The sequence below is a fragment of the Periplaneta americana genome, chromosome 8, assembly GCF_040183065.1.
Source record: "Periplaneta americana isolate PAMFEO1 chromosome 8, P.americana_PAMFEO1_priV1, whole genome shotgun sequence".
Taxonomy (NCBI): domain Eukaryota; kingdom Metazoa; phylum Arthropoda; class Insecta; order Blattodea; family Blattidae; genus Periplaneta; species Periplaneta americana.
In genome coordinates, this window is record NC_091124.1 from 166,652,739 (window position 1) to 166,724,827 (window position 72,089).

Below are 72,089 nucleotides of genomic sequence, written 5' to 3' on the forward strand. Positions count from 1 at the left end.
TATGCAAATAACGACAATAATAAGCGATTATGGTACATAAAATCTATAATCACTCAACAGTAGAATTGTTTGGTTCACGTAGAAACATAACAGTAACGATTAGGTTCATTAGAAGATTCACTAGTATTCCATGGTTCGAGTCGTGAATGTTAAAAAAAAAATGCAAAATAAATAACTGCTGCAGAGACGAATTTCTACGTTCAGCACAAAGCAAGACACAAGTATAGTACTAATAAAAATGTAGTAACCTGACGGAATAAAAGAATATTTTCAATAAAAGGTTAACTAAACAGTCACCAAAATAAAAAAAATGGAAAGCTCACCTAATGTAAGCAATTTTGAATGAGCCAAGAAAAATATCAAAAATAAATTGAAAAGCATGAATATAAGAGGAAGGCTCGACATTGGAAAATCTAAACTATGGAAGCAGAACACCGCCTTGGGAGCTCAGCGTGCAGTAAGCAGGCTTGCGACGCCCTCGAACCCGAGTTCAAATCTCCATCATGGCGAAGTTTCAGCTATTTTGACGGACAAAGCCACGGTTGTAAGGGTTTTTTCTCGGGGTTCTCCCATTTTACCTTATTCTCTTAACAAACTCTACTCTGGTGGTGTGGAAGAGAAGGCCTGATGGCCTTAACTCCACCAGAGTAAATAAATAAAACGCCCCTTTCATTATCATCTCAGTCTGGAAAAATAAGGCACCACTTGTGTCAGAGTGACGTCGAATCGACAGTCCACCATGGCGGGTGTTCCTCACAGTTTGTCCAAAGATTGGAAGTTTCTAGACGATTCTTAGATACACATAAGAGGAGTCTTGCAGGTTCTTGTTTGCCTTTCAGCGATATCACGATTCATCCAGATCCCTGAGTTACGGCAGACCTCCATCAGAGATATGATATACGAATTTTAAGACTGGAGAGGAATGCGTAGTGTGGTGGATGGTAGAACAGACTTTGCTGGCACAAAATCGACACGTAACTCCTTCCATCTCAGGTGCACAAAAAGTCTACTTGGGTTCAAGTGCTTAGGGATGTCCATGTATTGCAAGTCAAGCAACTCTATACAATTATGGCGACAAATAATGTTGATTCAAGTGAGTACACATCGTCATAATACCGTATATAATTAGGGGAGAGTCGGGTAGTATCGGACATCGGGTAACATCGGACAGTGCGTTTCTTTCATCCACCACCATATGGTAGTACCTGAATGACATGGTTACGTTTCTCCATGCGACATCACAGAAACGTAACCATGTCAATCAGGTACTATCATCGTGTGGTAGATGAAAGAAACTCACTGTCCGATATTACCCGATGTCCGATACTACCCGACTCTACCCTAACTGCGAATTCAAATAATGGTGCAAAATTTGGGTCATCCATGTTACCCAGGTAGTTTTGAACTTGCAGCCCCAATTGACTAAAGACATTACAGTGTTACTTACTTACTTACTGGCTTTTAAGGAACCCGGAGGTTCATTGCCGCCCTCACATAAGCCCGCCATTGGTCCCTATCCTGAGCAAGATTAATCCAGTCTCTACCATCATATCCCACCTCCCTCAAATCCTTTTTAATATTATCTTCCCATCTACGTTTCGGCCTCCCTAAAGGTCTTTTCCCCTCTGGCCTCCCAACTAACACTCTATATGCATTTCTGGATTCTCCATACATGCTACATGCCCTGCCCATCTCAAACGTCTGGATTTAATGTTCCTAATTATGTCAGGTGAAGGATACAATGTGTGCAGCTCTGCGTTGTGTAACTTTCTCCATTCTCCTATAACTTCATCCCCCTTAGCCCCAAATATTTTCCTAAGAACCTTATTCTCAAAAACCCTCAATCTCTGTTCCTCTCTCAGAGTGAGAGTCCAAGTTTCACAACCATAAATAACAACCGGTAATATAACTGTTTTATAAATTCTAACTTTCAGATTTTTTGACAGCAGACTGGATGACAAAAGCTTCTCAACCGAATAATAACAGGCATTTCCCATATTTATTCTGCGTTTGATGTCCTCCCGAGTGTCATTTACATTTGTTACTGTTGCTCCAAGATATTTGAATTTTTCCACCTCTTCGAAGGATAAATCCCCAACTTTTATAGTTCCATTTCGTACAATATTCTGATAACGAGACATAATCATATACTTAGTCTTTTCGGGATTTAATTGCAACCCTACCTCTTTACTTGCTTCAAATAGAATTTCCGCGTTTTCCCTAATCGTTTGTGGATTTTCTCCTAACATATTCACGTCATCCGAATAGACAAGAAGCTGATGTAACCCGTTCAATTCCAAACCCTGTCTGTTATCCTGGACTTAACAGTCTACCTAGAGATATTTAGACTAAATAATGATAATTAAGAACTTTAAATGTTAATCTTAAGCTACGCAAACTACTTTGTAGTGGAGTACATAAAAGCCCCTTTTCCCTCACCGAGGTTGAAACTGGGTTCCTATAACCAGGCATAGTCAGAAACTAAGGTTCCAAATTTAGAATACGCCTTGCTTCGAGTTCATCACAAACTCGCGTTACGGATTGTCATTGCAGCAAAGTACAATATATACGCCTTACTGAGGCCTCAAATTTAATGTATTTATTGCGCAATCTTCATTTCCACCGTGCAATGTGAATTTATAACATTGTAAAGCAACAATTTGTTTTCCCACATCTCACTTTTAAATGCATGTGAAATGGCGAACAATGTTCAGTGAAGTGGACTTGAGGTCATTAATACGGGTCCATTGTTCTATCTCCAAGTTTTGACATTGGTGAAAAATGATGGGAAAATTTTTTCTGGAAGTTTGTTACAGATCCAAGGCTCTTATACATGCAGTAAATGTACGACAAGGGTTCCAATCTTTATATCCCTTCCGAAGAAGTGACGAAACAAGTTTATATTGCTATTACGATTGTACGAATGCTGATAATATCTTTATTAAAATATAGTTGACAGCGTTACAGTTACGTTTACAATTACGTTTATTGTACTATCTTTGTCACAAAATTATATCTGTACTGTAGTTAATACAATTATGATTGCTGTACTATCGTTGTTAGAAGTACATGATTATTACTATAAGTATTACTGTATTATTATTACAATTGTAGATGTTGTACTACCGTGCTTAAAAGTGTGATTGTTATAATATAACTATAGTTATAAGTAGGCTCCGTATTCCAGGTACCTAAAGATTTAAGTTAAATACACATTGGGTATATAGTACGTCGAACACAAGTACTGCAAAGGACAAAGGTATAAACAAACACGTCTTCCCTGCGTGTTCGTGGAATACAGTCAACTCCCGATATTCTGAAGCTATATGCCTACTAGTAAACGCATGCTTGAGCCGTGATATTCATTTTCGTCTTGATCTTTGCAGTGAATAATAACGTGCATTCGTAAGTTATAGAACTTGAACATATGCGAATGTCACTTGAAACGATTTTATATTGTAAGAAATTCTTTCAATAGTACATAACGTTATTGGTGCATGATGTAGTACAAGATATTCCTATTGTCTGATATTTTTTAGTGTTTCATTAGGATATTGCATGTCGCTCATCACTGAAAATTCACTAATTTTCTATGCACTTTTCTAGAAATTTCCTAAAATGTAGATTATTTAATATTTATTAATTGGGATGTTGGCACTGAACATCATGGTAGGCGACACAAACTCATGCTAAACGTCGAGTTAATAACTTCATAATTTTCAGATTTTGATGACACTGGTTATTTTGGATTACGTTCAACATACTTTCTGTGCCTTTTGGTATTGCAGTGTCTTTCAGTGCACTGTTTTTGTCACTTTTACGTTTATTTTACACTATTTATATGTAATGTTGTCTATATTGACAGTGAAAATATTAGTTCAAATATCCTCAACTATGCCCTGCAATATTACACGCTTGAGCGTCTTACCTAAGGCATTTTACCTCTGCAGTGAACCTTCAATCAGCCACAAAGATGTAGTTATTTAAACAATACGACTAGTAAGAGCAGTGATCGATAAGACTACTCACTATGACTGCGCCCCGATTTTGACTTTCTAGGTCTAGTCTAGAGGAAGAGGGCAGAGGATGCGTAACTATTTTGTATATGAATGTACCTATACCTGCGCTGTGACGTCACATATAGTTCGGATCAGGCAACTTAATTACAGTTTATAGGTAGCTGAAATACGGAGCCTAGTTATAAGTATGATTATTATAACAGTGCTGTTACAAGAATGATTTTATGCTTATGTTGTTACATATGCGATTGTTAAAAATAAAGTGTAAACATATGCTGTAAGACCTCGTAAAAGTGTCCTGCTAAGGGTTTTTATCGCCTTTAAAATAAACGGGTTTGAACCTGTAAAATTTGCATTAGTTTGTAAGCCTGGTAACTAACATAGCACCAAGGACAACAATTTTTAACAAATTATGTTGGTGACATTGTCTACTTACTGTAAAATTTTGTGTAATGTGTGAAATTTGTGGTTATAGAATCCTTACTACCAGAACTTCTCTTGCTGCTGTGCTCACTTGTTTAGTTCTATTATATTCACGAAATATATTTTCATCGTAATTTACATTCGTTAGCAGCGACTCCATTTGCATATACAGCTGCACAACTGAAAGGTCAGTTTTCACGACCGCATTTGCTCAATTAGAGTGAGCCATATTTGTCGACATAGCGTCCACTCTGTTTACCTAAATCAGTTGAACAAAGCGAGTCGTCAGATATTTGCTTGTGACAGGCGAAGGGCTAAGTTCGCAGTGAATATTTCATCAGCAATAATATTAATCCCTCGGCCCTTTGACGAGGAAAGTTGCAGAGTTTGTTGACAGAAGAGCGCGCGAGCATGTGGAACAAGCTACAGTATTTACAATGTGTTTATTCTGCGGCTAATGACACGGAACGGGCGGGCGGGCGACATTTTGTCACGTGAACCAGCGACAGCCAAAGCAACTGTCCAGCCTGCTACAGCTTCACGCGTGTCGGAACCTAACGACATACATTATCATACTCAACCGAATCATCCCCATATTGCTTATCAAATGCAATTTATGTTTCAAAATTTTAATGACTATTTCGTTATATGACGTCATTCCATTTTCGACCAATGAAGTGTAATGAAATTTTGAATTCCAACCAATCACAGTCAGACTTTGCGATAATTTCTGCAGCTAGATTTATCGCTATCAATTTATCGCATGGTCCTTCTTTTGTTTAGTCGTTGTCGCCAACTGTTTCCCCGTAAATTGATGATCATGAATACATTAAGATGCAACTACACGGTTAAACTATTCTTTCAACTTTAAAGCAATGAATGCAAGATTGATATTTAATATTAATTAATATATTTACGCAGTGAAGACCACGTTCAAAACAGCGCACCATGTAGACACAAAATCTTCATGCATCTTAATTGAACGTACCGTTTAAATTTGATTCTTTCAATATTCTTCCCAGATTGCACGCATACGCGATTGGAATATTGAAATGTGTAGATGCAGCTTTAGTTCCGTTACGCTATAGCGAGAATGCGTTTGTCGAGCTATAAAAAATGCTTTCGTGTGGCACTCATTGTAAATAACGGTCGAAACAAGGCACAGCTGACATTGGTCCTGCTTCCACAGGTAGGCCTAACGTAACCTATAAAATTGTAGCTTATAACATTTGTATTGAAATTAAACAATTAATAGACGTTCAAATTTATGTAACATCACCGCATGTCAAACTCAAAGACCTTGCATAGTAATAATGTCTTTGATCAAACTGCCTTTCGTATGGCGTAATAAAATTCGTGTTTTAATTAGGCCTATCTATACAGAGATGGCTTCACTGTGTAGCAACATGTCTCGCTGTGAATACATAAGCATTGGTATATAGCTGTCCCCACTGTTACTGTTAAATTAAATTATGATTTCAGCAGATAATGAAAATGTATTTGTTATAATAATAAGAGAAAAGTGCAGTACATGTAATTAACATTGTTAAACCTGTATTTCGCTTTTTGCAATTGGCATTACTGAATAATAATATCGAATTTCTTTATTGCAATAATCGATATTCATCTACGAGTATTTCAACTTCACAATGTCTGAATAGGTTAAGTATTCGTTAATATACAATTATTAACATTTTGTGATCGAATTTTAGGGATATATTATTTAAATTTTTATTTTATTCACGAAATAGTCCTAATAAATGTCACTCGAGGTCTGAGATTTCCCAGATAAATCCACTCGCTTCGCTCGTGGATTTATCGGGAGATCTCAGACCTCTCGTGACATTACTACAGATAAATCTACTCGGTATTTTTATATTATGTATGTGGAGTAGATATTTGTGTCCTCAACAATAAACGTTATTTCCAAGTTCAGATTTGATTTACAATATAACAAACCATTATAGTTTTTTTGCAATTCATTTCATGTAAATTTTCAGAAAAGTCTATATATATATTGAAAGTTTATTGTTTCAGTCATTGACTTTACTGTTGCGTGTGTCTTACGTGTTACCCTTTACATTGTAAGTTACAAGACGTATAAACGTTTTCGTTGATCAATGTCAACATCTTCAGATACGAACAATCAATTTTGCAATATCATTACTCTCTACATTCTCTACACATACAATGCATGTTTAATGGCTTACGGGGATAAAACCTGTTGAAATTAATATAATTGTGATACACATTAATATTCTAATATTCAAATATGGGTGCCTCTAATGTCAACATTTAAAAGTGTACCTGTGATGTACGATAGATATGCGTTTGCAAGTCTTCACATGTGGGCTGGGATATTAATGAGATAATATAACAAAAGGCTTTAACAAAATATGTCCATATAACTCCATTTCCCCATCATCTGAAGATTCAGATTCAACATAGTGATTTATAATCACTATGTAAAGTACGACAATATACTTACAGGTTAGTAGCGTTCGTACACAATTTGTGAAGTACGACAATATACTTACAGGTTATATATTTAAGTACAATCTACGTAAATACATAACCTGTAATATTTCCCCCAACGAGTGATTACTATAATCACAAAAACACTCCCTGCATGAAGGCAGTGGCATAGATGATCATAGCGAGGTGTGATCTGTGATAGCGAGAACTCGCCAAGTGTGTGGAGGAAGGCTCTTCGCCTCTTTCTCGCAACACATTTCTCGCTAGCGAGATCTCTTCAAGTGTGTAACGGGCCTAAATCTTGTAGCCTCGTGGGACAAAGTAAGATCCCTATTAATTGCATTACTCGACATTCTCAACTTCACATTCAATAGCAAAGCATCATAATAATCACCACTATTTTCTTCATACAAAACCCCACCATATTTATCACATGATCTTCATAAAAAACATTCTAATATTAATCTTTATGCTCATCAAAATACAGAGTGATTTATATAGAACTGACACATTTCTTTCTTTAATTATTCCGTTGGAAATTCATTCAGTGACCCAATTTTAGCACCAAATTAAGCAGAATGTTCTGGAGTTTCGATTCCTTGTCACTAGATGCGCAATGTTTATGTTTTATTCATATTGTTGGCAGCACTGACCCAATTTTAGCACCAAATTAAGCAGAATGTTCTGGAGTTTCGATTCCTTGTCACTAGATGCGCAGAAGTTTATGTTTTATTCCTATTGTTGGCAGCACTAGATGCGCAGATGTTTATGTTTTATTCCTATTGTTGGCAGCTGTTTTCGACAATCTGTGTCAACGTGAAAATGCAGTACACATTAAATCAACGACTCTTCCTTGTGAAGCAATTCTGGATTACGAATTCAATTACAGCTACTCAAAGGGCATACCAGAGAGAATTTGGTGTTCGCAATCCTCCCAAAAGAAACACAATACTGGGACTGGTAAACAAATTGGAAACAACTGGATCTCTGGTGAGTGAAAAGGGCAAGTATCGTTCATCTAGGCTTCCCACGGTTGTTGTTGACGTAAGAGCATGACTGGAGCAGTGACCCAAAAAATCATTAAGACGTTTGTCGCAGGAGACAGGGTACACCTACTCAATGTGTCAGAGAGCCTAAAGCCATATAGGATTACGGTTGTTCATCAGCTACAGGAACCAGATAAGGATAAAAGATTAAATTATTGTCGTTGGTTTCAGACGTTCATTGTGCAAGATCCTGCCATATTGTCCATCACATGGTTCACAGATGAAGCATGGTTCCATTTATCCGGTTATGTGACGACCGAATAATTTCCAGGAACCTGTGGCCACCGAGATCTCCGGATTTGACAACGTCGGACTTCTTTCTATGGGGTTACTTAAAAGACGGGGTTTACGCCACACGTCCCCAGACATTGGACGATATGAAGCACAACATCACACAGGAGATTCAAGCTAACAACAGAGTCCTCCAACGAGTGGCCAGTAACATGGAACGACGTGTTGAGTTGTGCCTTATGCAGGATGGAGGACATTTTGAACATTTGCTATAGAGGTAAATAATCTCCCAAAATTCCTCTACATTTTAGGTATAATAAGTTGTCGCTGGCACAATTCGTTTTGAAACAATTAATGAAAGAAATGTGTCAGTTCTATATAAATCACTCTGTATCATGTTAGTACTAATCGGTATAGTCATACATGTCACGTTTACCAAACATCATCTTTATCATACTCTTCAAGATATTTATTATTTTCTTACTAATCATTATCATAACCATCTGTATCTCACTATATGCATTACCATTACCATCCTTACCGTAATGCTCACTCCAACCACACTTATAAATCGCGTTACTCATAAATATGATCATACTAATAATTCTCAACATGCTATTAATTATCCTTATCATACTCATAAACATTTCCATTATATTCATCTTCATATTAATCTCTCGATATATACTGCATGGCTGAAAGCGAGTATAGTTAATTTTCATTACCTTATCTCATTCGTTGCGGCCAAATCTCCCGTATCATTGACCTTTACTCGAACTTTAACATATACCACATTTTAAAAACAGTCGCTAAATTTAATAAGAAGCTATCGTCAGCACTTTCGTCAAATACTCTACGGGCGTTACAATGGAAATCTTTCATCGTGTAATATAAAGAGTTCTTTTTAATAAACGATATTATTATATTTCAAAGTGAGTTTGGGAGAAATCCAATGTGGAATGAATAACCAGAGAACGAAGGCACAAAAAGATGCATTTAATAAATTCTAAAGCGATGGAAAATATACAGAAATGAGGAAGAACGAGAGCAACTTCATTGCAAACAAGAGACTGCGCATGTATTAAAGAAGAAGACATCTGGAGCTCAAAATAATTGTAATAAATTTATGTCATAATTACGGACGCAGGCAACACAAATAATAAAGTGACTAACAACGGAGTTAGGAGAAGAAAAATAAGAGCGAAAATAAACGCGAGAAACTTATGACAGATAAGGTAAAAATATAAAGTTACACAAGACAAATTTCCATGCTGTAAAAAACAAGTCGAGTCTAAGAGCGTTTTCTTTAAACGACAACAACTGTAAGAGCTTGCACTTATAGTATTCTCAGTTGAAATTCTTTACGTCAATGCTTTTCATTTGGTAGTCCGCGGATCCTCCGATCATCCACGTAACCTTCAAGGAAGTTTATGGACAAAAAAAACAACCTCAATTTCATTACTTTTCTCTTAAGTCTGAAATGTTTGCAATCACTATAAGGGTGAAGTTATTTTGTATTATTTTATATACATATCTTCATTTCAGTTTTCTTAGTTGAGTACGTATCCACGGAGCGAGGCTCCTTCACCTGTGAACCAATTCCAGTCGGTTTTTGGATGCGATCGAAGATGCCTCACAGTGACTGTTAGTTGGTAAAGATACCATCACGCAACTCCATGTTACTGCCTCAATTGCCATGCAGTGGCTCGCGCTGCTTTTGCGTTCTTGTCTCATTACTAGGCCTGTGACATTGGAGCATGTTTACAGTGAAAGGTAGCCAATTCACTACAAGATATACACAGAGTACGCAAGTGTATGTGTGTACGGACACAACCGACGCGGTACAGTTCATTCAAGTCGTGAAGTGTACTGTAGTGTGCTCGGCAGTATGACTCAGAAGGAAAGAAACACGTCTCGAAACTAGAATATTTTAGTTTCACAGTATGGTGCAGTTTGCATTCTAAATAAAATCTGTATTGTAAACTTTGCAATGTCAGCATTACATCTGCTTAAAACAAGGAATATAATGTTCAAACGTTTTTCTAGCGTAAAGAAGGTGATAGAGATGTTGGATAAGAATTATGCAGCTTTTATAGTTATGGTTCAATTACTTCTTAGTGACCCAAATATTGAACAACAGTGTCATTTTATTGTATCAAATTTTGGATGTATTCCTCATCCGATTCAAAGTTTAGAAAAGAGTGGAGTTAAACTGGTGGAACAAATTTCAGTAATGAATAATATTGTATCTAAACTAAATAGTACACAAGACGACGTAGGCAACAAAATCTGAAACAAAAATTAAATATGTATTACAAAAAATAATGGGTTCAGTTCACTCTGCCAGGTAGCTAGTTTTCTATCAGGTGACAGATACACTGTAGATAATTTAGATGTCGAATTGAATGATGTCAAATATTTCACGTATGTAACTGTCGTTTCGCATCTTTTCTACATTCAAATCCATACTAGACAGTAGTAGACACGCATTCGCTTTCGAAACTTTGAGAATGCATCTTTTTGTTCACTGTAATTACAAACTAAACACGCAGTAGACAATACATCTAAGCCCATGTGTATTGAACGGAATTTTCTAATAGTTGAAATAAGTTAAATAAAGATAGAAAGTAATTCAGAGGGATGTGTGTATTATTCTATTCTACAGACTGTACTGTACAAGACGGAGAAGTGCACCGTACTCTGTGTACCTATATATTCTGGAGTGAGTTGGCTTTCTTTCACCGTAAACATGCTCCAATGTCACAGGCCTACATTACCAAAAGAAGAAACCGCGAGGCAAACAACAAGTGAGACTGTCGCGAGAGGTGGGCGCACATTACAGCCTCGCTTGGGTACGCGGCTTTAGATAGTCACAATAAAGTAATGACGCGTGAGATATTTCTCGGAGAAACTAAATGGCGATGCCTGACAGACAGCGATTTAAGATTTGTGGAACCAGCCAGTAGTTGAGAGAATATGGTTATTTTAACCGGTGCAGTTAGTCTTATTTCGGTAGCTATTGCGAAGTGATTTGGCGCTGATTGTTTGCCTATGTCTGTGGTAAATCAAATTGTTACGTTAATTGGTCCTTATAGTGACTTCATAGCGTAAAAGTGGGGGGGGGAAATAGTTTTATAACCTTCATGTTCTCTGTCACATGCAGATTCGTTGAACTACGTTCTGTGTTAAGTTTTAAAAAAGAAATAGAATAGAAATTAGTAAAATTAAATTAGTAATTGTTTTAATTATTTAAAATCATTTACATTTTAATTAATATTTTATGATTAATGATTTACTTATCAAGATATACCCCACATTTTCCCAAAATATTGCTTTGCGTTGGTGGCTAGTAGCTACTGTATATACAAACATTTAGAAAGTCCCGGGGCATAACACTAACAATTCATAATACATTTGAATTTTTTCTCGTAACATTGAAACAAAACTGTTGAGCAAGGACTACCTTCAAGAACTTCACAAAAGCCCGGTGAGTTTCGCTAATCCTTCCATATTTGAAACGATAGGAAACATCATCGACACCATACATCGACATCAATCAGCTTCATATAATTATCTTTTGTGTTTGGGAACTTTTGTCCGTTCCGTATACATTGTGACGATTATGAACTAATATCACACATTCAAAAGTAAGGGGAGGGACTCTATGGTAAGCATGAATTATTTTTTCCTCCTTGTTAGAAGGGAGGGAGGGAAAATCCCACGCACTATGACCTGAGGTCTATTGTACATCCCACTACATGGGATGAGTTGCATGCCCACCGATCCTCTACGCGCACCGACCTACCCACTTGACCCCCTTAACGACCGGTCCCTACAGCCAACAGAGTCCATATACCACTCCTGCTTCGGCAACCCCTCCAAGACTCCCTTAACGGTCCGAGGCGGAAATTTTCCCCCGAGAAGGTCTGCCCCGGGTTCCGTTATAGAAGCTATCCATCATCACATGAATACAATCCACGGAGGCCGGTCGAGAGAGCCAGCAGCTTCACTTTAGTGGCCAAACCTCATGCACAGTGTCACAGTGAAACTGAGAGAGGTGGAGCAAACGGAGAGGATTCAATTTGGCATCGGAACTGGAATCCGGTGTGGCTTAATGGATAGAGCGTCAGCAAGTAGAGCTGAAAACCCGGGTTCGAATCCCGGTGTCGGATAGAATTTTTCTCTGCTCCACCGATCCTTCATCATATGATAACGCAGAATTCCTGCACGGAAATATCATGTGTACGTCGGTACATCGAAAAGAATCTGGAATTCAAAACTTGATGTTTAATAAAAACAACAATCTTGATTGCTCCATAGAATGCCATCTTCTTCGTACCCAAAACTTTTCTATGTGCAGCAATGGGTACATTTCATTATAAATAAGGGCTACATTCTCCATCCGATCAAGAAGTCTACTGATCGAAATAATCAATAAGGAAGATACTATCCCTTAGTATTCACATACAGCTTATTTCTTATCAATTTTTCATATATTTAATAATAATAATAATAATAATAATAATAATAATAATAATAATAATAATAATAATAATAATAATACTAAATGTATTATACATTTTATTATTAATGAGTTAAATAACTAATATTGTTTGCTATCAGCCTATTTCTTATAAATTTTTCAAATTTATTTGTTTGTAAAATTGTATTGTTAATAGATAAAACACCCACTTGTTTGCTATGCTCTGTCCTGTAGTGGGAGCCCGTAAATTCGGGGGGCAGTTATTGTTCAACAATAAATTTATATGTAGTACTGCGGTATCTTCATGCAAAGTTGGAATATATAAATAGTCAGATCGATTTTTTATTTTAATTCACGAGAGTATTTTCAAAAAGAAAACATTGTGAAAATTATGACGAGAAAGTAAAAGTATAAAACACGTTATGAAAAATAAGACGTTAGGGATCTATTTACGCAATGAAGTCCTTAACTTGCCTTAATTTGCCCGAAACTACGACCGTGGCTCAGAGATGTCGCTAGAACCGAAAATAGTTCGTCAGAGACTATCCAGAGTGCACAATAGGCGGTGAGTCTACATTAAACACGGAATTAATTTGATGATGATGATTATGATGATGCACAAATTATTAGATGTCATGGAACAAGATTACCGGTACCGGAGAAAACATACCTGTGTTTTCTGGACTACGGGGTTGCCCAAAAATGGTTTATAAATGCAGCGTAGTTTAACCGATATTTGAACCTGTACCCTTTGGTATATAAACCAAGCTCCCTAGTACTGAGCCAAAGTGATGGTTAATTTCGGGTCTCAGTAAGACAAGTTGCAACCAAGCCTTAAAATACCCTGTTGAAGAAGATTGTATTAATCAGTGCTCTACCTACACGATTTCACGCAAGTTTACTTCCTCCGTCAGAGTTAAATTCTTGTTGGCTTCTCTTTAATATAACCTTCTATTTCAGAGAAAAGTTTCATGAAGATTTTAAACGGACATTGTATATGTAAGTAGTGTGCATGTTTGTATTGGTATTTTCTTAATACAAGTTTACCATTTACATAGAACTGTTTTAAACTGCAACAAAGCTTTCAAACGGCTATACAAGGCAATTTCAGCTCGCACCACGACTACTCCGTGCTCTTCTTGCAAGTTATGGAAACATTGACTTCTTCAATTAAGCATCGACTTCGGTTGAAGCATTCTATCAATTCTGCTCATAAGAATAGTTCCATCAAGTCTGTGCCGCATGTATTTAAATATCCCTGGTACTTTCATCGTAACAGTTAAACAGAAGATTTAAGTTTTTAATTACTTTGAAAACTTTGCATCATCGTCTCTTTGACTGAATTTCGCTGTTGACCTATTTCGCACACACAATGTCAGGCATGTCATATCAGTAGGCCTGGAAACCTTTCACGAGAGCAGAAATATGAAACTGAAATATTGTAACTGAAAGTTTTTAATGAGCTTCGTATGATTTTTTCCAATAATAATACAATAATAACGCGAGCGGTCCAAATAGGGATGGAGGGAGTTAATTCATCGGATATGAGGGGTGAGGAGGATGTGGAACATTGGACGTATCGACCGTCTACTGGACTGCATTAAAACTTCGTGAACAACTGCGAATAAAACCCTATGGCGGTTGCTTTAATGAAGTCATATCTATTACAGAGGCATCAGTAACAAGACCTATAAAGTACGCATTGTACCTAAAATAGTATTATTATCCCATCTGAAAGTATAAACAATGAAACCTCTAAAAAAAATCCCAAATATATCGCTTCAAAAAGGAATTCAACACTTGTGGAATGCAGATGTCAGTTGTCACTGGACTTCTCAGTCTTCAAGGATTAGATCACTTGAACAGCTCAGGCTTTCCATGTCGTTCTTGGCCTTGGCGACGTCACCAACTTGGTTTATAGTAAAATTACATACTTAAATTCTTACGTAAGCGTGTAAGACAATCTTGTCTGTAAAGGGTCAATATTTTTATTTAATGAAATCATTTTACAATATTTATTGTTATTTCTTTATAAAATCTTACCTATGAAATTCTTTAAGAATAGCAGAGAGGGAACCGTCATTGCTTTGTATTAATTTTAGTTTGGTATTTATTCCTATTGTTCATGATTTTATTATTGTTTTATTCATACGTTGAAATTTAAGCATCATTAGTTGTTCAGAAAATTTTTAAAAAGTATTCAATGCCCATCTTATCTACCTACCAACCCACCCGTCCGTCCGACCTTCCATCCATCCATTTACGTATTTATTCATTTGATTGAGACCTACTTTTATGGCAAAGTTAAGGTCATAAGGCCTACTTTGCCGCTCAAAACAGTATACAAATACATAGGAAATATAAAAATGAGAACAATATAGAAACAATGCAATAATAACAATATAATAATAATAATAATAATAATAATAATAATAATAATAATAATAATAATAATAATAATAATAATACTTACTGGCTTTTAAGGAATCCGGAGTTTCATTGCCGCCCTCACATAAGCCCGCCATTGGCCCCTATTCTGAGTAAGATTAATCTACTCTCTATCATCATATCCCACATCCCTCAAATCCATTTTAATATTATCTTCCCATCTACGTCTCGGCCTCCCCAAAGGTCTTTTTCCCTCCGGCCTCCCAACTAACACTCTATATGCATTTCTGGATTCGCCCATACGTGCTACAAAGAGAGAGAGAGAGAGAGAGAGGAACAAAGGTTAAGGGTGTTGAGGGTGTTTGAGAATAAGGTGCTTACGAAAATATTTGGGGCTAAGAGGAATGAAGTTACAGGAGAATGGAGAAAGTTTGAGAATAATAATGATAATAATAATAATAATAATAATAATAATAATAATAATAATAATAATAATAATAATAATAATAAAAGCAAAATGAAGATAAGTTTAGTTACATGTAATTTTAAAACTTAAACTACAATTTAGTGTTAAATAAAGACAATTTGAATAAAAGGAATGAGAAAAATGGCTAAATATCGTCGGACATTGGACTTATGTGTTATATAGGCTACATATTATGAAAACATTGCAACTTGTTTAAGAGTTCGGTTAAGTCGGTGAACAGTACGTCACAATAGTCAAAGTGCGACATTACAAGTGTTTAAACTGTTTGTTTCAGTGGCGCCGAAAATAAATGCTTGAATACTTGAACCGGTTTAGTGAGTGAATAGACGAGCAGATTTTCTTGCATGTGTGCCTTACTTGATAATTCCAACTTAATTCCTTATAAAAACATATTCCTTGATTTGACCACATGTGGGCATGTAATGTTATATTATTAAGCATAATTTTATATTAATGATTTGCCTAAAGTAATTAAATATTCAAAATGTTTACTTTATGCTGAAGATCTAAAGATATTTAAATCAATACAAAATATGTTCGATTTAGAATTAGTACAAATTGATATCAGCAATATTTATCAATGGGTTTTAAATAATGGGTTAAACTTTAATACAAAAAAAAAATGTTGTTATATGACTTATACAAGGACTACATCTTATTTAAGAGGTAATTATACATTGAACGGTGAACCATTACAACGAATATATTGTGTAAAAGTTCTCGGCGTAACTATTAATCATAATTTGACTTTTCATAATCACATATTTAATGTAACAAATGATGCTTTAAAAATCTGGGTTTTATTATTAGAAATGCAAAAGCTTTACAAAACACTTCGACTTTGACACTCGTTTTTAATTGTCATGTTTGCGCTAAATTGGAATATGCCTCTGTAATTTGGTCACCCACTTGCAAATCACATAGTAATCAAATTGAGAAAATTCAAAAACGATTCTCTAGATATCTGTATTTTAGAAGATATCATTGTTCAGCCCTCCATAACAAAATGTCGTACAACAATCTACTTGCTGAATATAATTTAATGTCTCTTGCCAGTCGTAGATTACATGCTGAGCAACTTTTATTGTATAAAATATTCAACGGTTTACTGGATAATAGCGAAATATTATCACAAATCCAGATTAACGCTAGAACATCACATTTAAGAAATCGTCAATTCTTATATTATAAAAAACCAAACTCTTCATCACATAAAAATTCACCAGTGTTAAAAATGTGTTCAAATTTCAATTAAATATGTAAAACACGGGATCTAGATTTCTGCATTTCTTACATGGAATACAAATATTTTGTTATTAATATACTGAAGGTATTTGTTTTTATATAATATTGCTATTTGTTACTCTGTAATTTGCCAACTATAGCTACATTTTACATTTTTGGCTATGATATTTATACTTAACTATTTTTCATTTATTTTATTTTGTATTTTTCATTTATATCTATGTCTGTTGGTCGGTTTTTCCAAGTATTGTTAGAAAATTTAACAACTGTTAAACTCTAAACAGTTTGTTAATTAATAAAATTGTATGTTTTCAACACCAGTTTGGTTTAACAGATTGTTAACAGTTTGTTAATTTTAAATGTAGGATTTCGGGCAATTAACTCGTTTAACAATTAGTTAAATATGGCCGATGTCTCCACAGCTGTTCGAACAGAAGTTGCGAAATTAATATTTTGTGTCTCTCTGTAGAGAATGTTTAGCATATGACTGGCAATATAACATTTAAAAAATACTTTGGACTGTTTAAATACATCAGTGTTATTTAATTTCTTTCGTATTTCGTATCCATAATAGCAATGAGGAAATATAATCTTACTTCGTAATTATTATTCAGCACGTCACCTACAACTTTCATTTGTCAACTGTTTGTTTATGGAGCATGGCCTACTATAACAGATTGTCATTTTATGCAAGTTTCATGACTCACTCTAAAATATAGAATTTAAAGATTAATTTTAGCCAATCAAAAATTGTCTTACATGTGTAGAATCATTACCAACTGCTGTTGAGTAGTTAAAATAGTGCTAACAGACGTTATAGTTAAGTGTTGGTTATCTTAAACAAAAGTATGTTGAACAAATGGAAAATACATTAACAAAGCGTTAAAAATAAACAGTCTGTTAATTTAACATTCGTTAAGCAAAATTAAACATTACTTGGACAAACTGGCCACGTGTCTTTTATTTAGGTAGTATCTATTTGTCTGTTTTTTTTTTCTCATTTTCCATTTTAATTTGTATTTAAACTTGTAGCTTGCATTTGTATCTGTTTCATCTCTTTTTTCATGTTATATGCAATTCTATGTTTTTTTAACGAATATCTGTACTGTCTATTGTAATTGGGGCTTTGCCCTGTTAGAGACATAAATAAATAAATATATATATATATATATATAGGTATATAAATAATGGCCGTTAAAAGTGTTGAGCATTGCTATTTGAACAATTGATGACGTCACAAGTATCTTGTATCATAATGTAGTTACATGCACCAAATTTCTACACTCATGTTAGCCCCTCGTTCTAACATAAATCTCAAAAACAAGAATTTCAATACCTATCCAAACAAAAACGTTATAATAGGTGCACAAGATAAATGGGACACTCTGTATTTTGTTGCATACCCTGAATAACTGAACAAAAATTGAACAACTCCAGAAAGTATTAAATTGTAATAATAGTTACAATTACAGTATAAAACATACTTTGTCTAGGATAAAACGAATTATATGTTATTATAAGGTAATTATTCACTGAGTAATATCATAGCTGTCTATGAAAATATAATAGACTTAGTCAATTATATTTACCTCTAATGAGTGCAGCGAAACGCAGAAGTTTGGCTAGTCTATAGTTTATTGATGGTGCCAACGAGGCCGATAAGTCTTGCAATTTGTAATGACAAGAGGGTCAACAAAGACAAGAAGTAGAAATATGATTGTGAGGAATAAATTAAAGACGACAGACGGTAGGCAATGAACAGTTGAACTGGTCTCCCATAAGTTATCAGTTGCTAGATACGAAATGTGATCCAGATGATGGATTTATCTGGTTAAGTAATAAAAAGAAATGCTAGCGCAGTAAGCGCAAGCATAGACACACCTGCAGACAGTGAGGAGTTTCTCACGTTCCAAGCCTTCACTTTTTGCAAGGTTAGCCCCTGCCAGCAATATCTCACGAAAGCGATTTTTTACAACAGTCCGGTGATGCCTCCAGCTCAATTCCAGGGGAGTTTCTAGTCAACTTTTCATCAAAATGTTGATGACAAACTACGCAAATCTATTTTTATACACACATCGAAGTACATACTTTTAAATGAAATTCTGGACTTTCATAGTTGTTGCGTCCGAAGAAAATGTGGATTTCCAACAGCATTTTATAACAATGCGTTGGATGTTGCAGAACTATTTACAGATTTCATCATTAGGGGAAAGTCTTCAAGACGTGAAGGGTCTACATTTTTCATATCAGGCTAGTCCAAACAAATGAGCAAAAGGCCACCAAACTAATCCTGTGTATGTATGTATGTATGTATTTTTTTATTGGACAGCATGTTCCATTACAAGATTAGTAATACTACATGCCTTGTTGATCGTTCAATACAATTCTAAATTACTATTAGATAATCACTATTAGATAAATGTCACATATTGTTGTTGTTGTTTATTGTTAATAAAATAACATTGACAGAAATACAATCTTAGTTCTTCCCTGAAGGAGTAAAAAACTCGTGCTCAGGGAGATATCTAAACACAAAGATAATTTTTTGACACAAACTGGGTCAAGAAAAAAAAAAAAAAGAAATTACTTACAGGATTAAATTAAATTTAAAAATACAATTTCAATTTTAACAATTTAAGTCATACAAATACATATACATATTAAATCAATACATATTCCTTAAAAATTAAATTCCTAACGCTATTTTTGAAATTCCTGATACTAAAATTTTCCAAATCTGGATATTTATGAATTATTTTATTGTATAACCTTGGACCAAAGTAGGTACCATGGCTCAGAGCTGTGCTTGTGAAACACTTTGGTTCCTCTAGTCGTATAAAATCGGATCTTTTAGTTCCATATTTATGATGATACAATTTGAATTTATTACGGTTTTTATGTATGAAGATTAATAAGGCAATATAATAAATCTGTTTAATTTTCAAAACATTAAAATCCGTAAACAAAAGCTCTGATGAGTAATCAATTGGTTTATTAAGGCATATTTTAATTATTCTTTTCTGAATAAGTATTAGTGGGGTGAGATTAGAATTACAAGCATTTCCCCACCTTAAAATTCCATACTGGAGAATGGATTGAAATAAAGCTAAATAAAAGAGACGTAAAATATTAATTGGTGATCGGGGTCTTATAAATGAGACTATGATCAAAAAGAAAAAATAGAAAAATTTAATTACATAAATGGAACAATAAGAAGAACCCTGAAATCAAAAGCTAGAAAAGATACATTGTTAAAATTTTATAAGGTGATGTCAGTGCCCAGTTTACTATATGGAAGCGAAACTTGGGTTATGAAAAAGAGAGATGCCTCTAGATTACAAACAAATGAGATGAAATTTTTGAGAAGCGTAGCAGGTTACAGGAAAATAGAACATAAAAGAAACGAAGAAATAAGAGAAGAACTTGAGATATATGAATTAAACAACAAAATAGAAGAATATAGAAATACATGGATGTCTCACATTTCAAGGATGCAGGAGGACAGGATACCATATAAGTTTTGGAAATATAAACCTCGGGGAAGAAGAGATATTGGAAGACCAGCCAAAAGATGGATGGACCAATTTCAGTAGCTGCTACAGGAATCAATTTCCTAATGCATGAAGGATGATGATGATGAATATTAATTGGTAAATATGACCGAAGTATAACAAAGATATAAATGTTTTACGTAATCTATTGCATAAATATGTAATATATTTGTTCCATCGTAAGTGTTGGTCGATCGTAATGCCTAAATACTTAACTTCTGAGGATTCGGTTAATATGGGACAATCACAATTTTGAGAAGAACAATCTGAATGATGAATTTTGAGCCTAAAGGAAGATTGAGGAGATTGAAGACCACTGGACCTTAGTGAAAATGGAACAACAGTTGTTTTGGATGTGTTTAAGGAAAGAGCGTTTGAATCAAACCACTCTTTAATTACCTGTAATCCATTATTGGCATTAATATAAGTGCCTTCCCAAGATTGTTCACCAAAAAGAATTACGGTATCATCCGCATATGAATATATAACCCCATTATATTTGCGTAAATCTGTTAATAACAAATCATTTATATAAATCAAGAATAAAATTGGACCAAGAACTGTGCCCTGAGGGACCCCTACTTTTATGTTTTGAGTAAAACTAAATTCATTATCAATTTTAGTTACTTGATTTCTGTTATTCAAATATGACTTAAATAAACTTAGAACATGACCATTAATGCCTAACAAGTTTAATTTCTCTAATAAAGTATCATAGTTAACGGTATCAAATGCTTTTCGAATATCCAAAAATATACCCAAGCATTTATTCCCTCGGTCTAACTCACATATGATTTTGTTTGTAACACATGAAATAGCGTCATCTGTGCCAAGTTTATTTCTGAAACCGAATTGATTTGATATGGTTTCACTTTTCTTTGGGTCTGGTTCATAATTAGCTAGTTCACTTCCCATTTATGTTTATACTTAATACACTTCTATATCGCTAGTATTATGTATGTATGTATGTATGTATGTATGTATGTATGTATGTATGTATGTATGTATGTATGTATGTATGTATGTATGTATGTATGTATGTATATATGTATGTATGTATGTATCCTGTGGCGCGTTTGTCTTCCATCCATCGCATGCGATTCCGAGCAAGTCATGGTGGAATCTGTAGTGGAGAAAACAGACGTTACAGAGGGTTTTTTTTTTCGGATACTCCCATTTCCCTCTATCATTCCACCAACACTCTCCACCTACCTCTCATTTTATCTATCATCCGCAATATTAAAAATAGGCTGGGGTGAAGTCTTGGAGGTAGTACGGATTTCCAAAGCTGATATAGGAAAGGCTTGGTGCTCCGGACCTCTGGGGCTTATGTATGCCATGTCTTGGTTTTATCAGGGGCTGAGGCAGGATGGCCCATCTGTCAGCGTCGGATTGACGAACACCACCCAAACCATCTGTCGGACTTGGACAATCATCGCATATACAGTATTGCAAGCACAAAGGGTCGAAGCGTGCCTAAGTGTACGGACTCGTCCCGAGTCCAGCCCTCGTAAAGGAAGCCAAGCCAAAATGTGTAGGGGAAGGTTGGCTAAAACAAGATACTACTTAGCGCGAAATAGCTAATATCTTCGAGATTACTGAAAGGAATAAGAAACAATTATTGCTTATGAGTCCCTTAAAGAATATATTTTAATAAGTGATTTGGAAATGTGCTCTGTACCACAATGCTTAAGAGCACATTTTATCTGTGAAAAAATAAGGTAGATCTATCGGTCTAACTCAGGCATGTCAGAAATCAGACTCTAAGGCCCGATTGTATAAACCATTTAATCTTAGATCAGAGGTTAAATTGATCCTTGTTTCAGCTGAACTTGGAATTTTGTGTTGTATAAAGTATAATCTGAGATTAATTTGTCTCAAACTAAAGTCAACTTTGACTGAAGAAATTTCTCCGATTAAGTTAGATGATCCAAGTTCAGTTATTTCTTTTCTGTTTGAAATATACGAGTGACAGATTGTGCAAATAAAATATCCATTATTATTAATATTAATAGATATGTTAGGTACATTTATATATATTTCTTTCAATTTCTTGCCTTAATACACAAACAATCTTATATTTTATAAGGCTCTATCGTGTTCAGCAGTATCAAATAACATAACCTATAATTATATTATGTTTATAACCATTAATTATTAATGGATATGATAGGTACATTCATAAATTTTCAATTAACTGTATTACTAAACGAAAATTGTCGTTTTATAAAGCTTTATTATGTTTAGCAGTATCAAACACCATAACATGATAACAACTCGGATAACAGTCAACCTTCTTTTTATTGTCCGCCATTATTTACATTGCACAAAAAACCAGTGTCTCCAACAGAGTGTACGGAAAGTCGCCAAAAAGTAGTTGTAAAGTCGCTAGATTTCTCATTATCAACAAAGAAAGCTTACATTTTGTCACTATGGGGTGCTAAAAAGGTCACTAAATCCCTATTTAAGCAATATAAAAGATAAAGATTGTTGTTGAAAAAGAGTTAAAGCCGCTAGATTGGCAACACTGAACAAACCTGTACGCGCATCACGTATTTCACCTGTTTATGCGATGTTGCCATATCCTTTTCACGTGAACTTAGATTGCATTTGAACCAAGGTAATTTGATCGCAGACAAGTTTTATACAATAGAAGAAATGTCTGAACTCGGTTGACTTTTCGATCTTCGATCAAAGTTGAACTTTAGTCAGGGAGTTTTATACAATTGGGCCTAAATGTGCAGTTATGTGCGCGGATCGCCGGTCTGTGCAGACTGCATCAATCAAGCGTTGCTCTTACCCGTTCTTAGCTGGAGGGGTGTACAATAATCTATTCTGCGCTTCTTGGGTTGGATTAAATAGACATTTGGGGTGCTATTCATACACATTTCGCAGCACGCGCTACGAGCGTACTAAGCTAGCCCCGGCTATTCACTGGTTACTAGTACAGAATTCAAATCATATCCTGTCGCTAACACTGGTTTATGAATACGAAAAACGCTGATCATCCACCGGAAACCCGCGCTAAAAATGACTATGAATACGGCCCTAAGACATTATAAACATAGTTAGCAGAACGAAAAGTTATTATCAATGTCTATATTTGACAATTGTAATACAAGAAACTTTAGGCTTACTCAGTTATAGTTCACAAAGTAGTGGTTTGTAAAGCATAATTTATTAATATGATTTTTATACAGTATTTGAAGAAAAAAAATTGCGGTAATTTCGAAACAACAAGAAACGAACAAGTATTTTATTTTACGTAGTAGGTACTAATTATTTTAAAGTAATATACCCTACTCTTTCATTGTTCGTCAAGCATTATTTTTTACTGTGACCATTGGTACACAAATGTTGAAGAAAATATTATACTCCCAATTAATTACATGCAGTAGGACATTGTGTAGTTTTTACACTGAAATCATTTCTTTGCTGTATGTCAATATAAATTAATATTAATATTAATAAATATAAATTAAGCTTAGAATTTAAATTCACATATAGTTTATTTGAAAACGTTGAAAGCAAGTATCGAAAAGTTGGGACCGTTACTCAAAGAAATTAAAAGTGTAGTTCACAAGCTGTGAAGAGACGATATTCTCTTTATGTCAGATTTAAAGATTTATTAATATCAGTAGGGTATACTGAATTAATATTGTGACGTGAGATGGAAAATTTGCCATTATATATTTTTCCAGAAAATTTTTCCGCCTTGTTTTCTTCTCTCCTTACAACCTCAAGAGCCTCACATGTATTCCTCACTATATTCTCATCACTTACCAGTTTATGAAATGAAAGTCGTAAGTCGTCTAACCTTTGATGGCTGTGTTAGTACAGACTCCAAAACAACGCCATTGTCAAGCACGTTTTGCCGTGAGAGTAGGCCTACTGATTAAGAAATAAGCGCTGGCAAGATCATATTTTGAGAACTTTACTAATCTGATCTAAATTGTCACCTCACAACACTATTACCTCAACATAGGCTGATGAAAGCCTTTCATTTTAAAATAATTATTATTGTTGGCTGAGGAAAACATTGTAACAATCATGTTATATGATTCGTAATTTCTCTTCTCCGTTATCTGTGAACTCCTCACTTTATTTATCATAACTCATTCACAAACACAGCCAAATCGGCACTCGTACTGAAACTGTGTTACTGAAAAAAAAGCTGCTGCAGGTATTGTATAACCCTATCGCGTTCCCCTCCAAGGCGATTCACTGCCTCCAGGTAGGGGAATAGACAGTGCACATCGCACAGGGACAGTTGCACAATGTGCGCGACTGCACAATGTGCAGGGTTTTGACATACCTGGTCTAACTACGAATATAATTTCTTATAAAATAAATTAATTATTAAAACGATTTCCTTAAAAACACAAAAACCATAAAAGGATTACAGTCCCTTGCCAAATTTTACTTTACTTATGAAATATTAACATCACGGCCCTTCGTAGCAACGACATAATTATTGTACTTTTGGACCAAAACTCCAAGGAAAGTGCTTGACGTTTACAAAACACTCTAAAATACGTCTGTTTTCGTAAAGCTTAGCATTTTCCTTGGCCCAAAAGACAATATGGGTTACTACGAGGAGGCAGGGGTGACTATTTTCTTTAAAGCAAGTACAGGGTGCGTCAGAAAGAACGGATGGATTTCACATGGCAAGAAAATTGTAAGGATTCATCAAATCAAAAATTTATTGTTATCAACAGATTCACCAATACATGCAGTTTATTTATGGAAAACAACATTATCCATATGATGTTCTTGGCTTTCAATACAGGTATCGAGGCGTTTTTTGAAGTTCGCCATCACTTTCAGAGTCATAGCAGGTGGAATTGCTACGATTTCTTCACGAATCGCCGTCTTCAGTTCTTCCAGTATATGTGATCGATGTTTACAAACTTACGCCTTCGAATGATCCCAAAGAAAGACGTCGCAGGGCGCGAGATCTTACCGTAGCCTCGGACAATCCCAATGCAATAGCATGTTTGCGGGCTGATCGTTGAGGTGGCCGGACAACCTACTGTCTGTCTCCACATTTGCAGGTGTACACGCGCTCCGTGTTCGTCCAGGTGATTTCTTCTTTAATGTTGAACCTGTGGTACGAAAATTGTATTCCGAGTTGGAATCCTAGCGTGACATCCGATGTCGAAATGAGTCCTGAGTGACGATAACAGACTCTTCATTTTTCAAAAATGTCTCTGCGATGAAAGCACGTTGTACACCAGACCAACACCATGTTCTCAACTGAAACTGCATTCTCTGGCTGACCCAACAGTCGTGGTCCCGCTCACTGTATCTCTCCCCTCGCTGCGTATCGATAGCTTGAAATCCATCCATTCTTTCTGACGCACCCTTTATTTACCTTGGATCAAAAATACAATATGTAGTTGCTACGAAATGGCGGTGATGTGCTGAACAATTGCCAGTAACTGGATTTTTAAACAGTAAAAAATATGGAAATAAAGTAATAAAATATAGAGCTCAGTTTTTTCAGCTTATGTGTGTCAAACGAGATAGGATTCAAACTTGATTTCATTTGAGGGAAAATCAACATTAATAAAATGAGTTGCCTCCACATGATTCATGCGTGGGTGAACCAGTCGTTTTTGCTATTCCATACTTAAAAATTGTTATAAATAAAAAACACAGCAAAATAAGTAGTAATAAAATATATCTATTTATCGCAGTACTGACAAAAAATTATCCTTCCGCCTTTCGTGAAACCTTCGTCTCTACCAACCCATTCCTTCATATACGTACTACTTGTTTTAGCATTATGACAGGTCGTTAAAGGCATCCGACAAGGAAAACTCAGTGCGCAGAAACCGGCGGGCGTAACTGTCTCGCGCAGCATGCCCCCCGTCTCCAATCACACCACCGACCAGAGGTCTGCATCGGACGTTTTCGCTCGAGCGCCAAGTAGTTCATAGCATAATCCGATAGGTAGCGCACATGCATGATGGGTAAAATTGTCGCGAGCGATAAATCGTCGAACGGTATAAGCCGAGCGTTAGACATTCGTTCTTGTTACAGTGATGAACTGTGTAGTAACATCATAGCTGTTTATCATTACAAAACTTTGCAGTGTTTAACTAACCCCTCCATAGTACAACTACAAAACCTGCTTTAAAATGTAATATAAATGAAAAGGTAAATGTTTTTTTTTTCCAAACAGGAGTGATTTTGTTTTTGCCACATCTGATAGATGTTATTGGATGTAAATGTAATTATTATAAACGGAGAACACAATCACGATAATGCAAGAACCGTATCAGGTTTTCTAGTAATAATAATAATAATCTCTAATTATAATTAGTGTATCAATCTTTGCGTCTGTAACAGTTGTGCAGCATGATTATTAGTTTTATTATATTTTCTGTGACGTTATCTCTGTACTAATATTGTTATTAATCTACTGCTATATCAATAATATTTTGTAAAACGTTTCTACATTGTCGCAATATATAGGTGGAACACTATGTATGGACCTATATGTGGTAAATGAAATATTGAATAATTATTAATTAGCAAGAATAACTGTATATCGAAGTTTTTCATACTATTTTATTTATAACTTCATGTTACTGTTTTGGTACGTTCCATTAAACGTTTGTCATAACGCAGAAAATAAAGCCTTAGTTTTACCTGTCGCCTTCCATATAAGATAAGACATGTCGGTGAAATGACCTTGTACTGTGCTTCTATTTATTACGAGCGTATCACGACCGATCTTATCTCACTCGAGGGTGCGACATTCGACCGAGTTCAAGCGAGCGATTTAACTCCAAAGCAGCACTCTGCCACCGACACTACGGGCATGCGCACGTACAGTACATGATATCTTCTTGTACTGAACTGAAGACGTGTTATTGCTACAGAGTCAGGGAGTCACATAGAGTTTTATATTAAATAATATTAATTGAATTTAATTTAAATCTTTAGAATTTAAATATGAGGACAGTTCCAGTGATGAAGATAGACTACCGATTGTGACTTAGAAAGCGACGATGTTGACATATTGTAATGATATATTCACTTAATTGGATATTGTTACAGCTGCTCTTTGAGTGCACATGTCCTCAACCGTAGCCGTTATAGCTATACCAGTAGCCGCTTATTAAAGAACCCGTCTACTGCAGGGGGTAAGAGGGATATAGCATGTGCGGCGCGAGGGGTCTGAGCTGAGTTTTTCTTGTAGGATACCTACGGCATCCCAATTCCCAAGCAGATTGAAAGTGACAATGTGCTGCGAGTAACAAAACTGAGAAGAAAGTCGCAAAGCTAACATCATGTTCATCTGAAATCATTATTGGAGGGACTGTTCCGTTACAAGTGCGCACCTTTACAAGAGTGCTGCCTCAATAATGGAATGCTAGAGGTAACAACAATAACTGGTAATGAAACAATTTTAGCTTTGAACGCAATAGTTAAGAAAAATCCAAAATGTGTAACACACAATTAAAAAAAAACGTGCTATTGGCTCCTATTCCTAAAAGAAGCATTTATAAACATTATCAAATTTGGACAGTTGCTTTTAAATGGCCTAACTTACGTGCACAGGAATGAAATAGGCAAAAAGAATAATATCCGAGTCCTAGAGGTCACTTATTAGACATTTCCACTAGAGTGCTCGACATATTGTTGTTTTTATTGTTTGTTAATGATATTGTGAATTGTGTACAACATTCTAAAATTTTATTATTTGCGGATGATATTAAATTGCATAAAGAAATCAAAACTATATCAGATTGTAAGCTACTTCAAACAGATATTACAAACTTACATATATGGAGTATTAATAATAAATTGTTATTTAATATAAATAAGTGTATACATATGACCTTTTCTAGATTGAAAAATACAATTAAATTTTCATATAAAATAGAGGCAAAAGTTTTGCCAGCAGAAAATGAACATAAAGATTTAGGTATATTATTTAGCAGCAATTTTACATTTTATAGTCATATTAATAATATTATAAATTTGTCCTATAAAAGTTTAGGTTTTGTTATGAGAAATTCTTGTAAATTCAAAGTGAAAACTATAATAATTTTGTATAATTCCATTGTTCGATCTAAATTAGAATATGCTGCTGTTATCTGGAACCCAGTTACTAACAAATATATTCTGTTACTAGAAAAAATTCAAAATAAATTTCTAAAATGGTTATATTACAGACTTTATATTGATTATCCTACCTATGAGAGTTATGCTACAATGCTTCAACGTTTCCATTTTACTAGTTTGCAAATTCGACGAAATTGTCAATCTTTAAACTTTATTTATAAAATTATTAACAGTAAGTTGGACTGTGTTGGTTTATTTTATTATATAACATTATATGCACCTAAGCTTAAAACGAAATTTCGAAATTTGTTTTACATACCAAGGACAAATACTGAATCCCACAAAAATTCCCCAGTTTTCCAAATGTTACAGTTATACAATAAATTACATCCTCATCCGAATGTTGATATTTTCAATATGAATTTCTCTAGATACAGAATTATTTGTTATCATATTTTACAGAATATTGTTGTTAGTTAATTTGAAGCTACTTTCACACCTTATTTCAATTTCTCTTTTTTTCTTTCCCTTTTTTCTATTATGTTTCAGTTTTTAATAAGTGTGTGTTTCCTTTTCCTTGTTTATGTTTTATAAATTAATTTGTTAGTCGTGAACATTGTAATTGGGCTTTGCCTGTTATGTTCATCAACAAATGAATAAATAAATAAATATCAAGGTCTGCTGCGTTCTTACAAGGGAACCGTCCCATGTCGTGTAGCTTGAATTTAATGAAAATGCATATTTAAGCTAATTTTCGTTCGTTAAGAAACGTGGTGATAGTCGTTCGTTTCGCTTTTTCCTCGTTTACGAAATATGACGAAAATCGTTGCTACTTATACCGCTTTGTGTAAACATTAAGAAGTTTGGGCTATCGTGAAACTTTCGCTAATGAGCATATGAGCACTCCATAAATTAAAATTGGGGCAAAGTAACACAGCAGGAAATAAGGCCCATGAAATAAATACGTGGAAATGCCCACAAGTACACAGAAGTCCCTGAACTATAAAATTCAAACTCTGAAGCACAATCTTTTTTGCAAAAAATGAAACAAACGAAAGACTGACAATTCCTAATGCAGAAAGAGCATTGGATGAACCATCACTTTCAGGATTTACAAACATCCAGGGGACGCGGATGTGTTCTGTCTGCGAAGAGAATTGTTGTAGATATGCATGTGTGTGTGTGTCTCTAGTGAATGTTGGATGCACGATGAATGTGTAGATCTGATTGAGGACAAAACTGAAGACTTTGTATGCCCAAATTGTGTTCAATTGTTGGGCTTTTGTCGGAAAGGAGAGTTATTGTGTAACAACAGGCATCATAGAGTCCGTGGAGCTATCGCCTGTCTTCTTCGGAGCAAAGGTTGGGAAGTTGATGAAGAGGTCCACTGCATTTCTGAAGACGACTCTCACAGAAGAGCGGATATAATAGCAATAAACAGGCAACAACAAAAGGCTATTATCATAGATCCAACTATACGCATGAAGAGAGATCTAAACCAAGCTCATCAGGTTGATAATGAAAAGAGGGCCATTTATGAACCTTGTATTCCCTACCTTAGTGCCAAGTATAACATCCCTCTCTTCAATTGGTCAGTGACAGGTTTATTTTTTGGTGCTCGGAGTTCTTTACCAAAATTTACATATAATTTTTTAAAACCATTATCAATATCATCTTTTGAAATTCAAAAAATCATCTCGCAAATTCTCAAAGATTCCCTGCAGATTATACAATTTCATTTATACCACTCAGAAGGCCTTAATTAAGGATATGCTAATTTTAAATAAAATCTTTTTTTATCAGTATAATTTAGTCATCTTCTAAGATTTTATTTTACAATTGATAATCAATGCTGCTTAATTATTACGCTTTATTTTTATAACAATATTCATATTTAATTAATTGTATTTGTTTGCTATTCATTTCCGGATCCTCGTGGTCATCCTTAATTAAGGCCGGATGAGTTTCTCTCTCTCTCTCTCTCTCTCTCTCTCTCTCTCTCTCTCTATATATATATATATATATATATATATATATATATATATATATATTCTTTATTGTGGCCTTATTATCTGTCACAGCAGGATATAAGGCCCAGTGGCATTATGTTAATTTCCATTGCTCACAGCATTTGTGTCTTTTTTAATATTTATTTGAAGAAAATATTATAGGATAACTATAAAATTATTCGGTTGAGAAGCTTTTATCATCCAGTCTGCTGTCAAAATATCTGAAAGTTAGAATTTATGAAACGGTTACATTACCGGTTATGTATGGTTGTGAAACTTGGATTCTTACTTTGAGAGAGGAATATAGGTTAAGGACGTTTGAGAATAAGGTGCTTAGGAAATATTTGGGGCTAAAAGGGATGAAGTTACAGAAGAATGGAGAAAGTTACACAACACAGAACTGTATTCTTCACCTGACATAATTAGGAACATTAAATCCAGACGTTTTAGATGGGCAGGACATGTAGCACGTATGGGTAAATCCAGAAATGCATATAGAGTGTTAGTTGGGAGGCCGGAGGGAAAAAGACCTTTGGGGAGGCCGAGACGTAGATGGGAAGATAATATTAAAATGGATTTGAGGGAGGTGGGATATGATGATAGAGACTGGATTGACCTATGGCGAGCTTATGTGAAGGCGGCAATGAACCTTCGGATTCCTTAAAAGCCAGTAAGTAAGTAACTATAAAAGTATGCTATTCCATTATTTAAAAATTGATAAACGTTTCCATTTCAAAGAAAGAACGTTTTATTCCTTAGGTGGGCCTTATTACCCCCGGATAGCTTACGAGTTTTTATGGTTGATTGGGTAGATATTTGGCAAGATAAATTCGAAGGTTCTTCATGGGATTACTCGACATTCGTCTTACAGCTCGGGAAAACATAAGGAAAAACTTAACCAAGTAATCAGTCCAAGCGGAATCTAACCCATGTCCGAGCGCAGCTCTGGATCTGCAAATGCGCTACCGCCTGAGCTACGCCGGTACCCAAAGAAGTGCTATGAATTAGAGTTACTGCTAAATAAAACTTCTCATTTTCAGTCCACCAAGCTACGTACACCCCGATATCTACTACAGTTCCGCGAGTCATAGTTTGGAAAATTCTGTACTAATACTAGGGTGATAAGGATAACAAAGGTCTTCATTCGCGTTTGTGTGTATGTCAAAAGGAACGCTGCGTCTACACATCGCTTAGACGTGACCAAGTTCTCCAGAGGGATTGGCTGGCTTGATTCTTTTCTGCGCTGCCAGCCTAGAATTCTATCTGATCGATTAGCGAAATGTGGAACGCAAAAACTTGCGACGTATCGTGTGACAGACGACAGTAGATCGTTGCAACAGGTCGTTTGTTTAGAATTCTAAAGAAATGGCGACAGTTCCTAGTCTGCGCCAATAAAATGTGCTATCAGTGTCGGATTGTGAGGTAAGCAGTCCGTTGTTAAAGTACCGTATCCAAGAGGTAATTGAACTTAGCATTCTGGGCAAACTGGACATTCCAATGAAAAAGTATTTTTCACAAATATTTATTTATTATTAGTTTAAGACACAGGTAAGACTCTACATTTAAATATTATAATTAGAGCCCGAATTCTTATATAATTACATATTGCATTCATTTACTTGTAGACTACTGAAAATGACAAATGTTGGCGATTTGTGGTTCTTATATGGTTATAGCTGAGTTTCATTTTACATATGTTAACATATTGTTAGGAATATTACATATTATACATATTACGTAAAGAATGTAACATTTTTTAACATATCTAGGCAGTTATTAAGTTTTTATTTTTTGCATTAAATTCGTTTCATTTTTCAGAGTAAAGTATTGAATTTTCTATCATATATACTTGGAGATAAATCTTAATGTCCCTGTCCCATAACAAAACCTGGAGGGACGCCTTTGTTCTCACTATAGTACACGATGCTGGTAAAGAGGGAGGGCCCGGAACTGATGTTATATTTTGTTCACAAGTACAGAAAATACTTCAATTTCTAAAGCTGGCTTAAGAGAATAGTTCTTAAAAAACATTAAACTGGAGATTCCAACTCTTTATCTGTAAAAAAACAGTAGTTCGGAGTGACTCAACTCTATACATTTGCAGTAGGTTAATGCTTTCTCAGAATCTGGGATGGTCAGGTGTGCCGGTCATTTAACTTTGTTACAAATTTAAAGTAGGCTATTAGTGAGGGACTTGGATCGGGTGTTTGGCAAGTCAAAATACCATTATGTGTGTGACACAAAAATATTTTTCTAGGAATGTTAAGGCACAAGAGAAAGCATAGATTGTGACAGAGACAAGTTATATTTGTAAGCTATACAATTGTATTGTATTTATTTATTCCCTGTATAATCTGTTACACATTATAGGTTCGTCATGGGGTGGAAATGGCAAATCGACTTTCCAGGCTGCATCCTCCCACTTCAACTGACCAGTTAAATTGTTACGACCTTTTTGTAAATTTAATGCATTAATAAATAATGATTTTAAATGATATATTTTATTAATACCACATATTTAATTGCATATTTCCCCGATAATTACTACATTTTATGTACATATTTTGCTCTTTGATATTACATAAAAATCCGGGATCTAATTATAATGCTTCATTTTCAAAAGGAAAATATTTTACAAGTTTTTATGGACATTGCATCTAAGTGGTTTTGGTTCTGTAAGAGGTACGGTACTATTTTGTTTCCCTACGTTTACAGCACTGACTCATAGAGAGATCAGCTGTTAATGCCTGTTTTTCAAGGAGCTATTGTTAAAGAAATATTTTGAGAGTCTGCATTTTATAATCGCGTCGCTGTTATTTCCGGCGTGACTCCTCTTTGCTTACGCCTTAGGAAGTGAAGGCTCTATAAAGTCTATATAGGTATTATCGTTCGCTATTTTTGTTCTTTCGTTGCCGAGCTACCAGCCGAGGAATCTATTTGCCGCACCGTTAAACATTATCATGTAGTAGCTCCTATGTTAATAAATCGACTCTCATAGGAGCTACGACATGATAATGTTTAACGGTCCAGCAAATAGCGTCCTCGTATGCTGTCTTTTAACGCCAATAAAAGAATCAAAATGGCGGGTGATTATATTCATTATTTATCGAGTCTTAAGTAGTACATAACGTCATCAACAGCGAATGACAAGACTCACACGTGATTGGCTGCCGGAAATAAGAGCGCCGCGACTATAATTCCAGAGCTCCAGAATCAAGAAATCTTTTACTCTGTACTATATTCTTTCTGCCATTTATGTTCAGTATTTTGGGTTAATACCAATTATTAATCTTACAGTTCAAGTGAATACTTTGACTTAGAAATAATGTCACAGTTGTCTTGAAACTGGAAAAATGAAGAACATTAACTCATTTGTAACATCCGTGACAAAATGTGTGTAACATCCGTGACATGTAAGAAACAGCTATAAAATATTTATCCATTATGTTTTTGTGAACTAATTGGATGCCATGAGATTTATATAGCTTTCACATGGACAGTATGAGAATGAATCTCTTTTTGCTTGTGACAGAGACCAGAGTTTTACACTTTTTGTTAATAAGGTGTGAAGTGAGCTCACTAATTTTGTAACATTCGTGACGGAACATTTTTTTATTTTCTGCAATAATAACAAATTTTATTCAACAACTTTTTTTCTGTAAAATGATACTGATCTTATAAGTTGATTCTAATAATAAAAGTTGACAAACATAATTTCATTTTCAATATAGAGAGTTTGATAACTGGAATGGCTGACTTATGATGCACTAAACTTCCTACCTGAAATAGCTTTTCTCTTAATTAGCGGAAACTCGGCTAATTCCGCAGTACGGGTAATTCCGCAGCAGACCGTATATGATTTCACTGCGACTTTACAACAGGGTGAACGTAAATTTTGAGAGATTATCGACAGAGGGGATGCCCTCTGCAGTATCACAGAAGGAAATCAAGGATATTGGTCTACACCTCTGTCGGCAATACAGTGAAACATCGGAAGTTGGATGTTTTTCGTATTTTCTTACACAGCTGTGAATAAGGGAGCATTATTACATATAAGTTGTTCCTTTTATACTACTTTCATAATGTATTTCTGTAACAAACAGATAAGAGAATCGATCTACATTATACTTTATAAGAAAAATTTACTTCTATTGTCTTTCAGGAGCTTAGATTCGGAAGTTGTTTGCTTAGTATCATAATTTTGCTGACCTGGTAAAGAGGCGCACGGATTGTGAGTGATGTTTCTTGATACATTCTGCAATCTGTAGTGATCTGAATAAAGTATTTGGACATGGTCTTGCTCCTGTCGCTATTATAGATTATTTTGACGTGCTATGCAGGTTGCCAACATGTCACGTACAAAGAAAATGGCATGCGCTCCGCTGTAGGAAAAATACTGCAGGAAGGTTGGACAACTTACAGAGCCTCAAAATAATTCAAAATTCCTTACAACACGTTAAAGAAGAGATTACTGGTATCACCATCAGCCGAAGAAATGCCACATTTGAAGGAAGGACGGCCTTTCAATTCGACAGCAGAAACAGAAAACAATTAGTAGCATATGTTGCAGAAATGCAGTCTATTGGTTTTGGGATTTCGGCTACTGAAGTTAGGCGATATGCATTGATTCTTTCTAAGAAGAGTAAAAGATAAAAAAAAATGCATTCTCTGACAAGAAAGGGATTATAGGCTGGGAATGGTAGCTCTATTTCAAAGAAAGATATCGTTTCACTATGAGATTATGAGATTACCAGAACACTTGTCAATGAATCGAGCTGATGCCTCGACAAGAGAGAATGTGGAAGAATTTTACGATTAATTGGAAAATGTTGTGAGCAAATATGCAGTAGAAGAGAAACCTCATCTATAGTGAAACCTTGATGACTCTGGTTTCAGTTACGTGACCAAGCCACCCAAAGTTGTCTCTCCGAAAGGCCTGAAGAGAGTTTATCAGCAAACTACCGTAGAAAGGGGCGAAACAGTCACCGTCCTTTTGACAATGAATTCTGCAGGTGCTGCTGGCCTGAGCTTAGTTATTTTCAAAGGTCAGCGAAACAATGAACATTTGAAAAATAATGCTCCCAAAGACAGTATGGTTACCATATCCAAAAAACAAACAATGATATCTTCCTGGAATTCCTTAAGCATTTTGTGAGAAACCTTTTGCTTGAACGACCGTTCCTATGCTGATGGACTCGCAAGCCAGCCATGTTTCATCAGAGGTGCCGAAATTTCGAGGGAAGAACGATCTTGTATTTGTTACGTTCCCAGCTCACACAGTACATCTGTTCCAACCCCTTGATGTTTCGGATTTTAGACCCATGAAATAAAGATATAGGAACAGTGTGATACAACACATAAAGCCACAGGAACAAAGCCAACCAGAACTGATTTCATGACTCTGTTCACGCCTGTTTCTGAAGAAGTAGAAAGCAACCCTTCAAATATTCAGTGTGGATTTAGGAAGACGGGAATTTTCCCTCTGAATAGAAATGCCATGCCAGAAGATGTCTATGCTGTATCTCGCATTCACGTTTCCAGTGAGGAAACTGAGTAGACGCAGGAAGAAGAAGAATCTATTGTGGAGGAAACTGCACTCCCAACTATCCGGTCTGTTTGCAGGCGGAGAAGCTCTGAACAACACGCTAGAGTCTTCGACGAACCTGTAATAGATCTAGTTAGGCCAACTTCTGCTAGAAATTAATATAATTAACCATCCTGAAATCGAAAATCGCTTTTTTGAAATTTTTGTTTGTTTGTATGTGTGTCTATCTGTCTGTCTGTTTGTTACCTTTTCACGCGATAATGGCTGAACCGATTTATATGAATATTGGAATATACATTAAGTTCGTTGTTACTTAGATTATAGGCTATATGGCATTCAAAATACTCTGTTTAAAAGGGAGGTTATAAGGGCGCCTGAATTAAATAAATCGAAATATCTCGCTTATTATTGATTTTTATGAGAAATATTACACAACAAAAGTTTCTTTAAAAAGGATTTCCGATAAGTTTTATTCCATGCAAAATTTTGATAGGACTGATATTACTATGATGTACCGAAGTACATAATAATTCCGTGAAGGAATTCTGCAATACCATATGGCGAAATATTTCTTTCTTAAAATAACAATTATTTTTATATCATGGCCACGTCAGATTAGCCACGAATATACCGGTAATAAAGATAAAACAAATGACTCTGCATCTATTTAAGGCGGCCTTGGAATCCTTGGACTACAATCGGATTAATATACGGATGATATGATGTGTGTTTATAATATGCTAAAAATTATATTATAAAGAGAGAAAGTTTGTGTGTTTGTATGAGGCAATCTCAAGAAACCATTTAATAGATTTAAATAATTCTTACATCATTGGAAAGTGTTATTGTTGTTTTCTAATGCCAGGCGTTTGACAATAAAGTCATTTGACCTCTTGCATTCCAATATTTTTCAAAGATATTAACATGGTCAGCCATTGAAGCACAGATTTTGAGTGAAAATGGCAAGTTGTAGCCGATTTAAGTGAACACCATATTTTAACGTTTTGGAGGCTACTTCATTCACACATAACCCCCAGAATGTCTAGAGGACCACGCCTGCTGTTGGTCAACGGGTCCATTGGATTTAACCGGGAGCTCTAACCATTGAAAAGTATAGTTCCTTTAGATGGACGTAGGCTTTATGTCATTACAGAAGCTCATTAGTGAATCGAGGTCTGGGCACAAATGCATATAAGGTAGGACTAAACAGGACCTTACGCACAGAAAACTTTATATGATATTGACACTAGTAATTATAATTAGCTATATGTACTGCAGTTAAATTTAAATTTAATGCTATTTGGAGGTACCGTACTATAATTTGATATCTCATTTGCGTTGCGTTTTTTATGAAAGAATGAAAGTCAGAGAAGGAATAATTTTACAAATATACACGCGGCACATATTAAATATTAATTATTCAGTAACATAATTGCATATTTTTCATGCTTAATTACGTATTTGGGTGAGCTACGGTAATGTATACTTAATAGGTAACAGTTCTATGTAGTGCACAACACTCCATATTGAATAATTAACAAGCCAACATCTTAACATGACTTGTGGTTTGTAAGCCATCTCAAACTCCAAACTCCACCTTTCTCAGCGCGAGATCTTACAGACGTGGACAAATTATTAACAAAATTGACTATTTTTATGACAAATCTGTTTAAAAAATTTGACTTTTCAATTTAGACTACAGTTGACAATTTTGCATATTTCTATCATTACAATAGATAGAAATATGCAAAAATGTCAACTGTAGTTTAAATTGAAGAGTCAAATTTTGTAAAGATATATAACATAAATCTTCATATTTTGCTAATAATTTGTAAATATGCAAAAATGTCAACTGCAGTTTAAATTGAAGAGTCAAATTTTGTAAAAATATAAAATAAATATCTTCAGTTTTGCTAATAATTTGGAAATATCCAAAATGTAAACTGTAGTCCAAATTGAAGAGTCAAATTTTGTAAAAATATATAATAAAAATTTTGTTTTGCTAATAATTTGTAAATATGCAAAAATATCAAATGTAGTCCAAATTGAAGAGTCAAATTTTGTAAAAAAAATTATACAGTACAAATCTTCAATTTTGCTAAAAGTTTCGAAATACGCAAAAATGTCAACTGTAGTCTAAGCTGAAGAATCATATTTTGTAAAAATATGTAATAAATATCTTCAATTTTGCTAATAATTTGTCCACGTCTGTATATTCTCGCTCAGTTATGGTCGAATGTTACACTAATAACAATTAACAACATAGGTATTTCAATCATAACGTCATACAATAGCAGATGAAACTGTGAAGTAATTACATAATTAAAACATGACTATTTGGTCTAGGGAGCGTCCGTTTTCGTTGCAAGAATAATTTGGTTAACATGTTTGTAAATTAGTCTTGAATATGTTGCGCTGCGTGAACAATTTTTCTACCTGAGATTTAAGAACCTCCACAACCAATTAAAACCTTAGGTACATCCGTTAGCAGTACATCCGTTATCAACACATGTTTAAATAATATAGGCAGTACAACACCTTATTTCAAATGATATCGTTTGGTGACAAACCTTCTTCCAGGTGAGAGTAACAACCTTCATTTCTTACAAATATATTCTATTTCAGACGCTGTTAAGTCTAACATAGTACCAAACTTAAAAATAGAATCAATCGAACAACTCCAGAACCTACTGCATGGTAATAACAGTTAAATTCATAGTTCTAAATACAACTTTGAAAGTAATTCAAGAGCAAACGATTTATAAATGATAATAAATTAATTGCTAACTAACCATAACAAAGCTCTGTATTTGGACATATAACAGATTTAGGTCAATGTTATTTATTTATAACAAGTGCAGCGAAGCGCACGGGTACGGCTAGTTTTATTATAAAGTCTTGAGCCAAAACTAGCACCATGTTTAAGAGCTGAACTTGTATGACATTTAGTCTCAATTAATAGGCAAGTAGACTTTTGTCATCGAGTATGATATTCATGTCGATTAGATTTATGTTTTATTTTATTTCTGTGGTAGTAATTAGTAAACTATATTAAAATTTCTTCAATAGTTAATACTTTAAAATCTGTATAAATTAAATTTGTTGGGTAATCCATATTTTTGGATAGACAATTTTTTATTAATCTTCTGTGTAATAAAATTAATGGATTTAACGGATTGAAGAGTATTAAAGAATATACCGTTTCATCACTCAGTACTAAAATACTTATTTACGTAACTCCTTTTAAGAAAGAGAGTCTTTACGATATGAGAGATGTTTACCGGCGAGTCCGGAATATTATGACGAGTATCGTTAAAACGCTTTCTTAAGTAGTTACCTAGGCTACAATATTTTGTTTCATACTATACAAAAATATTTAATATTTGTTAATTATTTTATGTTGGAGATGCACGAAATGTAGGCAGACAATACGATCATTACTGGGCCCATAGTTCTGGTTGTTGAACAAACAGTTGACGAGCAGAAAAGAATTGTTGCAAATAATCATTAAGGTTTAAGAGAGGGATGTGAGATTTCAAAAAAGGTATTATAAAAATGCAACGAAGCGATGGGAAAATTAACCTCAAACAAATAAAAAAATAAGGTATGAAAAGGAATTTACATGATTCTGTTCATGGGAGACAGTAAATCAAATTTATTGTGATTTTGCGTTAAATGTTGTCATTAGTTCAATGCAACATTAAGTTACTTTATTTTATTTAATTAATGTTGGTCGTATTAAATCCTACCGTTCAGTGGCGATTTCGTGTCCCACAACGTATAAAATGAGAACAGCATTAACTAATTAATTAATTAATAATACTGGGAAATAAGCTGACATCTGGCGGCAAAATCCTCACTATTATGAAACAGTGCAACAAAGGTGAAATACGTATATATGTTAGTAAATTAATTTAGTTTAGCTAGGAAGTTAATGCAAACTGACAGAAAAACCATAAATATAAATTTAATTTATTGACTTCAATTAGGTAAATTCAAGCTTGTATATATAATACACATTACAGGGCACTCCTATCGATAATGAAGATTTGCTTGATATTGTGGGTAGTATATCTCTGAACTAAAGCTTTTCTATGTCTGTGTTTTCCTAAAAATGATTTGAAGTATAATATGTTTTGTGCTATGTTACTTTATTACTTTTAAAATTATATGCTGAAGTCATAGTTGTAGTTATAGGCATAACATCCAATAACACAGACCCGTCCAAAAGGCTAATAATTGAGTTTTATCATACTAGGTTTGTCATGGTGTATTCGTATGTTCGTAGGTCTGGACTCCGGAAAGTAAATATAACGTAAAATTCCATTTTCCGTACTGGTTTGGACTAAAGAAAGAAGTAAAATTCGATAAAGTACGAAACAAAGAATATTGTTTGATAACAAAGAAATTAGGCTACTAAAATACTGTCAGTGGTCACCACTGATGATGTCTGCCGCAATAGCAGACAATGAAACAACACCAGTAGACCACCATCTCAGTTCGGAAAACCTTCAACACATAGACACTGGCCGTGAAAGCCAATATACTATGATTAATACTGTTTGACCACTAAGGAAGTACCAGTACTAAACAGAATACTGTCTTACCACTAAGGAAAGTACTAAACAGAATACTGTCTTACCACTAAGGAAAGTACTAAACAGAATACTGTCTTACCACTAAGGAAGTAATAAACAGAATGCAGTCTTACCACTAAGGAAGTACTAAACAGAAAACTGTCTTACCACTAAGGAAAGTACCAAACAGAATACTGTCTTACCACTAAGGAAAGTACTAAAGAGAATAATGTCTTACCACTAAGGAAAGTACTAAACAGAATATTGTCTTACCACTAAGGAAAGTACTAAAGAGAATACTGTCTTACCACTAAGGAAAGTACCAAGCAGAATACTGTCTTACCACTAAGGAAAGTACTAAACAGAATACTGTCTTACCACTAAGGAAAGTACTAAACAGAATACTGTCTTACCACTAAGGAAAGTACTAGACAGAATACTGTCTTACCACTAAGGAAAGTACTAAACAGAATACTGTCTTACCACTAAGGAAAGTACCAAACAGAATACTGTCTTACCACTAAGGAACGTACTAAAGAGAATACTGTCTTACCACTAAGGACAGTACCAAATAGAATACTGTCTTACCACTAAGGAAAGTACTAAAGAGAATACTGTCTTACCAGTAAGGAAAGTACCAAACAGAATACTGTCTTACCACTAAGGAAAGTACTAAACAGAATACTGTCTTACCACTAAGGAAAGTACTAAAGAGAATACTGTCTTACCACTAAGGAAAGTACTAAACAGAATACTGTCTTACCACTAAGGAAAGTACTAAACAGAATACTGTCTTACCACTAAGGAAAGTACCAAACAGAATACTGTCTTACCACTAAGGAAAGTACTAAAGAGAATACTGTGTTACCAGTAAGGAAAGTACTAAAGAGAATACTGTCTTACCACTAAGGAAAGTACTAAACAGAATACTGTCTTACCACTAAGGAAAGTACTAAAGAGAATACTGTCTTACCACTAAGGAAAGTACCAAACAGAATACTGTCTTACCACTAAGGAAAGTACTAAAGAGAATACTGTCTTACCACTAAGGAAAGTACCAAACAGAATACTGTCTTACCACTAAGGAAAGTACTAAACAAAATACTGTCTTACCAGTAAGGAAAGTACCAAACAGAATACTGTCTTACCACTAAGGAAAGTACTAAACAGAATACTGTCTTACCAGTAAGGAAAGTACTAAAGAGAATACTGTCTTACCACTAAGGAAAGTACTAAACAGAATACTGTCTTACCACTAAGGAAAGTACTAAAGAGAATACTGTCTTACCACTAAGGAAAGTACTAAACAGAATAATGTCTTACCACTAAGGAAAGTACTAAAGAGAATACTGTCTTACCACTAAGGAACGTACCAAACAGAATACTGTCTTACCACTAAGGAAAGTACTAAAGAGAATACTGTCTTACCACTAAGGAAAGTACTAACCAGAATACTGTCTTACCACTAAGGAAAGTACTAAACAGAATACTGTCTTACCAGTAAGGAAAGTACCAAACAGAATACTGTCTTACCACTAAGGAAAGTACTAAACAGAATATTACTTCATCACAAAATATTGTTTGATCAGTAATGGATGTACTAGATTGAATATTATTTGCTCACTAACGAAAACATTGAACAGAATATTATTTTGATCACTAAGGGAATTATTGCAGGCTATATTGTTTTATCAGTAAGAGGAGAAGTATTAAAGACTATAAACAGTATATTGTTCGATCAGTAAGGAAAGTACTAAATAGAATATTATTGATCACTAAGGAAAGTACTAAACAGAATATTGTTGACCGCTAGTTAAAGTACTAAAAAGAACATTGTTCGACCACTAAGGAAAGTACTAAACAGAATATGTTGACCACTGAGGATAGTAGTACAGAGAATATTGTTTGACCCACTAAGGTAAGTACTAAAAAGAATATTGTAGCAATTCATTTTGATTAATTTTCAGAAAAGTCTATGATATATAATACGAATATTTATTTTCAGTCAAAGACTTTACTATTAATATATTTAAGGTGCAAGTCCTTACATTCCATGATTTAATATTATACGAACGTTTTCGTCGGTTTCATACCAACATCATCAGATACAACATTCTATATAGCAATATCATCACTAACAGGTGCATATGTCTCTACAAACCAAAATACAATATATAAGCATACAATATGATAAAAACATGATAAAAACCAACATCATTAGGATATAAACGTGTCTTTCTTGTGTGACTATACCCTACTATCAAATGATTAAAAGCACACGTGTGATTACAATACTTGTACAAATATGTCTGCAGGTCTTCATTGTACTTCTATACCACGTGTCGGTGTAGGAAGACCACATCACCAGGCACATCGGACTGCAGTACCATAAAATGAGAATTTCGCGCACATTTTGTTTCAGTGACTTATCTTCGTCATTTTGCGAAATTGAATTATCTTCAGTAAGTGCAAGTAATATCACTCTTTGCAGAAATACGATACATAAAATTAAATTAAACGTTCGACTAGATCCCCATCGAGAACGGTGTAAATCTAATTACATTTCTCTAGAAGAAAACGCAACCTGTCACAACGCTTCGAAGCTGCAGGATAGCTGTTTTTTCAGTTGGAATCCCGCCTATGGAATTCTCATTCAATCGTCTATTTTGGTGCTTTGCGTTATCCAGAGGTCCCAAGTAGTCTAACGTCAGAGGAGTCCCACGAAATGTTTTCAAAGTTTTAGCACTTGACAACTACATTAAAAACTATTCTCGAAAGGTCCTGCTTTGATGATAATTTTGAATTACCTCTCTTGTACAGTATCCTCAATGTAGAAAGTTAGCCACCGGCGTAGCTTAGGTGTTAGCATGGTTGCCTACTGATCCGGAGCTGCGTTTGAGCATGTGTTCCATTCCCGCTTTGGCTGATTGTCCGGTTGGTATTTTTCCGAGGTTTATCCAAAAATAAGACTAATGTCAGGTGATTCATAGTGAATTCTAGGCCTCATCTCGCTAAAAATGGTCTCGCTACCACCAATTCAATCGACGCAAAATAACCTAGTATCAGTAGTTGATACAGTGTCTTTAAATAACCAACTAAAAATATAGGACGTTACTGCGAGAGGGCAGGTAGCACAATCAAGGAAGAAGATCCAACCATAGAGCGTATTCCGAATATCAGCGCTGAGCAATCAGATGACATCACGGTGTTCCCAATTTCAGCGATGACATCATTGAGGCTCCAGCGCTGTAGCAGAACCACAGTCTAGTACAGAGGTCTCCAAAAAGCGTGTCGTCATTCCTGCTCTCGATGCTGCCCGCCGAACACAGTCTGCTGTAAGGCTAGAGAAGGGGAAGAGACTCGTACCTCAACAGATGGAAGCAATCAGTGGGCGCTCGCGGCAACGATATGCTTATGTTTACAAATAACAACATCAAAAGAATAAGAAATAGGCCTATCTTACGTTTGTATATTATTCTGACACACTGGAGCTGGAGCCCCGTCTGTTGCTATTGACACTAGCCATTGCAAATTCAACCTCTTCTGTTCTATGGTGCCTTTCAGTGCCTGGAAAAGATCCTCTCCAGTTGTGGTTTGCAATTACATCTAGAAGACATTCAGACACAGTAAAATGTTCATTAACTCCTCGGATGAAATTGGCTAGGTGAGCTTTGTCATTTCTATCTGTGCTTTCGTCCAATGTAAGTGAGTAAGCTACAAACTGGTTAATTGTGGTTTCGACTTCAGATTCAATTACATTTACAATCTTGAAATTCCTTCTCTGAACTGTAATTGGAAACAATTTAATTTTCTTAAACTTTGACTTTGTTCTGGACATAGTATTTTAGTAACGTCCTGTATGCACGATTTTATAAATGATACACCTGTAAAGGGCTTCATTGACTTTCCAATATTCCAAGCTAGAACATAGCTATCAAGAAGCTATTTTTGTTTAAGACTGAGGACACGTGTGTGATTTGTGTTTGTATTTTCTTGTTTTACCTTTATCAAAATATTTGTAGACCTACGCATTTCACCTGAAATTAAACGAAAAATTACGTTTGTCATGCGGAACTGAGTGTAAACGTATTGTAACATACTGATTATTATGTATAACCAACAATTATACAGATAAGCCCAAAATAAATTATTTTCACATGTCCAACATGTCTGTAATTGTATGATATTCTTTGTGAAGAGTCGAGTATTGTCGTGGCATGTTGAATTTTAACACACCCTTAAGAATTTTCGAACAAATTAAGCATTTCACATTCTCCCCACTAACACAAAAAAATGTCTCTTCCTATTCATCCTTGAATGTACTACGTCCATGATTAGAAGACATTGTGAAACGGTGGAACACTCCGACTAACACAATGATAATGGCATTCCGCCACTGCTCTTCGTTTACGCATAAACATTGAGTACAGTACAGGTGGAGATGGGTGAGGCGGAGCGCGCTCATTACGTACTGGCTTCGGTTCCGTTCTGGGGCTTACTCGCGAGTAGACTTTTGGAGACGTCTGGTCTAGTATATACAGTCACGAAGCTCAATATTTAATAAATATGCATCCATAGATAGTTGCTAACCACTAGGATCGCTACTATCGCCTCATTACAGACAATGCGAAATAGTACCTGAACAGTCTATTGTTTCTAGCAACCTCCACAACTCAAGCTTCGTGCTTCCATCAGCATGCAGTGGTGGCAGTGTCCATCAGCCGGCATCAGTAAAGGGCGGGAATTGGCAGACGAATGACATCTTGCATTGTTGTGTCATGGCGGTGTGTTCTGCTGTGTTCTTTGTAATGAGCACAACGTAAAAAAATTATGTTATTGGCTTATGAACGAACATGTCAACGGACTAGTTATTACTACCGGTTCAAGAAATAAATTGTTTGTGCTCTATTTTCTTTGAGCGAGATGACAGTATGAAAAATTCTCAAAATCTTGCTACCCTAACATACACAACAACACGTACAGTCCCCATTATATCATTGAACCTTCCAGAAGTTTTGTTCCGATTTCGTGCAGCGTGACGTCATTGTTGTCTACCGGTCAGCTGAGATTCGGAATACGCTAATGCGAAGAAGTGAGCGTCTAACCTCGTTACCTGAAAGAAAGATTGACATCCCGACATTGTACATTTATTTTATTAATTATACGAGCCCATTGAACACAACGTGTTAAAATTTTTCCACGGAGAGTAATGATAAGAAATAAACGCTGTGTAGGAAGCAGTGGTCGAGGACAGCAAAGAACAGAGTTTTGTGGAAAGAACTAGGGAAGGTCATTGTAAATAGATAACATAATCAGTGTTAAGATATTGTAAATAGTAAATTCAGTATTAGTGAAAGTGTGAGATAAATTTTGTAAATAGTAAAGTCAGTGTTAGTGAAAGTGTGAGATAAATTTTGTAAATGAAGAGTCCACTGCAAGAATGATGGATGTCATTTTCTTGTCGAAAATGAACCAAGACTGTCAATGCATAGCTTAAGACATACAGAATGTATATAGAGAATTATATTGCATTAACACTGATAGTCATTGTCCAGTAATGCTCGGAAAATCACAGTTAAGCTTTGAGCGCTAAGCATTTCAAACTTTCAATTGCTTCTCCTGCAAAATGTATTCCAAATAACATCCATCATTCTTGCAGTGGACTCTTCAAATAGTAAAGTCAGTGTTGAGAAAGTGTCAGTTAAATAGTGTAAATAGCAATCAGTGTTTGTCAAAGTGCTGGTGTTAGTATTATGTGGATAGTGCAAAAAAAATGAACAAAGAACAAAGTGCTGAGACTAATTAAGGTTTAACAAGGTTATTAACCATGTCACAAAAGTAGTGTACACGATAAGCTCGCCTGGATTGGCTGACCAAGCGAGTACACTTGAGCCATCCCTGTCGAGGGGGTTCTAACCCCATCACAGGAGACCTGTGCCCAACATGGGACATCATGGCTAACATTCATTCATGCATCAGACAACTTCCTAGGTTGCGCTATCTGCACTACTACCACTACTATTACTGCTACTGCTACTATGTGCTTCGACTACCGCATAGAAGGTTACGAACTAATGGCAGCGGCGGAGAGGCAAGGGAGGCCGTGCCTCCCCCATAATTTTATCATAATACATGATAGTAATATTCATTCCAGCTGAATTAAGATCATAGACAATTTAGCAAATGACGGACTTTTTCTTTTTATATTAATTTTACTATTCAATACGAGTAAGACGGATGTCACATCAACCGCCCACATCCAGTTGGTGATTGATGCCCGCTCGCTATGGATGGTACAAATAATTCCTACCGAAAGAACAACGCTGTAACCTGTACAATCAACAGCCTGCAATGTTTATGCGAGAGCGGGACAGCGGAGACAACTATGTGACTCTCCTCCTCGGTAACCACAACAATAGCAGTTTAACCAATAAGATAGTTGGTTAGCGGAGTGTTTAAACCTAATTAGAACCAGTCAATTTTCAGCTAGCCGCTGACAATTGAAGCACTAGCCTCTGTTGCTTTCGGCTGTGTTCGGCTACATTGGCAAGCCCTCTATTTTTTCTCTTTTTTTTTTCTTGGTTTTAGAACATCGCATAATGTATTGTCAGTATCTTTTCCTGGGTAAAAAAATTTGTTTTATGTGGGTAGACTTTTTTCTCTTGTTCTCGGCTGGTCTTATTATTTTTTGTGTGCTGCGAGATACGTATATTTATTTATATCAAATATTAAACATACTGACAGTTTAGAATTAAATACAAATTTGTCTCTAGTTTCTTCTAGTAGAGTGGATCGGGGAAAGATGCCTTACTCTTACTTCGATTAAAAATCTAAGATACTTTTCATTTAGTTTCGAATTTCATATTGAAATATTAAAGTCTGGAAGTGTTTTGAAACTATATTTTTGGTACAATACAGAAAACATTAATTACCTTGTTTATAGATACAGGTTTTCTTCTTACCTGCAGTGTAGGCATCTTTCCCCGATAGTCGGGTAAGATGACAAATGCAATAACACATTTACTGATGTATGTATTTTACCTGAACTTTGGTTTGATGCATGTACAGTGTGCGACAGAAAGAACGGATGGATTTCACAGGGCAAGAAAATTGTAAGGATTCATTAAATCAAAAATTTATTGTTAAGAACAGACTCACCAATACATGCACTTTATTTATGAAATACAACATCATCCATATGATGTTCTTGGCTTTCGATACAGGCACCGAGGCGTTTTCTGATGTTCGCCATCACTTTCACAGTCATAGCTGGTGGGATTGCAGCGATTTCTTCACGAATCGCCGTCTTCAGTTCGTCCAGTGTATGTGGTCAATGTTTACAAACTTCCGTCTTCAAATGACCCCAAAGAAAGAAGTCGCAGGACGGGAGATCTGGGAACGTGGAGGCCAAGAAATGTCGCCACGATGTGAGATGATGTGCCTCGGAAAGAGCTCTTGTAGGAGATTTATTGTTTGAACCGCGATGTGAGCAGTAGTCCCATCATGTTGAAACCAAATGTCCTCTGCATTAACAGCAAGCTCGTTCAACCTTGGTTGCAGGAAAGTTTGTAACATTTGAACGTAACGAGTAATGGTTACAGCAAATTCTGTTACAGCACACCAAACCATAACTCTCTCACTGTGAAGAGGTTTCTCGTGTAATTCATTAGGATTGGTTTCTCTGCCCAATAAGGGAAATTCTGTTTATTGACACTGCCTGAGAGGTGAAAATGGGCTTCGTCATGGTCAACAGAACAGTGGTAGAGGCCACGTTCGTGAGAATACGCCGACAACAATCAACACGGTTCTCCCAATCTCCTGCATTAAGTTGTTGCATAATTGCAATCTTGAATGCGTGAAATTTAAAGTCTAGATGCAAAATGCGTCTTACCGTAGCCTCGGACAATCTCAGTGCAATAGCATGTTTGCGGGCTGATCGTTGAGGTGACCGGACAACCAACTGTCTTACTGTCTCCACATTTGCAGTTTACACGCGCTCCGTGGTCGTCCAGATGATTTCTTCTTTAATGTTGAACCTGTGATAAGAAACGAAGCTACCCACCGCAAAATTATATTCCGAGTTGGAATCCTAGCGTGACATCCGATGTCGAAATGAGTCCTGAGTGGCGATCACAAACTCTTCATTTTTCAAAAATGTCTCTACGATGAATGCACGTAGTACGCCAGACAACTCCATGTTCTCAATTGAAACTGCTTCCTCTCGCTGACTCAACAGTCGTGGTCTCCCTCACTCTATCCCTACCCTCGCTGCGTATCGATAGTTTTAAATCCATCCATTCTTTCTGACGCACCCTTCATAAAACAAAAATGATTTAATCTGAAACTCATGGACACTTTCTCACTACTCAGCAACACAGTCATTTCACAGATTTTATTGCCGTGTGCAAGACTCGTGAAAACACTTCTTGCACACAATGAACTCAATCCAGTACATTTTTTTTTCATCATTCTTTTCTAGGCGGCGTTCAAGGGGACGGTAAGGAATCCCGTATGCTTGCGATGTTCTAAAACAGTTCATACCCCTGTTCTAACATGTTCCATCCCTAGTTGAAGACTGTCCTCAATCCACTGACCTCTATCAGTGGACCTTACTTAATGTTTACACATTCCCTGCAATAAAACAAAAAATAAAACTCTTGCAACCAGTTGCCATCTTACCCCGAAAAAAGTGAGCATCTTCCCCAAGTATCGGGGTAAGATGCCTAGTGCTCTGATGCAGCCTAAGATGGTGGAACAAGGTCGTTGGATGTTAACAATACAAACTTTAGAATCTTTACTACAATATCCATTACAAAGGTTTGACAGTTATTACGAATTCAAGAATGTAAGTTATTAAAATTTTAACATACCTTTGCAATTATTTTCTAGCAGAAAAATGACCTGTTTTCTTGCTTTTTTTTCTTTTCACAACAAGAACATGGCAAAATGAGACAGCTTCCACTCTACAGACATTCAACTGTCTCAGTGATCATGAAGACATGCCCGTGGCGTTCTCTCTTGAAAAAATGTGAAACTACAAAGAAATAAGCATCTTTCTCCTATAGTCATCTCACCCAGATTCACTCTAATTGTTGTTCGGAATGTTGTAACTTAATTGATCGGTTTGAGAAGGAAGGGGATAGTCGTGTGAATTTGCTGTACCTTACAAGTTGTAACAGTAATGATACGTCATAGGCTCTACAGTATATTTTTAATACATAAAATGCAACCTCTCATCGGTCATGTCTTGACTTCCTCAATGTCCAAACCCACCGTCCGCCACTGACTAACAGAATTTTGAATCAACATATTCCCACTCTCTTTTACACCAACAACAGCTGTTGTAGTCTTTACTTGTCACGCTTAAGATACGAACAAAAGTAGGCACGAAAGTACTCGTATTGCCTCTATTTATATATACTTATTAATAAAGGAATCTTATCCATTCAGTAAGTGTACTAGATGGGAATAAAGGCTTAACAGTTTATCGGCTGGTATTGATCTCGCATATTTTGAGCCTATGCTTCTAGGACAGCTCGTGACCAAAGCGGGTGACGTGATTACATCGTGTAATCAGAGATATTTAAACGGGTACGAGGAGTTTCCTGTACATTGCTGTGTGTTTCATTCACGCACTGAAGGCAAGCAGTGGCGGTATCATGTCGCTCTACAAACTCTGTCTCTACAAGCAGTAAGAGGTGGTTTCGTGGAGAATGATAACTTTTTTGTGGCTCTATCGGACAAAATGTAATATGTTTACTTTGCTCAACGGTTCAATTAGGAGTATATAGAAACATTAATTGCCACGCTGAATAATGTATTAATGTATTATTATTATTATTATTACTGACCACAAACTATGTGTTTCTATAATTCTACTGTACATGCATGAATATTGACGTTTTTAGATCTTCTCCCTAGCAGGTAAAAATTATTAGGTGTTATCTTAATTTTAATCTTCTTAATCTTTAGATGAGGGTAACTATTTATTAGTTATTCATTTAATAATAATATTGTAGAAAAATTTATTCAATATTATGTACCAACGAACTGTTAAACCTCAGGAACTGACAAGTCTTAAATCATAGCCGGGAAGACAAAGATGACACAAATAAATGTAAGGAAGTCAGCTATCTAATGAGATTCGAAATATCTCGTGCTCTAAAGCCTTTTAATAGAACAGAATTTTTCGAAAAAAAGTAATGATTAAAATAGCTTAAATAAACTTGTCCATAAGAGGTTTTAATTTTGAAAAACTACGAATTTCTCGATCAAGTATGGAGAGAAGAATTTAGAAACTTCCTGATTATATTCAAGAGGAAGGTTTAAAAGAAGAAGCAAGAAAAATCGTACGCGTATATTATTCACTGACTCTTGATGACAGCAGTGACATTACTCGAGATTTTTATCCGCGGGAACCACCACTGGTTGTACAAGGACATCATTTTATTTTTACTTGCATTTCTGAATGTACTTCACTCCCACCCCTTCACTAATGTCCTTGTTCCCGCCAGACACACAAACTTACGGCTGCTGTTGCATTCGAAGTCTTCAAGCAGTGATGTAAACACTACAGTGTATAGTGTGTTTCAGAAATATGGTTGCGTTTTCTATAGAAGAAAGAACCTATATTAATAATATCGTACTAAAAATTATATTCAAGAAACGATAAATTCAATTTCAGAGAATATGCTTCAAAATGTTTTTAATAATATGCGTAAAGAATTGAAGCCTGCATTGTAATGAACGGCAACCATTTTCAGCAACTTGTTTAAAAATTCAGATTAGCTTATTTCGAATTGAGGTAGATAGAAGCAAAGGAATGCTAGTGACATTTGTAATAACATGAGTTAAGTGCATCCAGTGTAAGCTAAAGTATGTAAAATTTTAGTGGCAAAGGGATATTTTAATCGCATCACATATTAAAATTTAAATAAAAATTTCACCGATTTTATGAAAGCTTAAATATTTAAACCCCATTTTCTCAAAAGTAACTTAAGTGCACTTACAGCCCTTTACTTATGATCCCTCAATTTAAATGCACTCTCTATATTGTATGTTAACACCAATAATTAATATGCTAAATAAAGTAGACATTACATAACGAACATAGCCACCTGAAAAGTTGAGTTTTTGGAAAAAAAAAAAATTACTATTCTGTTGTATTTTGATAAATTCCGTAAAAGTGATGATCAAACTGAAAATCGTAATATCGTATTTCCCTACAACATAAACGGATACACTACTTTTCTCTCCTCCTATACCTAGTAAAATGATTTGTTTACATATTGCACTAGTAACATCAAACTCCTGTAATTGAAGGGGGCAACACTGTTTCCGAGTATAGCCAGGTTAATGTTAAAAATGTTGGTAAAAATAAAGTGATGTCCCTGTAGTTTTCATGCCAAGTAGCTTTCCTCCGTCTCCTTACTTCATAGGCTATCTGTCGCATGTAATCACTGCAGCTCGAGTTTTGGTCACCGCTGTTCTAGGAGATAGCACGGTATCCATCAGACCACCCAGTGCGATGTCCTACGTGTGTTAGTTTCTTATGCATAAGGGAGTCGAGGGAAGAGAGCAACGCACTGAAGTGCTCAGATACGTAATGTTAAACAGTGAAGGAGTTGGAGGAACTGGGAACGCTGAAATTTTATTGAAATAAGTTACTTGCACTTCGTTGTTACATCGGCTGAATGCATCTATGTATGAGGCTGTTTTACACATTAATAACATCTCAATAAAAAGTTCAGCAGCAGTTTTAAAGTTCCGTAGTTGTGGATCTGTTGACTTCAGAAACTTTTGCGTCTCTGTTTAGAAATGGTCAAACTTTGATCATTCCAATTCGCCCCTCTGTTTGTGAATGTCTCTGTTTGTCCCAAATTTATCAATTTGGACTAACAGTTCTCATAGGAATGAGCATTTTCGTAATTTCAGATTTTATACGTCCCACAATAAAAGGCTTACTCCAGTCATGAACTAGACAGTTGAAGGATACTTTTGCAATAGACAGTGATTTTATCTTTTAACATCCTGGATCACTTGCGATCAAGAACGCGATTATGAGACAGGTATTCGTAGCATGTTTCGCTTTACCTCTTAATTTCATTACACCATTATCCCATAATAATAATAATAATAATAATAATAATAATAATAATAATAATAATAACAATAATAATAATAATAATAATACGTATTACTTCACGCACGTGTTCAACTAATCCACCTCAATCGTGCTGTTATGTTGTTGTAAATCAAAATATATATTTTCGCATTTATATGCCTTGTACATTATTATTATTATTATTATTATTATTATTATTATTATTATATGATCACGTCCTGAAAGCCTGAGCACTTCCAAAATAAGATGTGCTGGGAACTGGAGCATGCCTAAAACCTCGAGTTTAAAATGCAGCTGTTCACATTTTGATGAATGAAGACGATATTTAGCAGATTTTACGGAATGGTTCTATTTCCTCTGCCACAATTTCACAGCGTCTCTAATAATAATAATAATAATAATAATAATAATAATAATAATAATAATAATAATAATAATAATAAATGATTGGTTGATTGGCAAACTTACTCGAGTTAAATTATATAAGCAACTGTGGCTTACAGCTGTTTCGGTGCTTCTTCACACCTTCCTCAGAGCCTACTAGATCTCGGCGTCATCTCGAACTTCGCTGCCTGTTGTGGGGGTGTGTTTGCGTGTTGAAAAGCGTTGAAAGGTGGAGTAAAATAGTGTGTGTATTCTGAAATTGATCTGTGTGTTGAGAATTTGATCGCCGTCTGTTTTAGTGTATGTGTATATTTCATATTGTTCTAGCGTGTTGAGTTTTTGGTTTTTAGATTGTATGTGTAGGATTTCCATGTCTGTATTTATGTTATTGTATGTATGGTTAGAATTAGTTATGTGTTCGGCGTATGTGGATGTATTGTGTCCTCTGGTTATTGCTTTAATGTGTTCTTTGTATCGAGTTTGGAAAGATCTGCCTGTCTGTCCTATGTAGAACTTGTCGCAACTATTACATGTGAGTTTGTATACGCCTGTGTGGTTGTATTTATTTGTTTGTGTTGTTTATGTGTTGAGATGTCTTTGTAGTGGGCTTTCTGTTCTGTATGCTATGTTGTATTTCTGCTTTCTGAATGAAGATGCGATTTATGTGTGCTTTTGTTTTCATATGTTGGTGTGGCGTATTTCTTGTGTTCTTGTGGTTGTGTTGTGTTTTGCGTGTTTTTGTGTTTGTTAAGTTTTTGTTTTGTCTTCCTTATGATATTGTCTATTATGTTTGGATTGTAACCGTTTTCTTGTGCTATGTATTTCATTATGTTCACGCAAAACACAACACAAATCTGATAATGATAGTAGTAATTTTTAGTTGGACATTTAAAGACTTTGTGTTAACTACTACGTCATTTAGCGAGATGAAGACGAGGAATCGCCATAGATTACTTGACATTCGTCTTACGGTTGGAGAAAAAATCGGAAAAAACACAACCAGTTAATCAGCGCAAGCGGGATTTAGACCCACGGCCGAGCGCAATTCAAATCGGCAGGCAAGCGTCTCAGCCTACTGACCTACGCCGGTGATAGTGATAATAGTAATGATAGTAACATAATAATTACAATAATAATAATAATAATAATAATAATAATAATAATAATGATGATGATGATGCGTGTGAAATGGACAGACAGCACAAGAAATAAGATAAAGTTGATAGGAAATGTGGTTGTGCTGGAACGAATGGGTGAAGAAAGAATAATGCTGAAACTGATCAGGAAGAGAAAAAGGAATTGGTTGGGTTACTAGCTGAGAAGAAACTGCCTTCTGAAGGAAGCACTTGGAGGAATGGTGAACGGGAGAAAAGTTCGAGCCAGAAGAAGATATCAGATGATAGACGACATTTGATTAAGATTTATGAAGCATATACGCAGAATATGAGGAAGGTAGAAAATAGGGTAGATTGGAGAATGCGAAAGACCTGCCCTTGGTCAGGAAACTATGAATGAATGATAATGATGATGAAGATGAATGATGATGATGATAATAGTAGTAGTAGTAATAATAATAATAATAATAATAATAATAATAATAATAATAATAATTCAGTTATAACATAGAGCAACTTCCCATAATGCGCAGCGGCTAAGTGATCTAAAATTTGGATGCGGTAGGCTACTCCTAGAGAGGGTTAATTTGAAATCGAATATCAAATTATGGGCAGTTAATGTGACAATATTTGCGGAAAAATAAATCTCATTGCTTGAACACAGGACTTCCAGATTATCATGCAAGAAAAATGAGATTTTAATCAATATTATTGGTTGATATTCTCTGAACATTGCTATTGCAAATTATTAATAATATTTTACTGACACAACTAAATACAGGTGAACAGATACCAGTCAACGGATGAAATCATGTCTTTTAATAATAAGAAAGACACTCTTTCAGCTTTCCCAATAACGGGACTGTCTAATTGGACAAAGCATAACAAACACACAGAGTGAAAAAAAAACAGACCACAAAAGAGAAATGTGGGGAACGAACAAGAAAGGGAAATTAAGTACAGGAAAAATAATAGCATACATATAATAGTAGGCAAACGGATTAGCCGTTCAAACAAAGTTATTCCTTTTTAGGAAACAAAGTACAGGTGGTATTTTAAAATGACAAGTGATCCTCTGATAGCGGCAAGGGAAACATCACGAATGAAGTCGTTGTTCAGCTGGAACTTCTTGCAGAAACTGACAAAGAGGCGAGGTATTGTGCCCCTAGCGCCAAACATTAGCCCAACTACTTCAATGGAGGTGAGGTGATATTTCTCCAAATAGAATGGAACTGTGGGCTCATAAATTGTACATTTTTCTGTGTGGACTTCAGCGGGCTGTTGTTCCTGTGCCTCGAACCTGACTGTCGGATCGATAATGTAGGCGGATGTAGAGCCTGGTGGAATGGCACGCATGTCAATTCACCGAAAGGTTCCCTCTTGAGAGACGCCATGGACTTCTTCGTGTACAGTGAGACCTTTCTTCCTCAAGGCTTCGGCAATCATGGACCTGATTCTGTGATGTCTAGAGTTCCGCAGCGTCTCGCTGAAAGGACAGGCACCCAAAACGTGGCCAAGAGTTTCAATCTCACTATCGCGACGACGACAGTGGTTTCCGTCACGGGACCTTGCTCGTATAGCACGCAGCGGACAAATATTAGCTGATCACAGTAAAACAATTTAGGGAAGTATTCATATTTTGCTGTTGTTTTACATCTTTAATAATTCAATTCCGTTCTCTACGAATTAAAAAAAAATCTTCACTCCGTCTACTGTACTTCAGTTAAGCTTCTATTTTAAGTTTGACAGTTCAGAAAGGATATGAAATACCTGGCAACCCGATTCAAGTATCAGCGCCAACTCGGATTTGTGATTTCTTTGGTTTGCTGATCAGGGTAACTATCCCTCTTGGAATTCGCGCCTCGAGATTGTGATTAAATGCAGTAATTCCTGTTAATTTTCAGTCTCTATGATAAGAGTGCTTATGATTTACTTAAAACAAGTCAGAGTACCCAAAGAATGTTTCCCCCAACACCATCTTTATTCACACTAATTCCGCTACGACTCACCGGGATTTGAAGCCCGGTCCCCCCGCAGAAAAATGACATTACCCTCAATATATTAGAGGTGTGCTTAAAATATAATTCAGGGATTGCAAGTAAGAGAAGACAGAGTTGTTTCTATTGCAATACTTAGTCACAAGCATGGCGGTTCGATTATTTTAAGATACGGACTACCGATATGTAAATCTATTAACAATGCCAGCCAGCCAGCCTCATATTGGATCTCTTGAACATTCGCTTGTCTTCGCATTTTGAATTATTTATGACTCGTGACGTATAAAAGTTCGGAACTATTACTCGACTTTTCTTGCGTGTATTAAATCTTAGAATTATGGAGATGGCGGAAATAATCGTCATGTATTTAAATCCCAAAGCGACCCGCAAACGTCTCACCGCCATCTTCCCTTATGAATTATTCGATATGTGTTCAGTACGAGTAACTGAAATTATGTGGCATCAGTGGTGTGCAGAATTCAAGAGGAAATATGGCGTGTCGATTTGAAATTGTCAAACAGCTTGATTACACAACTTTCAACACTATATCACATCGGAAAAGGTATTATGTGCAGTTGTTCATATAATCCCGCTAGATGACTTTCGAAAACCCGCGATTTTCTAGCAAATATCTCTAGATTTTAATATATACTTATTATTCAATAATAATAATAATAATAATAATAACAACAACAACAACAACAACAACAACAATAATAATAATAATAATAATAATAATAATAGTCAAGATAGAGCATCCACCCGCCAATGTAACGAATATTGCATACTTTTTTCATTTCCAATGTGGCGCTATAAAGCAATTTTGAACACTTTTATCACAGACACAATCTATTTAAATTCTTATTGCACTATATATGTTACCGTTAAAACCCAAAATCCGACAAAACCAGTTTCAACTAGTAAAAAGTAGGCCTACTGTAATTTTAAAATATAGATAGATAGAAAGCGAATTTTCGTAAGATCTAGAATCAATGACAGGTTAGATTTGGTTTGTATAGGTTTTTTTTTAGGCTTTTATCAAACAAAAACCTAACCAAACCAAACCTAACCTGACATTGATTCTAGATTATACGAAAAACTCACTTTCATCTATCTTTATTTGCTTAAACTAGTTTTTACTAGCCTATCTCAAACTGGTTTTGACGATTTCGGGTTTTAACGGTAACATATAATATGTAATTATCACTAATTATCACATCCATTATTTCACAGAACACACACTGAACGAATTAAACGTAATTATGAAAGCCGCTTATAATGCTAATATGAATTTCATTTCAGAAATTTTAAAGATTAGAAACCGCTAGTATTCCCGCTAAGCGGGATAATATAATTTTACCCGCGAGATGGTTATCCATAAAATCTGGATTTAGCGGGAAAACCGCTGAATTGGCAACACTGATTATGTGTATTTCACGTATTAAATTTTTTATTATCTTGTTAACATGTTTCGGCCTGTTATTGGCCATCTTCAGAACTGGTTGTTGCTGGTCTTGGCGTCTTTTGTTTTGTTTCCTGTGGGGGGTGTGTTTGTGTAGTGTAATGTGGAGTGAAAGAATGTGTGTGTTCTGAAATTGAGTTGTGTGTGAAATTGTCAGTTAATAAACAAGTGAAGGGGTAACTGAGAATGAGATAGTCCAAAGCCACACTTTTAATAAAAATGTTTTTTTTTTTACGAGTTGATTTCTCACATATATGAGGAAACTACTATTAAAATATTATAAAAGTTATCGCCGCGCTCTCATGGTTAACATGTCGGCATCATACAATGACGTGCGGTGTGCTTTTAAAACATAATTTTGCCGACCGATTGTTGCTCTGTAGGTTTCACTCTAAGCGTCACGTTGTCACGTCTACTTCCTCGATAAGAATAAGCACTAGTTTGTTATATTGTTAAATGACTATTATTATTATTATTATTATTATTTCATATCAGAGTACGTTGACATTCTTAACTCTTAATAATAACAACTCTTTAATAATAATTTTTAATCACATACCTTAATGTTCGTTCTCAGCACAAGACATTGCAACCTCGGTTTTAGTCCACGTGGATTAGACAAGTAGGTGTCATGGAAGCAGCTTATTGGTGTCAATGGAAGCAGCTTATTGGTTGCAATATTGAAATTGAGGCGAGTGATTGGAGCGGCGACATAAGAAATTGAAAACAATAATACAATTAAATTTCAAAGACATGCCGAATGTTATGCACGAGGCCGCTCAAAGACCTGCCGAATGTTAACCACGAGAGCGCGGCGATAATACTCAACAAATGACGTAAGTATACGCCGAAGAAATTATGATATCACACCTAATAGCATTGGACTTTTAAGCCCTCAATATGCTCTCCTGTAAAAATCTGTGTGGCTTAGGACTATATCACTCTCATCCCTTCAATTATTGAAATCCAGCTTATTGACTTGGTCGAGTTTTATATTTCTCTGATACAATTCACAATACTCGTTAGACTTGTGCTGCGATATTCTGAATTTGAATCTTGTTGGATATTATAATATTTCTAATCTATATTGGGCTGATGCAAAAGTTCGTATCATTTTTTCGCTATGACAGGTTTTTATTTGAGATGAACATGAAGACCGAAATTTATCAGGAGGCATATCGGTCTAATGAAACTCAGCTATTTCTTATAATTTCATTTCTAATATGTAAAATTGAAGTACGCCCCCGAACAACGCCGTATAGAACATTTTCAATTTTTTACAGTAGAAACATAAAACAATATTATAGTAAAAATAAACAATAATTTGATCCGTATATCGAGGAAACAGACACATTACAACATCACAATGCATATGAACTCTTGATCAGCTGTCTACTACTGAATGCTTTAAAATTGAAGTAGTTTTATAAGGAATATCAGTGGAACAACGATGTATGTTGCTCAGTGGAACAATGCTGTATGTTTTCTATTGATGAACAACTTACTAATAAGACATGGATTTGTGACCTTATAAACATTAAAAACGAAGAAAAAGCACAAAATAACATAATGCATATAACACTTTAAGGTTCTGTAGCATGAAAATATCGTAATTACTTTTTACATCTTGATTACACAGCTTTTACCACTATATCACTTCGGAAAACGTATAACTCGTCTTTCTTATGTTAAATTTTATATTACCTTCTTACACATGTTTCAGCCTGCTATCGGCCATCTTCAGAACTGGTTGTTGCTGGTCTTGGCGCCTTTTGTTTGTCTTTCTTGTGGGGGTGTGTTTGTGTAGTGTAATGTGGAGTCAAAGAGTGTGTGTGTTCTGAAATTGAGTTGTGTGTTGAGAATTTAATTTGGATTTGTTTTGTGTGTCTGTATATTTCGTATTGTTCTAGTGTGTTTAGATTCTGGCTTTTTGGTTGGATGTGTAGAATTTCCATGCCTGTGTTGATGTCTCTGTAGGTGTGGTTAGCATTTGTGATGTGTTCTGCATATGTGTCAGTGTTTTGTAATTTTGTTATGGCTGTGATGTGTTCTTTGTAACGTGTTTGAAATGATCTGCCTGTCTGTCCTATGTAGAAGTAGATGCAGATGTTGCATTTGAGTTTGTATACGCCTATGTGGTTGCATTTGTTTGTTTGTGTTTGTGTGTTGAGATGTTTTTGTAGAGTATTATTTGCTCTCTATGCGATGTTGTAATTTAATTTCATGAATGAGGTTGCTATTTTGTGTGTGTTTTTGTTTTCGTATGTTAATGTGATGTATTTTTTGTGTTCTTGTGTTTGTGTTGAATTCTTATGTTTTGTGGTGGTTATATTTTGTTTTTCTTATTATGTTGTCTATTATGTTGGGGTTGTATCCGTTTTCTTGTGCTATGTATTTGATTCTGTTTAGCTCTTCTTTGTAATCATGTTGGTTCATTGGTATGTTGAGTAGTCTGTGTACCATTGTTCGGAATGCAGCTTGTTTTTGTTGTGTTGGGTGGTTGGAACAATGGTACACAAACTACTCAATCAGGCGACCGAAAATTTTGTGTATTGCAGTAAGAATAACACTATACAGCGTTGTTCCACTCATATTATTTGGAAGGGTTTTTCCAGGCACCTCTTTGCCTTTCCCGCTTTTGTATGGCTTTCCAGAGTCCCGTAGTTTCTTCCGTTTGATATCATTCCACTCAGACATGTTAATTTTGCGTTTCCTCGACATACTGAGACGTTTTAGAGCGCTTGGTGAAACATGCATACTGCCTGCGTCCGCCATCTTGTTTGCTATGCATCATTGTTCCACTGAAGTGGTTCAAATGTCTGACACTTACTGCCACTTGGGGATGGATATTCGACATTCCAGTGTGTTTTCCATGTGTAATGTGCTATACATCCATGTTCCTTAAAAACTCAGAATCTTAAAAAATATGCTATAGAGCGTTGTTCGGGAGCGTACTTCAATTCTATGTTTTTAAAATTGATAGTAGTCTACAAGGCCTATTTCTTTACATTTCTACTGAATGTAAAGGCCGCTGCCAATGATCTTGCGCCTCAATACATATAACCTGACCAAGCCGAGCGTACTCTTGCCATGTTACCACAGTCTAGTATATAGTCACGAAGCTTGGGATGATTTTTTGCAATTCTCGCGGTAGTTGCTAGCCGCTTGGAGCGCTGTGAGTACCAGCAACAATAGTCTGTGCCAAAGCCATCGTGATCTAATACAGGCCGTAAGGTAGACCATGTAACTCGCTTAACCCGATCACGAAGGGCGGCGTTTCAACCATATAAATAATTTGGAATGCATAAAGAGTAGCATATGTTTCTCTAAATTGTAGTGTAATTCCATTAATAAATTTAAAACAATGATTATGAGACACTTCAGACATAATTCACTTGCGAGTTAAGGTGTAATATTATTTATGGTGTGAAAATTACGTTGTTCGTATGTGTAAAAACTGCCTTTATTTCGATTATATATTGCGAAATTCTTGTGCATTCATTTATGCACGATTTAACAATTTTCAATTGCACCGCATGGATATTTTTAGATATGTTGAAATTATAGGTTATGTTTACTGTACCAGTTGCCCCTTTCTGTCTGAATTTAGTGATCTCCAATGCCTTGTCATTCATATGGAAATTATAGGTTATATTTACTATATTTAACTTATATTCCTAAATTCGCAATCATACATTATAATTAAGCATAATGTCATGTCTGTATTTTAATAATACAATTGAGTACTGAATTATTGTATTTATCTACTACTTAAGAGACGAAGTAACATAACTGAACGTACACTAATTTCATAGGAATAGTATGGTAAATGTTTTGTCTAAAATTAAGGAAGGTAGATGATGCTAAATTGAAATCACAATAAATTCTTTTTTATCAAACCTCAAAATAGCTTCGATTCTTAACTTAAAATGTTGACGCGAACAGATTATGTTAACATGTAAAATTCTCTTCACATTAAAATAACACAGTTTTGTAATTATTTCTGCAACATACGTATTATGCAACAAGAAGTAAACGGAACTTATGGGCACATTATACTAAATAAAGCTTAGCAATCATACGTAATAAAGTTATAATATAATATTTCACTGAGCTCCAAACACTGAAATATAAAACCCGAACAAACATTACGGCCTGGTCTAGATCGAAAAGGCATTGATTGTGCCGTATTTCGCATTTTTGTGAAAAGCTATGTAAATTGTGAAATTTTCGTTATCGGTTGTAATAACTGTAAATGGCTAAAATACAATAATTTGAATAATAATATGCGACAAGGAGACGTTTGTAGTGTGTAAGAAAGATCCAGGGAGGTGAGTTTATAGAATATAATATATATTTTATGAAAATAATATATAAACCTTATGTATTTCATATTTCAATAGTGGAAGGAAGGTGTTAATTTTTTCAAAAGAACACGATATCGAAAGTCTGCTAGGGAAAGAGTCTGTGATGAGGCGATAGTAGCGATTCTGGTGCTGAGCAACTACATATGTTTGCATATTTAGTAACTACTGAGCTTCGTGACTGTATATATTAGACTGTGATGTTACTGCGAAAAGTGGAAACATTAAATACCCAGTGAAGGGGAGGGAGGAAGTATAGTCAGAGTACATCAATAGTCTGACATCATGTGCACCATGCGTTATACTGTAATATTCGCACTGTATTCAAAGGAGGCTGTGATTCGTGCTGAAGTGTGCAGATACGTAAATAGAGTTTTAACATATTGTGATTTAGAATTTAGAGAAAAAAAGGTGTTCATATATCACACTATAAAACTAGGGAACGAACCGTTCGTATGTTAGGTCTATGTAAATTAACTACAGGGACATCATTTTATTTTTACTAACATTTCTGATATTAACCTGCCTATACCTTTGAATCAACGGTTGCTAACCCTTTCCATGACTGGAGTTCGATGGCGTAATATACAAACAAATCACTTTGCTAGGTATAGGAGGGAAGAAAAGTAGTTCATCCATTTACGTGAACTAGGAAATATCAAGCTTTTGAGTTTTATAATTTTCATTAGGTTTTTGTTTAATCAGAATACAGCACAGTATTAACAATGAGTGTTTTTACTCACGAACTGAGCTGTCCATACGGACGTATTCATTATGCAGTGTATATTATACTGTCTACAGCACATTAGCGTACACTATAGAGAATGAAGTTAAATTGAAAAATAATCATAATATGGATATTTAAACACATTTTTCAAAATGGTGGCGGTTCATTTCGATTAATGTATGTAATTCCAATTACCAGTTTCGTCCTTCGTACTAGAAGGCCTAACTCATGTTGAAATAATTCTGTACCTACTCTATAAAAGAGTACCTTACGTACTGTAAATTCAGTCTTCACTTCTGCTCGATCCGAAAAGATAAAATTACTCAGACATTCTATCTACTGTCCGTCCAAGTGATTATGTCGCAGGATCGTAGAAAGGAGTGAAATCACGTGACAGTTAATTACTTAACGAGGCCTGTTATTTAAGTTATTTTAAACAGTTGTATGGGTATAATATTACGTATATGTCCAATTCCTAACAGAAATTAATGTTCTCAGAAAAGAGCTAAGACAGCCCAGCCACTAGCCTTTTTACCGAGAGGCGAATAGAAGCTGGTGGGGAAAACCGGAATGCGACGGAGGCAAATGGACGACAGTACCTTTGCGAAAATTATGCAATATTGAAAGCTCTTTCGTCATTGGAAAACGCGAACATATTTTTGGAACGTACTGTGACGGTAAGGCTACTATGACTTGGATCTGTGTGGAAGACGGTTGAACTTCATTCGTAGAAGGGGTGGGAGTGAAGCACATTCAAAAACTCAGGTACAATAAAAATTGAAGTAAAAATAAAATGAGATGTCCCTGTACATGCAAAATAGGAAAGGAAGGCAAGCAAACACAACAAAAAGGTAGGCCTGCAAATAAAATAGTGATTGATGAATTCGACGAATGTGTAATCAGGAGAAAGTGTTTGCAGTACTAGGAATACCATAAAGAAATACCTATATTATGCAAAATATTAAGTTTCTGCAAATAGAAAATCAATTTTACTAGGTGTATGGAAATTCTTTCTTCACCTGACATAATTTATTAGGAACATTAAATCCAGACGTTTGAGATAGGCAGGGCATGTAGCACGTATGGGCGAATCTAGAAATGCATATAGAGTGTTAGTTGGGAGGCCGGAGGGAAAAAGACCTTTGGGGAGGCCGAGACGTAGATGGGAAGATAATATTAAAATGGATTTGAGGGAGGTGGGATATGATGGTAGAGACTGGATTAATCTTGCTCAGGATAGGGACCAATGGCGGGCTTATGTGAGGGCGGCAATGAACCTCCGGGTTCCTTAAAAGTCAGTAAGTTAGTAAGTAAGTAAGTAAGTAATTATAAGGAAATTCTTAGAACAAAAGTGAAAACGTTAGGATTTTGTTTTGCCAAATGCAAAGACGACAGGTTTCATATGGTTGAATAACCTCGGGAACGGTGAATTACCACAAAATTGCGGTTGGGTCAGATTGAGATATGTGAATTGCCACAAAGGCATATGTGAATTGCCACAAAACTATATGTCAATTGCCACAAAGCCATACAACTTTCCGGTACAACATTTTCCGTCGCACTTTGTACAGACTTAGGCCTGGGCAACCAGCATAGTTGGTGTGGTTAAAAATGTTGTTCTCTTTGTCAAAAGTTAAAAAAGTTAGATACCATGGAAAAAAATTAAATTAAGTGTTACTGTCACGAATTAATGTTAAAAGTTAAAAAAGTTAGAAAGTATTGCTATCACTTTCTGCGTTTTAATGTCTTGTTCCTATATAAAACATTCTTTATAAATTCAAATCGCGTGATTTGACAACAGGAATAGTCTTGCATTACCTTATCCAAGAAAACTTGTTTTTTCAACGAGTGAGTTTTTTCTTGGATGTAATAATTTGTTGTGTAGCACTTCTAATTTTTACGTAAATGTTGTTCTGCAATGTCTTTAGGACTTCCATAAATTATGGTGGTAATGATGATAAAAGTTAGTGTTCAAATCCGAATAGAAAGATTCGCAGGCATTAGTAGTGTGCAGTGAATATGACGAGAAACTTGACCACATTTCCGGCGGGAAAGTGCTATCTTTACTTATATAAGTATTTAATAAATAATCATTATATTTCTCCATAGCAGTGTCATTAGGCTTTATTGACATGAAGTCCTCAACAAAAAAATTACTCACTTCGTCAGGACGAAGAAATGATAGGCCTTAAACGTAATTCAACCATTTCCCAACTTCACCTTCACCATCAGCAAACTGTTTTGAAAGGCAGAGTTGTTGCATTTTTCTGTGCCATGCTTACCCCAAATAAAATTTACAGTCTTCAATTTTACTATCTGGAAGCATTGTTTCGAGGGCTATCTTTGTGGGAATTTCAAAGTCAATGACAAATTTAAGAGGAGAAATTCCAAGATTTTTCAAAACGCCTAACAGCCTGTATAGGTTCCAAGTGCTTTATTTGGTAAAATCGCGAATAAAAAAGGTATGTAGATATTATTTAAGGGAATATGTACGTGAACAACCACAAATATTATCAGAAAATGCAGGCTGTAAATTTCAAATTTTTTATAAGGAAATGAACTCACAATTGGACAAAAATTACAAAGTACCACAACAAGACTTATTAGAACTTAAATATCTGATAAAAGTATAAACAGTTACTAATAATATTTTTTTAGAATTCACTTTTTACTTTAAATGAAATTTTCCAAAATTTGAAAATTATCACATACATTATTTCATAACTCCACAACCATTAGAAACAGAATTCTGAAATTTTGTACACTGATTTAACATGCATTTATGCAAAAGGTAAACTACAATAATGCCCATTTCTTTGAAAACAGAAAAATTAGGTTACAAAACATTATGTAAATTTTAATATATTTATATAGGAGAAATAAAAAATTAATTGTATTAAAAAAACAAGGCTGCATATCTGAGAGTAGTCTACTTTTCAGAAATAAGTGTTTATTACATGCAGAAAAAATATTAAAGATGTCACAGAGAGCATAATAATGTTATGGTTACCAAATGATGTAACTGCAGAATTTTTTGTTTTGTTTTTTTCATACTTTGATATGACTGGTTTGGGAAGTATTATTAGTAACCTTTTTTATACTTTTACCAGATATTTAAGTTCTAATAAGTCTTGTTGTGGTACCTTGTAATTTTTGTCCAATTGTGAGTTCATTTTATTATAAAATTTTAGAAATTTAGACGCTGCAATTTCTGATAATATTTGTAGTCGTTCACGTACATATACCCTTAACACGGCATGTACGGAATACAATTGATAAAAGTGACGGGTACAATATTGAGATGTCCCATCCTTGTAGACAGTTCCTGAATTTTTCAGAGCTGATACGTTTGTGGTACACGAAAAAATCACTAACTCACTTTCTACGTCTATGTATCTTTATGATCATTGATCACAGCACTTCTTGGACCGGTCAATGTAGAGTATCCACCGGCCACTGAACGAATATTTCACACTTTTGTCACTGACAATGTGGCGCTATAAACCAATTTTCAATACTTTTATCACAACCATAACACATTTAAAATCTTACTAGTTACGGTGCAAATGTGCATCCAAGAATATGCAGGAAGGGGACCTGAACTAGCATTATTCTCGAAATAGCATTTGGTCGGCGTGGAAAGAATTCGTAACTTTGAATAACATACATCATTGAAATATATAACATTATAAATGTTTAAATGAGACAAAAAGACAAAACAGAACAGTATCTTGGTTATCAAAATGTTCTGGTTCTATTATATGATATTACTTATGGTTAAATAAATAGACAAAAAAAAAAACAATTTTCAAATAGGCTACATTTGCATTTCTAAGAAACATAAAACATAACGTTAATATATTTTTGTGCGAGATCGTGCGTATTTGTTTGCTTTCCGCACAAAACCAATACTCGGTAAGTGTGAAATACCACATTCAGTATTCCCAACGTAACACACATAACAATTTCCCTCTTCTTACCGCTTAAGAGACATATTCATTTTACTGCTTTAGGCATTTAACATATGATTTTTAGAGACGTTTAACATAGTATATAAATTGGAAACTTACCACTGCAATTTCACCTAAATTGTACTGTTAATTAGGTATTGTTTTTAAATATTTGCAAAAATTAAGTAAACTCTACTACTCCACTAAAGTCATTGCATTCGTGATGCAAGTAACATTAAGGAAGCCGTGAAAATATCAACAAGATTCCAGATGCCGATATTATACTGCAATATGTTATATAAATAATATTGTTAAAATATTAAAATGAAAAATAAATCATTAAATAACCTTACCGTTTGTTTACAGACTGGGGGAAAAAATGACAGACGTATATCACGGCCTGCTGCAATATAGTAAACACAGAAAACATTTTATAGCAACAATGTTGAAGAGAGATATTTTTGTTTTCCAAAATTTCCGTCATTGAACAGAAACTAAGATGGAGATTTCATTGCAACTAATTAGAAATTCCTTTTTCAGGTATGTAATAAACGATCTTCGCACAAAATAATGTACGATACATGAGCGGTATGTTTATTTTCATGTTCTCGGAAATTAAAAAAGCTCAACTACGTTTAGCTTTTTCAATCTTTTCCTCGAACATGAAAACGTCAACATACCGCTCTTGTAATGCATATTACTATTACTTGAGATTGCAGACTTGATCTCAAACATATGAAAAGAAAATTCCTAGCCTTTTAATAAGGGCCTAGTAATTAAATAAAGACTGGAGAACGGATTACTTTACACTAAAAGGTAGAGATGATGTTTCAAATAGGCTACTTGCTTGTTTATACATATAATTATAACAGTTGCCAAAGTAGATAAAAGTTCAGTCAGGTATAAACAACTGTGGCCATTCAAGACTGTTTGACGTTCGGGACTTCGGGAACGATCATTCTCGACATCTCGAAACACTCACAAGCAGTCTTTACGTCAACGACACGACGTATAAAAATTGTCGTGCGGGTTGTCGGCTTTGCGGGCGCTGTTAGTCTTGCTTTCTCGATCGATGTTCATCTCTACTACAGATCTTGCGATTAGTTTTTCACGTGAAATAAGCCGAAGTTTGTAATGTGTTGGTTCCCTCTCATGTTCGAGCAATGAAGGACTGAACGCCACTGACTACTTTATGGCACTAAATGTCATCAGCAACAGCAGCAAGTGTAGCAAGTCACGTCAGAGCCTGAAGCTAGCTACAAAGGAGGAGATAGCGGCTCGTTCTGCAGTTCTTTCGCAGTCTGGGCGAGGAAATGAAATCTGCACGACAATGGCACTCCTTGTTATTGATACGGCGCATACGTGATGCCAAGTTCAGTCATTTAAAACGTTCGACATTGTCAAAGCCGACGCAAGTGATGAAAGTTGTGATAGGCCTACAACTCATTTGCCTGTTGAACGTATGCAATCTAAGAACAGAGTTTCTGACTACATCTGCCAAGAGGAGGGAGGCAACCTGAACAGCCATGGCAAATCAATATTTTGTACGATTATTTTGTCAGGAAAGAGGAACCTCCTAGATCAGGCCTGCACAAGGTTTGCGCTCCCCAAGTCAGCTCACAGCTCGAAAGCGGAATGCAGATATTGGCTGCGCTCTGTATAAGGGTGGACTGGAAGAAGAGGTGATCTCGCACAAAATGTACACAAAAGTACTAGTACGAGTGTTCATGAAATGAATTCCCGTTCAGTGTTTGCAAAACTATTTTGGACCATTATTAATTCAGAAATATTTACCAATCTACGTCTCGGCTTCCCTAAAGGTCTTTTTCCCTCCGGCCTCCCAACTGACACTCTATATATGCATTTCTCGATTCGCCCATACGTGCTACATGCCCTGCCCATCTCAAACGTCTGGATTTAATGTTCCTAATTATGTCAGGCGAAGAATACAATGTGTGCAGTTCTGTGTTGTGTAACTTTCTCCATTCTCCTGTAACTTCATTCCTCTTAGCCCCAAATATTTTCCTAAGCACCTTATTCTCAAACACCCTTAACCTATGTTCCTCTCTCAAAGTGAGAGTCCAAGTTTCACAACCCTAAAGAACAGCCGGTAATATAACTGTTTTATAAATTCTAACTTTCAGATATTTCGACAGCAGACTGGATGATAAAAGTTTCTCAACCGAATAATAACAGGCATTTCCCATATTTATTCTGTGTTTAATTTCCTCCCGAGTATCATTTATATTTGTTACTGTTGATCCAAGATATTTGAACTTCTCCACTTCTGCAAAAGACAAATTTCCAAATTTTATATTTCCATTTCGTACAATATTCTCGTCACGAAACTTACTCATATGCTTTGTCTTTTCGGGATTTACTTCCAAACCTATCTCTTTACTTGCTTCAAGTAAAATTCCCGTGTTTTCCCTAATCGTTTGTGGATTTTCTCCTAACATAGTCACGTCATCCGCATAGACAAGCAGCTGATGTAACCCGTTCAATTCCAAACCCAATAGAAACTCCATAGCTACTTAAATATTCAATATCATTTTGTTATATTTTTATTTATCAATACCTGAAAACGGGGTTTTATGCTGTTGGCAGCTGAAAGAAACAGTACTGATCGTAATGAAACATCAGTTACAGATGTTCGATGTCTGCCTTTATTAAAGTTGATAATAGAAAACAGTTGCTCACAAATATAAATGTTGAGCTAAACATAGCAATCATTTTCACAGCCAGCTTATGCAGTCGTGGATATTATTGCTGAGGTTTAGTCTTGTAAAACTCAACCAGACAAGTAGTGTTATTCAAACGGTCTTTAGCTCTTAGGCAACATTGAAGATCAATAAGTTCAAGCTGTAAATCGTATGACACTGTTTCAACTGGTGTTGAAGGAATTTATTATGATAACTTTAAACTTCTTTCCAATTAAGACAAGATCTTGGAACCTAGAATTAAATTCATTTTGAATTTCAATTAATATTTGAACGTAATCGTTTAAAATAGCTTCATCACGAGCAGTTTCTATCGTTGGAAGGTGAGCCGTATTATCTTCCCGAAACAGATTTACGAAAAGTGTAAGTTTACGACTGAAATCCTGTAATTTATTCAACATATCAACAATTAGCTGCCTTTTCCCTGAAATTGTTGAAGATTAATAAATTCTAACGTATCCTACCTCATGTAATAATGCAACTTTCAACTCCTGAACCTTTTTACTGCGATCTTCACCAACAAAACCATCGTATATCTATGTGTGGATTAGTAATGACACATTATATTATGTTTTCCTCTTTCTTTCAAACTTTTGTGGCAGATAAGTATTGACTCCAGCTAATGTGAAAAAATAAGCATTTTCCCATGGCATATTGAAAGAATTTGCCGGATGATCACTTTTCCGTCGTTTAGATTCCTCCATTATGTAGCCGTAGTTAGGCAAAGTGAAATAGCTACTGATAATACACACTACACCAGATAGCTGCGTGGACTATCCTCTACCTACATCAGGCCTACGTCATTCCGACGTATCTTTCCGGCGAGCTGTTAGACGGCTCTCCCGCTACGAAGGAGCGGCCGCGCTCAATGGGCACCGTTTGTGCAGGCCTGTCCTAGATGTTCTAAGTATAAGCCTTATTTTATGTTCCTTGTTTTAATATTCTTTCTTGGCAACCGTGAAATGTGTATTAACTTAATCCGCAAGTTGGTCATATTTATTTCTTCATGAAGGTCATGAAACACGTTGCCGTGGTAACGGATGTAACACTGACGTCATTCTATTTGAACTGAAATATATTATTTAAAACATTACGAATTAAAGTGGATACGAAAAGACAATCTCGTAACACAATTATATTTACAGTCAACCTGGTAGCGTTGCTCCACGTGCCATATTTTCACTGCCCACCCCACATGAAAATGAAACAGAACTGAATATGAAGAACTTATTTTGAGTACACGTTCTTTATTTAGCCCCGAAGAGCAACTAGACTCTAGGTTAGTGAGTTATTAATCTTGATTTCATACTTTGTATTTTGCTTCTGTCTTCTGCCAGAGGCCTCTGCAGTCCCACAAGTTGTCGTACAGAAACAGCTGCCAGTCTCAATACGTTGGCCCGGAGAAAGAACTATTCGAAAACCAACAACTATTCGGAAAACCGAGCGTGTTAGCTCAAGCGCTTGCGTTTGAGATATGTATTCGGGAGGTCCCGGGTTCAAATTCCTGGGCCGACCTACCTGATTGAGGTTTATTCGTGGTTCCCTCATCTATTACACCATACACAATTTTAGTGGCTGCCAGACAATAAATACTTTCAAGAAAAGGCTGAACGATTACTTACGGACGCAGTCAAATTGAAGTTATAATTATAATCATCATCGAGTTTAAAATTTAATTATATTTAGGTATGACTATTGCTAACAAATCTGCGATTTGCTGACGTCGTGGTCCTGTTTGCGAAATCACCACAAGAATTACAGTTAATGTTACAACAATTGTGCTTACACAGCAAAGCATCCGGCCTGAAAATGAACATGCTAAAAACGCAGGTAATGTCAAACAATCCCAGTATCAGTGGATGGACAACACTTCAATACGTGGATGAATACTTATCTGGGACAACTAATCTCTTTCAAGGACAGAACAGAAAAGGAAATAAATAGAAGGATCTCCCTGTCCTGGAAGGCATTTTGGGCCCTTAAATTCATTCTGCTTGACAAAACCGTAAGCAGAAAAACTAAAATACAGGCACTGGAGACCTGTGTTTATCCTGTACTACTTTATCGGTGCCAAACATGGTCGCTAACAAGGAAACACAGGACCAAACTACAAACGTGTCAAAGGAAAATGATGCGCAAAGTTATGGGCGTGTCACTGAAGGAGGAAATCCCAAATGCGACAATGTACCAACTAGCGGATACACAGGACATCACACATGCAGCCATTACATCCAAATGGAAATGGGGTGGACACGCGGCCAGGCTACCAGGTGACAGACGGACATACCGAGCTACCATGTGGGACCCCCGTATAGGAAGGAGACTTCAGGGCAGACCTCGGCGCAGATGGGCAGACTTCTTCAGAGAACAGGCACGTCAACAGTGGTCCAGAGAGGCAAGAGACAAAGAAAATGGAAACTACTCGAGAAACACTTGGGCATAGACAGGAAGTTGTGAAAGACAGTGAGAGAATCATTGTTAAAGAAATTCAAGTTCTTAGACTTAAATATCACATCTAACGTGAACTAGCTCATCACGTTAGACAAATAGAGCTTTCCCTTATTTAAGGAGACCTTTGCCCTTCATGGGATACAATAGGCTATCTTTATCTTTATTTATTATTAATTATTATTATTATTATTATTACATAATTATTTTATTGGTGTGTTGGAAAGATAAAAAGAATTG